Consider the following 72089-nt stretch of genomic DNA (forward strand, 5'->3'; position numbering starts at 1 on the left):
TGCTCCCCGTCTCCCTGCAGACCAGGGAGACGGGGAGCAGCTTTTCTCGCCCCGGAGGACGGGGGCAGTGGACCACGGCACATCTGGGTGTCCCGCCGCTCCCGTCCTCCGGGGCGAGAAAAGCCCCGTTCGTAACTGTAACTCGGGGACTGCCTGTATACCAAAGAATACAATCAAAAAAATGAACACCTATGAAAAGGACAAATCAAATTTCAGAACAGAAGGGGAATGAGGAGGGGAGGTAAATGTCTGTGAGCTAATAATATTAGAGGTGATAATTGGGGAAGCTATCTTTGTAATGGGTAAGGTAATTAGCATCCTAGTTAAGACCTAGGTGTAAAGTGTCAAATTTAAGCATGAATGACAGTTCAGAGGATTCTTTTTCAAGTCTGGTGTGAAAAGGTCTTTGAAGCAGGATGCAGGTAATCAGGTCGTTGAGACAATGCCCTTTCTAGTTGAAATGGCATGAAACTGTTTTTTCTTTGTGATCCTGTCTAATATCTGTTTTGTGGGCATTGATTCTTTGGCGAAGGGTCTGAGACGTTTGTCCAATGTACATAGCAGATGGACATTGTCGGCACATGATAGCATAAATTATATTTCTGGATGAGCAGGAATATGTGTTCTTGATCTTATAACTCAATTGGTTAGGTCCAATAATGGTATCAGCAGAGTGAATATGTGGACAAAGCTGGCAACGGGGTTTGTTGCAAGGGAAGGTAGCAGGCTTGGTATTAGTATGGTATGTCCTGTGGTTGTTGGTAAGAATCATCTGGTTGGTTAGGTGGTTGTCTATAGGAGACTATGGGTTGTCTATAGGAGATACTTTACACCTTGGTCTTAACAAGGATGCTAATTACCTTACCCATTACAAAGATAGCTTCCCCAATTATCACCTCTAATATTATTAGCTCACAGACATATACCTCCCCTCCTCATCCCTCTTCTGTTCTGAAATTTGATTTGTCCTTTTCATTTTTTTAATTGTATCCTTTGGTATATATGGTCAAGCCAATTTTCTTCCACAATTTGATCTGAGGAAGTTGAGTCTGGCCCACGAAAACTCATCACCTAATAAACCATCTTGTTAGTCTTTAAAGTGCTACATAATCCTGTTTTTTGTTTCAACTGGACCAGACTAACACGGCTACATATCTATTACAACCTTGTAGGGTTGACCTGACTAGCTAACATAGTGAAATACAAATACCCTCTCTACACCAGGGTTTTAAAAAGCATCCTATAATAGGATTTGGCCATGTCTAGACTAGCCCTCAGATACACCGGATCAGCCCATCACCCCATGTTCTCATGCTCACACCTGCATCGTAGGCGTTTGATCAAGGTTAAAGCAAGAATCAAGGGATCATGAAACACAGTTTTACTACCATGATGGTCTGTGTGCCCTTAAACAAGTAGTTTGTGTCCTCTTCACTAGTCAATATATAGATTCCTCACTATGGCAGAGTACATTAATTTGATTGAAGTTGCTACTGAAATGCAAAATGCTATCATTATTAAAAGTACAGTGCACATTTGCAGAGATAATTTAGGAAAGGCGCATTCTAAATCAGAATGAAAGCTGGCTCCATTCTACAGCCTGATATGGGTTATTTATGTTTCTATTACAAACATTCTTTGTTGATACTGACTCAGCATTCAGCTCTTCACAGGCTCCTGGAATGTATGAGTAGATACATCGATTCATCCATGTCTGTGTTCTTTGGCCCTTTTTCAAGCAGTCTGGGGTTTTTGATGCATTTTTCTATACTGGAACTCATTTCAAAGAGGGCCACAAACTATACAACCCCTGATCCAAATCTCAGTTGAGATCCAAGATGATAGCTTATCTCTATCTTAATAAAGGGTTGGAGTCAAACTTCAGGAAAGCTTGGATTTAGATTTCAATCCCATTAGGAAAGATGTGTGGCTTCTTGAGCCCAGTGCAGCTCCTTAATACTTGTCTCACTAGTGAAGGGTAAATACACGTGCTCAGAAAAGGGAAAAGAGATATGAACACGCTGACCAAAAGTGAGATGTTGAGAACAAAATTAATTAGGGAACCAAAGGACAGGAAGGGAAGAAATTCGTGAATAGTCTATTCATCTTTGCTAGGAACCTGGCTAACAAAAAGGAGGAATCGGAAGTGTACATGAATAGAATCATCCAGATGTACAGCTGGAAGGGACCTGAAGAAGTCAAGTCCAACCCCCTGTACTGTGATAAGACCAAGTAAACCATGATCATCCCTGACAGCTGTTTGTCCAACAATGTTGGGGATTCCAGGATCTCCTTTGGAAGCCTATTCCAGAGCTTAACTACCCTTACAGAAAGAAAGTTTTTCCTAATATCTAACCTAAATCTTCCATGCTGCATATTAAGCTTGAATAGTCCATACACCTTTGCTAGGAGCCTGGGTAACCAAAAAGAGGAATTGGAAGTGTACAGGATGATCTGGGTAATTATAGGCCTATTGGCCTGATACTGTTCCTGGGCAAGATAATAGAACAGTCAATACAGGACTTACATCCAAAGCTAAACCAAATTAAGCCTACTTTAATTCTGAATAACAGTGCTTCAGCGGGGTAGCCAAATTAGTCTGTAACAGGAAAAACTTGAAAAACAATGAATAATCTGGCAGCACTTTAAGACTAACAAACCATGTAGATCATGGCATGAGCTTTCATGAGTACAACCCACTTCTTCGGATGAATGGAGTATTAAAAGTCCAGATCCAAAAATAAAGAGGGGATGCAGGGGGAAGGGGAGGAAGGGAAAAAATAGTGAATTAGAGCATTCAAGTTACAAGAAGCTGATAGAGGAGATGCAATTTGCTCTTAAGCACCCATTGTTTAGTTGGCTGAGTCATTAGGATGTGGAAGGTAGTGTGCTAGCCAGGTGATGTCTTTATTCATACATTTTGGATGGCTCCCAAACTTGTAAATGAAGCTAAGTTTCAATGCTTCCCTGTGTATTGGTCCTGTGGAATTGGCCTGAAACAACATGGGGACTTTGAGGTTAAGTCTAGACTACACCTCTCTGTCGACAGAGAAATATAGATTAGGCACGTTGAAATTGCTAATGAAGCAGGGATTTAACTATCCCGTGCCTCATTAGCATAAACATGGCAGCCACTTTTTTTCAAAACTGAGCTTTTTTGAAAAAAACCCGGCAGTCTAGATGCGGATCTCTCAAAAAATAAAGCCTTTTTCAAAAGATCCTGTATTCCTCAAAAAATGAGGTTTACAGGATCTGTCGAAAAAGGGTGTATTTTTTCGAAAGATCCACATCTAGACTGCCATTTTTTTTTTCAAAAAAGCTCAGTTTTTAAATTACATGGCCATGGGATAAGAGAGAAGGTCCTTTCTTGGATTGAGAACTGGTTAAAAGACAGGAAACAAAGGGTAGGAATAAATGGTAAATTTTCAGATTGGAGAGGGGTAACTAGTGGTGTACCCCAAGGGTCAGTCCTGGGACCAATCCTTTTCAACTTATTCATAAATGATCTGGAGAAAGGGGTAAGCAGTCAGGTAGTAAAGTTTGCAGATGATACCAAACTGTTTAGGATAGTCAAGACAGAAGCAGACTGTGAGGGACTCCAAGAAGATCTCACCAAACTGAGTGATTGGGCAACAAAATGGCAAATGAAATTTAATGTGGATAAGTGTAAAGTAATGCACATCGGGAAAAATAACCCCAACTATACGTACAGTATGATGGGGGCTAATTTGGCTACGACAAATCAGGAAAGAGATCTTGTAGTTATCGTGGACAGTTCTCTGAAAACTTCCACACAGAGTGCAGCGGCGGTCAAAAAGGCAAATAGGATGCTAGGAATTATTAGGAAAGGGATAGAAAATAAGACCCAGAATATCTTACTGCCCCTGTATAAAACTATGGTAAGCCCACATCTTGAATACTGTGTACGGATGTGGTCTCCTCACTTCAAAAAAGATATTTTGGCTTTGGAAAGGGTTCAGAAACGGGCAACTAAAATGATTAAGGGTTTGGAATGGGTCCCATATGAGGAGAGGTTAAAGCGACTGGGACTTTTCAGTTTAGAAAAGAGGAGACTGAGGGGGGATATGATAGAGGTCTATAAAATCATGAGTGGTGTGGAGAGGGTTGATAAAGAAAAGTTATTTATTAGTTCCCATAATAGAAGAACTAGAGGACACAAAATGAAATTAATGGGTAGCAGGTTTAAAACTAATAAAAGAAAGTTCTTCTTCACACAGCGTGTGGAACTCCTTGCCAGAGGAGGCTGTGAAGGCTAGGACTATAAAAGAGTTTAAAGAGAAGCTGGATAAATTCATGGAGGTTAGGTCCATAAAAGGCTATTAGCCAGGGGATAAAATGGTGTCCTTGGCCTCTGTTTGTCAGAGGCTGGAGAGGGATGGCAGGAGACAAATCGCTTGATCATTGTCTTCAGTCCACCCTCTCTGGGGCACCTGGTGCTGGCCACTGTCAGTAGACAGGATACTGGGCTAGATGGACCTTTGGTCTGACCCAGTACGGCCGTTCTTATGTTCTTATGACTGCCTTTTTTTTTTTTTCAAAAAAACTTTTCGAAATAAAGCAGTGGCCATGTTTATGCTAATGAAGTGCGGGATATTTAAATCCCTGCTTCATTAGCAATTTCGACGTGCCTAATCTACATCTCTCTGTCGACAGAGAGGTGTAGCCTAGAGACAGCGTGAGATCCATTAATGAGTGCCCATACAGATTAAAATGTTCTCCAAATGGTTTCTGTGTGTTGCCTTTTCAGATATCTGTTTTGTGTCTATTAATTCTTTCCCGTAGAGACTGTCCAGTTTGGCCAATATCCATGTCAGTGGGGCATTACTGGCATTTGATGGCATAGATCACATTAGTGGATGTGCAGTTAAACGAGCCCCTGATGGAGATTTAATGGTGTTTAACTAATCTATTGGAAATTCATACCTTTAGTTAATTCAAACTAACTTTCCTGGAGATCCCTGTGTAAAATTGTCCCCTGAGAAAAATCTCAGGGCTTGATTCTAAAGCCCTATCTCACATTGAGTAGTATAGATAGAGTCTAATTAAAACCAGACGTGTAGCACAGCTAGGCTCAAAGACCTTAGCATTTGGCCTCCTATTTGGAATGTTAAGTTCATTTTATGTAAACAGCACTGAGGTGACAACGAAGAACAGAATAAATGCCAGTAATTATAACTTGTTGGGGAGAGGTGGGCTTTCCACTAGCCAAGAGAGAGACTATACTGTTTATGATCCCAGCTCAGGAAAACACTTCAGCGCAAGTTGAACTTCAAGCATGTGAGGAATCCCATTCCTCTTCATCAAAGAGCCTGAACATGTGTAAGTCCTATTGGGTAAACTTTTCAAAAATAATTAAGTTATTTAGGAGCCTAAATGTAATTGATTTTCAATGGGATTTAGGTCAGATCTACACTAGAAACTTTTTCCAGACCAGCAATGTCTGTGTATAATGATTGTTTATGACACTTCTGTGTTGGCCAAACTCTAATATAAATGCAGATACACCAGCAAAAAGAGTTTTGGCCAATACTAAGTTACATTAGGTGCCCTTGTGCCTTATACCATTATTGAGAATGGTTACATTCGAAGAGTTCTTGGTCATCCAATTTCTAGATGAATCCAGGATAGGTTGTAGAGGGAAGTTCATGAAGTGAGGAACTTCTGAGTCAGGGTAGGTCTGCACAGCAGGGCTAAAGTTGGAATAAGTGACACAACCTCAGCCATGTCAATTATGTAGTTTAAGTCAAAATAGCTTAATTTGGCTTTTGGTGCTGTCCACATGGCAGGAAGTCGAAGAAAGAGCACTCTTCCTTCGACTTCCCTTACTCCTTGTGAAATGAGGGTTACCATGAATCAGAGTAAGAAGTCTTCCAGCTTGACATTAGTTTGAAATAAAGGCTTGTAGTGTAGACATGCTATTTGTTATTTCAGAATAATGTCAGTTATTCTGAAATAATGCCCCTGTGTAGATGTACTGTTAGGTTACGTCTACACTGCACAGTTATTTCAGAATAAGCTATTCTGGAATAGTTATTCTGAAATAGCTTATTTCGAAATAGCATGTCTACACTGCAGGGAAGCCTCAAAATTAATCTGATGTAGGCTTCCCTAATGTAGACGTGGTATCTCAACTTAGAGCCCCAGGAGGAATAACTTAGAATGGCCCTGGTGAGGGGCTGTTTCGAAAAAGCAGAAGCAGAGCATCTACACACGCTATATTCTGACATAGCTATTTCATAAGAGGCATTATTCTTCATAGAATGAGGTGTACAGAAGTTGGAATGAGCCATCTGTTATTTTGAAATTATTTTGAAATAATGGAATGGCTGTGTAGACCTTGCATAGTTATGTTGAAATAGCAGCCGTTATTCCGAAATAACTTTGCTGTGTAGACACACCCTTAGAGTCCCAGAAGTACTGAGTCATTCTCTAGATCTCGGGAGTAATACTGGAGTTTGAGGTTTTCCAGCTCACAGTAGAACAGTGAAGTTTCTGATATGGTAGTGGCCAGGCCAAACTACGATGTAGCTGGACTGAGGCCATTTAATTTCTCCCTTCCAAACAACTATAAAGTTCAGGCATAGCATATTGGTACATTCATTGGTAACAGACTACAGTATATCAGAGAGAAAGGGTGGGTTGGTGGTTGAGGCCCTGAACTGGAATATCACTAGACATTTCTGAAAATATAAACCTGTATCTCTCTCTATGTCTCTTAACAATTCTTCTGTAGTCCACCTTGTGTGTTTGCATTGCAAACGCTGCACGGCAGGCACTGTCTCTGAATGCGGGTGTGAACAGCACCTGGCACGGTCAAGTTCCATTTGCAGTCTCTAGGTGCTACTGTCATACAAAGAATAAACAACAACAGACTAACCCGATAGAAGACATCATCCTAGAAAAAAGGGGCATGGCATCTAAAACAGTGCACCAGAACGATTCCATGCCCAGTCCTTCCCCCGCTGGCTACGTGCTCTCTGGGCCCAGTCCAAACTGCCCTGAAGTTGGTGAGAGTCATTCACTGGGGTCAGTCTCGCAGTGAGCAAATAAGGCCGGATAGAAACCACCGTTACCATTTGTGGAAATCTTCTCCCTGACTTCCTTTGGGCTTGTGATCAAGCTCGCAGGCCACTCTCCCAAAAGACATCTCTGTGGTAGTTACAAGCTTTTCAGTGAGGCTGAGGTGGAAGCCACCGCTCCTGCAAGCTGCAATGTGCTTCTTTGGCCTCTGGCCTCAGGCATTCCGATCCCCTGCCTGCATGAGCAGTTGGAGTGGACGAAGGGTGCTATGTGCCCAAAGAGGTGAGGCGGAGGCTATGTTGTTTTTCCCTTTGTCATGCAAACACAGATTATGCCCCCAAATGTTCAGCCGTTCATAACATCTGTGCCGCTTCCTGTGAGAAATGTCTGGAAGCCACTTAGCAGTAAAGTTTATTAAAATATTGCACTCCCTTCTGTGTGTGTGTGTGTGTGTGTGTGTGTGTGACCTTCACATAGTGAAGCTCCTGCACTGCAGAAATAGTTTGGTTTTTTTTCTTGGCAAATGCAAATAATTAGTGACTTCAGAGCTGAGAGAGCTGACAGGCCAGATGTTCTTGCCGGCTTATAAAAAGCAGCAAAATGTGCAACACCTGTGCTAAATCTTATGCCCGGTTCCATTAGCAAAGGCCCCAGAGGTCCAGAGGGACCCAACCACACAGTGAACATGCAACACACGTCTCTGCTTTGGTTACAGGCTGCAGCCTGACATTAAGGAATCCCGTACAGCATCCAGTTGCCTCATGTTGTCCGGGAAATAGGAATCTTTCCCAGACGTTCAATGACACCATCATTTTGCCTTACAGTGAGGCTGCCACCCGATTCTTGTAAGGAGTGCAGACAGAGGTTGCTGCATGGAATTAAATGCTGCTTTGCACTCTGCACGGGCGGTATGCACAATCAATGCTTCAAATGCAGAGAGCTGCAAGTTGTCACAGATCTGGCAATAAATACCTAAATACAAATCAAGCCGGGCGGTTGACAAGCGGCTGCTCCCAGATGATCGCTTTTTTTCAGACTGCTTGAAGCCTTCCAAGCTCCATGATTTGAATGTTGAGTCGCAATAGCGTCCCAATTCAACTCAGCGCTCAAGCACGTGCTTGACTTTAAACAGTTGACTTGGATAAGACTTTAGTACTTGCTCAAAGTATAAATGCTTTGCTGACTTAGGACTTATATTATTATTAATAGTAGTAGTATTCAGAGCCCTGTGTGAACATAAAATTTGCATCCGCATCTGCAAGCTGATGATCCTTCTTTTCCAACAGGGTAGTAAGTAACTCCGGCCCCTTTGATAGTCGTCCCTGAACTATGCCAGGCTATCTCCTTTTCTACCCCTTCAGGCTTGCCATTGGCTACACACACAATGGGGGCAGAGCCAGCAGGGACAAAAGGCTCTCCTTAACCCCTTCCATGACAGCAAGCAGTTTCTCCTGTTTGTCACAGATACACGGTCTTATTTTAAAAGACCAGGTGTGTTTTGTTAACCTATTGTATCAACCTGGCATGTTTTCAAGGGGGGTTGGTTTCAAGTTTAACCACTCTTAAAGCTTTCCCACACATTGTATTGGCTCCATGTCCATGGAACCAGGAGTCAGACGCTGGAAATTAGACACCTGGCTTGTCAATTCAAGCTGGGGCCTCTCAGACCTGAAAGCAACCGTTTCTAACAGAGCTAACGGCTTTAGGAACCATCAGACTCTGATGCGTGAAAGTCTGTAATAACTGAGTTTGGGGAATGGAAAGAGAGAGATGTTTTAAATAGTAACAATATTATGAAAAATAATCTGTTTCTAAAATATCAAGGAACTGTTTTATAGTATAGATTCCAACATTCCCAGTGTGTCTCATCTGCCAGGCCCAACACATGTAAACGAGTATATGTACAATTAGTCTCTTAGGTCTATATTCAGGCACTTACCTGGCAGAGCTAATGGGCCACCACTAGTTCCACGAGGGTCTGCTTCTGACAATCAGTGACCTTATTAAATGTCGCTGATTTGTCAAAGATGGACATCAATGACTTTTAATAAGGTGCCTAAATATGGAGTTATGGATCTGCTTTTTAGGGACTGATCCAAAACCCAGCAAAGTTACTGGGAGTCTTTCCAATGCTTTCAGTGGGCTCTGGGTCAGGTTTTTTTATATCTGCAGTGCAAGGTGTGTGCTTTTGTTTACCGTTCCAGCATCGACAAACAATGTGCTGAACACATGATACTCCAGCAGCAATACATCCAAATGCTTTTAAATGGTTTCATAAAAGCAAAACACGTCAGCTAGGTCCTTCACACCTGTTATACCATACATGTATATAAAGTGTGTGCTTATTACATGCTATTCTGGCAGCCAAGGGACCTACACCTGTTTCGATCTCAGCTCTGCTCTTTGATCTCGAGAAAACCACTTTACCTCTATTTTCCCATTGCCAGGGCCCCACCAAATTTACGGCCGTGAAAAACACATCACGGACCAGGAAATTTGATGTCCCCCTCGGGAAATCTGGTCTTCTGTTGCTTTGACCCTACACTGCACAGATGTCACAGGGGAGCCCAGCACTTCTCAAATTGGGGGTCCTGACCAGAAGAGAGTTGGGGTGGGGGAAAGGGGAATCACAAGGTTATTTTAAAGGCATCGTGGTTCCGCCAGCCTGCCTTCTGCATTGCCTTCCGAGCTGGGCGGCCAGAGAGCAGTGGCTGCTGGCTGAAGGCCCAGTTCTGCAGGCAGCAGCACTGAAATAAGGGTGACTTCTCAAGGTCTCTTCCAGTTCTAGTGTTCTATGATTTCAAGGTAGTAGTGCTAAGAAGCCAGCCCTGAAATAACGAATTGCACAATAGACCCAACTGCTGTAATAAAAATATTTGGTTTCCATTAGACATTACATTACAGCCTATTATTGTGGTTATATTGTTAGGATTCTACTTCATAGGGACTTCTTACAGAACATTTTTTATTTCTAATTTCTATAATTCAATATAATTTTATATGTAATAAATCATTCCCACTTTTTCCAACAGCTGCAGTCACTGGAAAGTACACATTGTCTCAGGTCAAATATGAATAATAGTTGCATGATTCCAAAGCCAGCGCTGCATGATTCGGGGCCTGATCTACTGGACTCATGGGAATCTTCTCTTCCCATTAACTTCAATGGCTTTTAAAGCAGGCCTTATGTTAGCACAGTGCATGCTCCTGGAATCTATGTCCATTGTCTGCAAACTGTCAGCGGCACGGTGCAGTATTGCTGTGTGTTGTGCAGTGGCAGCATTCACGCTAGTTTCATGCCATCAGCACACAGTACAAATCCGAGGCCAGAACAGTTCAGGTGGTACAGGCCAGGGAGAGGAGGCACGTTTAGAAGGACTATGAAGTGGGATAGAAAGGAAAGGGGGAAGAAAGAAATAGAATGATGGATCTAATAGCAGGAACTGCCATGCAGAGGCATCTCATCCCCTCAGAGGCCTGATCATGTGAAGGGCCATGGGGGGGCCAGCTGTGGATTAGAGGAAGGAATAAGAGGTCAGCAAATAGGCTCATGCTGGCCTCGGTCTTAAGGAGCTATATGGGTGGCCAGTAGAGCGAGGCTCAATTCCTTGCTCTGACACAGGCTCCCTGTTTGACTTACCCACGTCACTTAACCTTTCCCCAGCTCCGCAGCAAGATAATAATATCTCTTTCACCACTCAGGTATGTTTCGATCGTAAGCTCTTGGGGGAAGAATAGGATGAAACCTGTGCTTTGCTGAACTGTGGCCATAACCTCCCAGATTAATTTGTTCTGCTCCTAGCCTGAGCTCTGTCAGCTCTATTAGCACACGGTGGCTAACTTGGTGGCCCAGGGCATCCCAGTTCTGCTTATATTCTTTAAAAGCCATTCTTGATTACAGACTCATTAATCTGAGTACCAGAGATGCAGCGAAGGAGCTGAGCCTTGGGTGTTATTTCAGTCCCCTCTCTGAAAGAGTCCATTTTAGTTTCCTGCAGAATAATTGCTATTTCTTCTCCATGTAAGGGGCACCCTGCAGAAGGGAAGCAAAGATTAGGATAATAAGCTGTGGTTAGAACGATGCAAGGCAATAGGAGCAATACCCTACAGCTTTGACATGTTCACCCCGTATTCCTCCACCACCTGTGTCCCTCGCTATCATGGCCTGCAAAGAAGCATACACCATAACAATTCGGTATTGGTCTTCTTTAGCTATCACAGTTATACATAAATTGTTTCAGCTTTCTCCTTTTGTCCTGATAATGACAAAACCACGTGCACAGGTTCACCTTCTGGGCAGTGTAACCAGACACCAGACACCTCTCAGGGCTTATTAAAAGGCACGAGGGAAAAAGGCAAAGCTCACAGGTAGCAACCAGGACCAGAGCTGAGCAGTGTGTGTGTGGGTTGGGAGAACTGTTCTGTAGCCATCTTTCCCACCTCCAGTCCCATCTCTCTGCATCGGCCGCCCTGCACACCACACGTCGGAGGGATATGTATAGCATTTATCTCCACAGAAGCCTGGTGTCATTGTTACTTACTGCCTCCGTGCAGTAACGAATCCCACTGTTGATTTGTCTTGTGAAAATGGGATTTGTTACATTCATTTTAGTATTTCCCATTTTTCATCTTTGTTCTGGCTTTCCAGCGTTAACATTTCCTGCAGCTCATTTCAACACTGCCCTAAAAGGAGAGGGAAATACATTAATTTTGGTGTGGTCACGGCCTGCTGTTCTTACCCCCCCCCCCTCGCCAAATGTCAAATTCCTTGTCCCCCTGCTCCTTCCCCACACACCTTTTCAGCCTTTGGCTCTGGTCCATCCCGCCCACAAGCAACACACCGTTGCTTATCCTATGTGCGCTACCCCGTCCCAGTGCGCTCACTGCAATTCCCATGCTGAGCAATGCCAAAAATTGCATCTGGGCTGCTGATAGGCATTTGGTTCCCATCAGGCTTCCCAGGCAGATCCCCAAAGTGCTCTCTTCTGTGATTCAAGGTTTGAAGACGGACGCCAACAGCAAACAGTAAAGGCAGACGGGAAATAAAATGCAATTGCTATTAAAAGATGCCCCTGGGGACAAGCTGGGATGGGCAGAAGAGGAGGCCTTTTCCAAGACTGTCCGGTGAAGAAAAAAAGAAAGAAATCTTGGATTCTAGCTTACACGGTCTTTCATCTCCCTCCACAGGATTCAGTCGTAGAACTCCACGGATCCTTTTAAGAGAGCGAGATCAATGAATTTTGAACGTGCATTACCTGCTTCATTTGCCTTGAGCTTTCAGCAGCCAACTTTCCAACATAGCGCCTTTCGAGGCGTCATGGTTTTTCTGGTGATTGTGAACACGGATTGTAAACATAGATCTATCTGTATAATTGAGAAACATGCATCTCTCTGTCTGTCTGTGAGTCAGTATAGTCAAGAACTCCGAAACGGTAAGAGCTAGGGCCACTAAATGTGATGGGCAGCTTCCTCTTCTCCTAATTTAAAGCAAGCTCAGGGTGTGGCGGTGCCAGGAAAACAGGAAAGGCCTGGAATGGGATTGTTTTCCCTAAGATGGAAAGGGCGGGGGCTGATCGAAGGAAGAACAATATGGAGAGTGGCCACTGGGGGCAGCCGCACCACCAAGAGACTAGCCAGCTGGGGGTGGGGCTTACCATGTTGCCGACCACTGGACTGGGTAAGTGGTGCCCCCCGCTCCAAACCCCTTCCTCCTCCTTGGCTGCAACACCAGAATGGGGGGGGGGGGAGCCCTATTGAACTGAAAGGAGAGAGGGGTACTGGCAGCCCCTACCCTGGGAGGGGGGAGGGGGGAAAGCCTGGCTGTCCCCCCTGCCCCAGGAGAGGGAAAGCCCTGCCAGCCCTCCCACCCCAGAAGGGGGAAAGCCCCACCGGCCCTCTCCCAGCCCAGGCCTCCCTCCCTGCCTGGCCCAGCCCCTGGAGACATGTTGGTGGGCAGGGTGCACACCCCTGACCCCCGCTCTAGGGACAAGCCAGTGGGTGAGGAGCATGCTGCCCCCCACACCCTGAGCTGGCCCCCAGAGAAGCCAGAGGGCGGGGTGCATGAGGCCTCCCTGCCCTGGGAACAAGCTGCGGGGAGAAGCCAGCAGGAATCCAAACCCCCAGCCCTGAGCCTCCCTCCCCCTCCTCTGAGCTCCCCTTCTTTGAATCCCCACCCTGACTCCCACTCCTCTCCACTTCCTGCCCTGATCCCCTCCTGAGTCCCCATCCTGGCACCTGCACCTCCCACCCCGCCAGCCCCCTGCCCTAAAGGACCCGGGCAAGCCTGGTAAGTCTTCTAGTAGTGCTAGAGAAACAGATCCGTTTTCATTTTAAGAACAGGCTTTTTGGAGACCCGTTTTTCGTCAATATGTAGCCCTTTAAAAATCACCAAGTATGCAGGGTCAAATTTCATGGCCTAAATCGGATCCTCAGAACCTCTCCTAAACAGGTCTGCCCATCCCCCGTTAGTGACTCCGCACCATAGGCCATAGAAAGTACTAAAACCATAAACTTTTAGGGGTGGAATCTCTGGCCTGCCCGAGGCACTTTATGCCAACACTGTCCTTTGCCAGTGAAGAATTCCCCCTGCAGAGAGCAAGTCTTTGCTAGTGTAAAGCCAGCTCCCCCGAATCCGGCCAAAGGGATCACAGTGGGGAAAGGATAGGGAGAACCAGCTCTGCTTGGTACTACCGTTACACAAATAATCATAGAAACCTAGAACCGTAGAACTGGAAGGAACCTCAAGAGGTCATTGAATTGAGTCCCCTGCCCTCATGGCAGGATCTAGATCATCCCTGACAGATGTCGCTCCAACCTGCTCTTCAGTATCTCCAGTGATGGAGAGTCCACAACCTCCCTACGCAAGTTATTCCAGTGCTCAACCATCAAACCTCCATCGGCTCCATCCACTCAGGAGGAGCTGGGATAGCTCAGTGGTTTGAGCATTGGTCTGCTAAACCCAGGATCTGCTAAACTGAGCTCAATCCTTGGGGGTGCATTTAGGGATCTGGGGCAAATCTGTCAGGGATGGTACTTAGTCTTGCTATGAGGGCAGGGGTCTGGACTCGATGACCTCTCAAGGTCTCAGTTCTATGAGATAGGTATATCCCCATATATAATAATCCTGTATTAGGAGTAGGTTCCTTCAGGGTGTAAATTCGAGTAACCACTAAGCTGCTTTAACTACCACCAAGATCTGGACGGCACAAGATCAGTGCCCCTCCACACAGTGCAAGTGAAGTTCAGATGCATCAGACAATTGAGCCCTTACTGGTACCAACAGGGTTAACAATTATATCTATAATATACACACTCCACATAGTTCAATAGAAACATAACCATGGCTTATACACAAACAAGGAGAACATGCTCTTCTGCTTTAAATATTATGATCGATATGTAGATAAAATGTCACTCCTATGAAGGGGGATGTTTAAATTACAGACGCACAAGCCTTTTAAGAGCAAAATAAGCTTTGAGTCCACTCTAAAGAAGGAAAGAAGATTTAAAACTTACCATTGCCTAGAAAAGGAAGAAGGCGCCGTGTGTGTGCCTGTGTGGACGGATGAAAGACCAGCAGGCCCACACCGCTGTGCAGATGTGTTTGAGCATCAAAACAGATGGGAAAACATAATCTGCTTTTATTGCCTTCAAATCAAGTCCCCAGTTCAACAAGCTATCCTTGCGCAGCAAAAGGCTTCAACACATACTTAAATTTCATTGACTTGTACGATACTTGAAGCACAGGCTCAAGTGCTTTCCTCAATCAAGGGCAACCTGTTTTTATCAACTGGGAAATAAAGCCACATTGTTTTTCATCTATGGGAAGCAGCAGTTTAGTACCTGAGGCTCGCAGCTGTCAGGTTGCATGTAGCCATAACCGGTCAGGATTCAGTAGTGTTTCATTTGGGTTCTACCTTCTTTCTAGAGCTGGTCAGAGAGTGAAACACTGACCGGTAACTAAAAGCTACACTGAAGGTATCTTTGGCTGCCCGTGTAGGACAACTGCCCCAGCCCTGTGACCTCACGGCAGGACCAAGCACTGTCTAGGTATCTGTCTCACCTGCTCTTAAAAATCCCCAGCGATGGAGATTGCACAAGCTCTCTAGGCAATTTATTCCAGTGCTTAACCACCCTGTTTCCCCTAATGTTCAACCTAAACCTCCCTTGAACCTCCCGTTCAATTTACACCTATTGCTTCTTGTCCTATCATCCCAAATTAAGGAGAACAATTTTTCACTCTCCTTTTTGTAACAACCTTTTAAGTACTTGAAAGCTGATATCATGTCCCTTTTTTTTCTTTTCCAGACTAAACAAGCTCAATTCTTTCAGTCTTCCCTCATAGGTCATGTTTTCTAGACATTTAATCATTTTTGTCGCTCTTCTCTGGACTTTCTCCGATTTGTCTGCATCTTTCCTGAAATGTGGCACCCAAAACTGGACACAATATTTCGGTTAAGGCCTAATAATCACAGAGCAGAGCAGAAAGACCACTTCTTGCGTTTTGCTTACAACACTCTTGCTAATACATCCCAGAATCATGTTGGCTTTTTTGCAACAGTGTCACACTCTTGATTCATATTTAGCTTGTGGTCCACTATGACCCCTAGATTTCTTTCTGCAATTCTCCTTCCTAGACCATCACTTCCCATTCTGTATGTGTGACATGGATTGTTCCTTCCTAAGTGGAGCACTTTGCATTTGTTCTTGTTGAATTTCATCCTCCATTTCTCCAGTTTGTCCAGATCATTTTGGACATCTGGGGCAGTTTGGGGAGAGGTTGATCTGGAGTAGAACATGCAACATGGATGTAGAAGGATACAGAGGGAATTACTGTCAAATCTATTCCTTGTAGAAAGTATCACTTGCAAACAGAGGAGCAAATTCAGTCGAGATGTAGTTCAGCTAGAGCCAGTGGCGTAACACCAGGCCTAATTTAGTCCCAGTAACTTTTAAGACTGCCCGTACAATGATTATAAACTGATTTAGAGGTTTTGGATTAAAATCAGGGTGCTAGTCCTGACTGGAGTTGGAGATCACAAAAACATTTCCACTTGGCTCTGCTTCTGAGAAATGTAGATCTTTCCTTTCCTTTGCTGGGCCCTCGGAGATGTCTCTGATACATTTATTGTGGAGGGAGTCTCTTTGCATTAACTTGGCCATGAAACGCAGCTCTCACCCTTCAGACATGCATTTCAGGTCAGCCTCTTGGCCCACGGAGATATGATCCTACTTGCTGGGCGGGCGAATCTCCCTTCCTGCCTGGGTTCACAAGTTCAGAGCAGGCATTTTTGCAGTTATAAAGCAAAACATACATGTTACCTTACCGCATGGGATACAAACATTACAGTGCATGAGATTAATGCATAGACAACTTACAGGCATTTTAAACACTAAAAACATTCTTATAAGTCTAACCCCCGTCTTAAACAACACAAGTGAGCTGGTCTGGCTTCCAGCTATGAATTTGTCAGTGCTCAGCTGATGCCTGCTGTCTTGGCTAGAGCAGACATCTAGTCTACCAGCCTCACAACATGCAGCTGGTTCTGGGGGATTCGCGACCTTCCTTCAGTCATTAATTGGCCTTACGTTTCAGGCATATGGTCTTGGGAAGCATGCCAAGTTATTTCCTGTCTTGCCGTAATGAGCTCATTGCTTGGCTCACCTCCTCGTCGCTTCTCTTAGATCCATCTTCCCCTCCCCACGAGCATAGTTGAGGTCATTATTTTTATAACATAATGTCGTGTGACCGAGGTGCAAGAAATCAGATGGTGATAAAACACTCGCAAGCTGCTTGTATAGAACATGCAACACATATCTGCCAGGAATGGTCTAGATCTAGATGGTGCTTGGTCCTGCCTTGAGTGCAGGGGACTGGACTTCTTGGTCTCTTGAAGTTCTTTCCATTCCTGTGATTCTATGATCTCCTCGGAGGCCAACATCAAAGGCAGAAAACTTCGAGGGAGTATTTACGCTTGGAACGCTGATTGCTACCCATGATAGTTCCAGCAAGAAGGACCCAGAAACGAATGAGAATGGAGACAGTTTCAGGGCCAGCTCCTCCACTGGTGAAAACCACCAAAGTTCCACTGAGTATGTCCGAGCTGCTGTGTTCGTTTACATCTGGTGAGAATCCGGTACTAAACCACTGTGTTGAAGCCACAACTTTTAACATGTGCAAAGAACATGGGTTTGGGCCAATTACCCCTTTCCCTTTGTTTGCCACAAGACTTTCCTAAGAAAATGAAGATGCCTAACCTGTAGTCTGAGAGAGTACTCTTTCTCTATAGTGCCACTTGCCTGCCCTTTCTTCTTCTGTAAGCTCTTAGCACCGTAAGAAGGTTGTAACATTTATCCCGCATTCCGTCATGTTCCTATTTTATTGCATTGTACCTCACAAAGCGCACCCTCAGGGCTGTCTCCCACTCCCCTCCCCCCCCTCCCCCCCCCCCTGTGATACACTGCACAAAGTATGGATAATGCCACTGGTTTCCTGCCAGACTGGCGTGTGCTTGAGTCCCAGGACTTAGCGCCCAATTGAGCCCTGGTCTCATCAAGCAGCATGCACTCCTCCAGGCTGACCCGTAGCTGTGTATGTTCAGTGTTATAGAGCTTCCTTCTGAAAACATAAATCACAGTTGCTTGAGGCCCACCCAGAAACCTGGGAACTATATATACCCCTTGGGGCTCTTGGTGACATGGACAGCGGCTATCATAGGCAACTCTGCCCTCCGAAACAGCATCATGTGTCCCCACCTGGGCTTCACACCCGGTCCCCCTTCCGCCTGTGGTTCCCTTGTGGTCCAGAGGCTGGGGCAGGCAGGCCAGGGGCCGCCGCACATAGAAGACCTTGGGCTGGGGTTGCACTGCACTGCCAGTCCTCCCGGCACTAGGACTAAAAGAGCAGAACCTCACGCAAGCATCTGCCAAGGGTGCACTCACCCACTTCTTGAGAGCAATACCTCTTCACGCACACACGCTGAGTACGTCTAGACTACATGGCTCCGTCGACGGAGCCATGTAGATTTGTTTGTTCAGCAAAGGGAAATGAAGCCGCGATTTAAATAATCGAGGCTTCATTTAAATTTAAATGGCTGCCCCACTCTGCCGATCAGCTGTTTGTCAGCAGATCGGGGCAATATGGATGCTCCCCTGCCGACATGAAAGCCCTTTATCGACCTCCCCAGTAAACCTCACCCTACGAGGCATAATGGGGAGGTCATAAAAGGCTTTCAGGTAGGCGCAGGAGCGTCCAGACTAGCACGCTGAGCCGACAAACAGCTGATCAGCTGTTTGTCGGCTCAGCACGGCAGCCATTTAAATTTAAATGAAGCCGCGATTATTTAAATGGCGGCTTCATTTCCCTTTGCTGATCAGCCCAATCTACATGGCTCCATCGATGGAGCCATGTAGTTTAGACACACCCAATGTGTCCAGGGGTGAAAACAAATGTAAAGGGGCAGGGAACACAACAGAATAAACATGGAAAGGCCAGCAAATAATACAACAAGGTCAGGTAAGATGGCTCCCGCTCCCTCCAAGGATGTCTTAACAAAACTCCCAGCCTCCAGCTACTTCATCCTTCATCCTTGCCTTCCTCCACAGCTCCTCCGTCAGTTGGCTTTCCCTGACTGATGGCATCCACGCGTGCTGGTGGAGAAGTCTCCTGAGCCTAAGGGCAGAGTGAACTCCTCTTCCCACAGCGCTGCTACAAGTGTAATCAAAAGGGATGTCAAAAAATGGCTTTGACAGAAATTGGGCTTTCGTCTAAATGACAATTGTCAAGGACCGTGTCTGGGGAAAATGACAATGGTGTGGCCCAACAGCAATAACTTTTCAGTTTTGACATACTCGTAAGAATGTAGGAATGGCCACGCTGGGTCAGACCAATGGCCCTTCTAGCCCAGACTTCCATCACTGACAGAGGATTCAGAGGTGACGAACAGAGCAGGGCAATTTGGAGTGCTCCGTCCCCTCTCGTCTGATCCAAAGTTCTCACAGTTGGCGTTTTAGGGGCACCCAGAGTATGGCGTTGCATTGCAGACTATCTTGGCTAATAGCCATTGAGGGACCTAGCCACCATGAACTTACCCAGCTCTTTTTCGAACCCACTTATGCTTTTGGCCTCCACAACGTCCCAAGGCAACAAGTTCCACAGACTGTGCATTATATGAGGATGACGGTGGATAAGTGCTCAAGTGCCTTGCTGAAACACAATCTTATCAGCAGATATCCTTATAGTAGGAACCTTTACCAGTCATCAGTCAAAGAACAGCTTCCCTGGCAGACAACCCAGGCAAAGATTGTCTCCCGGGTGCCTTCCCATCATTTTAGCTTTTGTTGTCCAACACAATCTTGGCACGGCCAACTGAGAGTCTAACAGCAGGGCTACTAAGACATCACCAATGTTTATTCCACTCTAGCTCAAACAACCTTCCTATTTTCCGGTTCACTTTTTTTGCTTGAATTCCACTGCTTTTAAAATTTCATAGACGACATTTCTTGGCCCTTCCCTGCAATGGTACCCACTGAAATGCGATGGGCTACTCCAAACTTTGCTAACTTGGGACCGAGTGCTTAGTCACTGCTTAAATGAATGTGACCTCCCCATCGTGGAATCTCATGGGCAGTGGGGGAGCCATGAAGTCTTAAAGGCCCACAGACTAATTCAGCCTTTTTAACCAATGACTTTCTAACTATCAACAAGACAGGAGCACATATGTATGCTCTAGTGCTACCCACTGTACTCCCATGCCATCAAGTGATCAGGGCCTCGGTGTAACTGTAACATCTTAACAAGAAGCCAACACCTGTAGCAGCACAAGGAAGAGTGTAATCTTTGAGATCATCAACACCCATTCCTGCAGCATTCTGGGTGTCTCGTGCAGGTCTCCCATTCAAGTGCCGCATAGGCCTAGATTAGCCTAGCTCCACGGAACGAGATCAGCACTGAAGGGGCACAGCTGCTACATACTAGCTGACACGACTGCTCACCATGGTATCGTCAAGAAATGACGGGAAGGTGAGGACTCACAGGTAGAGAGGCCTGAAGTGCAGGAAGAGTGAGGACTCTGAAAACAAAAATTAACCGGCAAAGAAGACACCCCAGAATAAATGACATATGTCAGTGTAACAGTAAGGAGCTAATGTGAAGGCAACAGTGAATGGAAACAAATCCTGAGAAATCATAACCAAACCCAAGAGATTCATCTGCATGAATGAAATGCATAAGCTCTTTGTTCTTATGCAGCACTGCGGTGGCTTCCCATTTTGCCCTCTCTGCACTCGGTTGATCATTTGTAAAGATTTCCCTCGTCAGAGGCAGGAAGGATGATCTTGGGGTTAAGGCATCAGAGTGGGACTCCAAACGCCTGGGTTGCATTCCTAGCTCTCTCCGTGGTCCGGCTAACTAAAATCATGCTGGACCACGGAGGTTGCCAGACCAGAGAATGCCAGACTAGAGAGGTTCAACCTGTACTAGGTCAGTAACTGGAGTGGAAGAGATGGAAGCACCTCTGTGTCCCAGAAATGAATGCTTCCAATGATGCAGCTCTTTAATCTTCTAAACAAATTCTAAGCTTGTTTACACTGGAAATGATCCTTCTGGTTGCTAGGAGGTGTTTGATATCTGACACCATTTTGCAAATATGATCAGTTGACATAATTCCAAGCAGCTACCCTAGGTCACAGTAACCCACCGCCAAACCACATTACTCAGGGATGAAAAATATGTTCAAATCAGATTTCCAATCCCACAATTCAGACTGCTGCATGGATACTTTATGATGGTTAAGATAAGCATAATGAACACTCTCCGTTTTCAGATGCTATACTTTATGCTTTTGATGTTCAGGAAAATACGCCTTTAATAACCCAAATGTTCAACTGAGCTTTTTCTTTCAGAGCAACTATTTACTGTTGACAATGAAGCGCTGGGGTTGGAATAGGTCAAAAACTTTCTGCCAAAACATTTCTTTTTCCCGTGGAAAATAGCTTATTTGACAGAACAGACCTTTTCACTAAAAAAAAGAGTCTCTCTTTCCTGACAGTGTTCAGATTCTCACAAAAAACACGTAAACAACAACAAAGTGTTGCATAATTTTTTAAAATCTGTTTTAAATTAAAAAACTAAACAGTTTCCAGCTGCCAAAATCTGAATAAAAAAAATCAAAGACAAATTTCTACAGAACCTGACCATTTACTATTATGCCTACAAGATACCTCCTTCATTCAGGGCTTGATTCTGCCCCCTTACTCTTATAAAAAGTACCTTGTGCAAGAGTAGCCCTGGTAACACATGTGGACTAAAATTCCACTCAGCATGAAAGATGTGGAGAAATTGGAGAAGGTCCAGAGAAGAGCAACAATAATGATGAAAGGTCTAGAGAACATGACCTATGAAAGAAGACTGAAAAAATTGGACTTGTTTAGTTTGGAAAGGAGAAGACTGAGAGGGGACATGATAGAGGTTTTCAGGTATTTAAAAGGGTGTCACTAGATGGAGGGAGAAAAATTGTTCTCCTTAGCCTCTGAGAACAGGACAAGAAGCAATGGGCTTAAATTGTAGCGAGGGAGGTTGAGGTTGGACATTAGGAAAAACTTCCTAACTGTCAGGGTGGTGAAACACTGGAATAAATTGCCCAGGGAGGTTGTGGAATCTCCATCTCTGGAGATATTTAAGAGCAGCTTAGATAAATATCTATCAGGGATGGTCTAGACAGAACTGGGTCCTGCTATGAAGGCAGGGGACTGGACTCGATGACCTCTCAAGGTCCCTGCCAGTTCTAGTGTTCTAGGATTCTATGAGCAAGGATGGCAGAATCAGATGCTGAGTGTACAGCAAGGAGAACACACAGTTAATGAGGCGTAGGTATGTAGTGAATATGCTGGACTACGGAGGCTCTCTTCTCAATACAGGTCATTTGGTTGGAAGTTAACATAGCGTATGTCCAGAGTCAATCTATTCTGGATTTACACTTGAGTAAAAAGCAGCATCTCTTGAGCCTGATAGTGCAGGCTGGACAGTCGAGTTGAAAAATCAGTAAATACTAAGATCTGGTCTCCACTAGAAAATCAGACGGGTTTAACTAGTTCAGTCGGGGGAATGGAAGGGTGAAAAATCCACCCCCAAGAGGTGCAGTTAAACTGACCTAAGTTCCTGTGTAGATGGCGCTAGGAAGCAGAATTTTTCAGCCGACCTCGCTGTCACCTCTTGGGGAGGTGAAGCACCTGTGCCAATGAGAGAACCCCTTCCTTTGGCATCAGCCGTGTCTACATGGAATCACTACCCCAGCTGTAGCTTCTTAAGTGTAGTAAAGCCCCAAGCAAAAGATCCGAGTGCCAGATTTCCTCAGCCATCCGTGTTCCTTTCCCATCACAAAAATCGCACTGAGCATCATTCCTTATCAGGAGACTGGGTAGCAAACACTGAGCCATTGAGTGGGAGGAGTCTCCTTTGTGTCACACCTTGGAACTGACACTGTGCTGTGGTCCAAAGCCATGCACACGTGCGTGTACCCTGCTCACACATCAGTGACATAGACAGCAGAATGAGGTTGAACTGGGCACATGGGCTATGTCTAGATTGCATCCCTTTTTCGGAAAAGGGATGCAATCTAGATGTAGCCATGATGTTGCCCTGAGGGGAATTTTAAAAGGTGAAAGAAACACAGGAAAACCAGATGCAAGCAAAAGGATTTTTTTTTTAATCTCCCACAAGCTATTCATCATACGCATTAACCTACATTATTTCACGAGGCCAATTAGAACAGGTGCACAAGCTTAGGACAATCTGCTAAGGGATTCAGGATGGATTTAGATTGGAAGCCACACAGTGCACTCTGATCATCTACGCTGTGAAAAGGAATGCCATCGCATTGCTCCTTTTGCTTAATTAACAACTCGTGCCGGAAGGCGTCCGGTTTTCGCACCAGCTCAAACTCCCATGCATCACTTGTGGCGCTTGCTATTCAAAAAGCTGATCCATTTCGACACATCCTGGTCCCAGGTCCCAGCTGCAAATGCCCACTTAAGTCTTGGTCTCCCTCCCCACGTCCCACCCCCCGGCCAGTTCTCAGAAACACGTCATCTAAAAAGCCAAGCCTAGGCATCGACCACTGCTACCTACCCAGCTGCTGCTCTTTTGCTTCGGTTTCTGCCATGACAAGAGCACTTAGCAATGATGCCATGGTGAAAACTGATGCCCAAGCCAACAAGCTGTACCAGGGGAGTGATGAGAGAAGCCAGACAGGAGCCTTCCAAGTCAGATATATGCTAGCTTGCTGTGTTAGAAACATGCCCCTGTTGCTTCCTGCCCATCCATCTCCATCAGGCTCTGCCCCACCCATTGGTCAGCTCCACCACCCTCGCCTCTTCCATGCAGCCCCCTACAGTTTCCCTTAAGATCATCCACTTCCGCTGTGTGACCTACAGTGAATCAGGGAGTTGTCCACGATATCCATAACCCCTGTCCTGGGACTGTGAGCTCTTCAGGTGAGAAACTCTTCCTTGTTCAATATTTGGCAGGTGTCCACTCACTTGTTCCTCTGATTTGGGATTGGAAAAACACCAGTGGAGACCTGTATTCTATTTCCATCTCTGGCACTGTCTGGCACTGTGACCTTGGCCAAGTCACTTAGCCTTTTTCTGCTTCTGTTCCCCAGCCCTTTATGTGTTCATTCTATTTGGACTGCTAACTCTTTGGGAGAAGGGAATGACTGTTACTGTGTGGGCTCTTGATGTCTGTTGAAGCCTCAAGGAGTTACCATTCCTCACACAAAATAAGTTATTTGTGCCCATGGTGTCACAGGGGCCATGTATAAGATTTTAAAAAATTATTAAATCTAATGTTTTATACTAAAGGGAGGAATTTGCTAAGAGGCTCTCAGTAACAACAGCAGACAAACATCCAGATGTGCATCCCAGCATCTTCCCTGCATCTGTCGGCCAAGACTCCAGGTGCTGAATCATATTTTCCACAGCTCTTTATGTGAACTGCGGGAGGGGGGAGAAAAAAAATCATTCAATAATCCCCCCCATCAATTCCCACTCCACGGCTCTTCCTTGAGCCTGCTGCTAGTTAGAACACATTTCACATCAAGAGTTCTCTCCATCTGCAGAACCTCGTCTGGCTGAGCTGACATGTGAGACGTTACAAAACCTCTAAACCCCAAAGACCCACTAAGCCACAAGATGCTTGCTGATTGCTGCTTCATTTCCTTTGGGGGAAGTGCATTCCCAAGGATCTGGGGTGGGGCTTTTAAAGTTCTTTTTTGTTTGTTTGCAGGCCTTTCATTAATAACCCCCATAATAACAGGGTTTATTTATTGTTTGCAAATGTTCCCTTTCACCGTCATGTCACTGTGGTGGGGAAGCCAGGCACTCTTACAGAGAGTGTCTGCTGTTTGAAACAGACATAATTAAAACAAGCCTTGTGATTGAGGTTCTCCCATTTAGTTCAGGATACAAGACAGACTGTTAGACCACATTTGTGAAGCAACAGCACCGCAGTAGCACAGTCCCACATCAGTACAGTTTGATCGGCTGCAGAAAATTACACACACACACATACACACACACAGAGAGAGAGAGTAAAATTACTCACAATAGGCCCTGCTCTGAAGCTCTTACTCCCATGGAATGTATTTACTTTCGTTCCATGGGAGCCAATAGGAAGACTGCCCAAGCTATTTTCTATTGAAAACTAGACAAGACACATAAATGGCTGGGATACAGAGGCAGACAAAGGCTAAGGGGCTTGGCCAAGGTTACACAGCAGGAGTGTCAGAGACAGGAATAGAACACAGGTCTCTGCTGGTGTTTTCCAGAGGTCCAAACTCAGAGGAAAAAGATTTATGTGCCTAGCCCTCCTTCCATCTTTTTCAGAGATCAAAAAAAAAAAAAAAAAAAAAAAAATCAGAGGATAACTCAGCTTTGTGTTCCTAACCCTTTTCCATACAAGGAGCTCAAGGCACTTTAGAAGTATTCTCTAATGCTGTGACATAGCGTTCATTTCACAGCATGCAGGGGTTCACACAGCTGAACTGTGCTGACTGCAATATGAGTTGTGGGTAACCAGGGTCTCTAGAAATCAGCCCCTAAATCACATTCCTGGTATCCCTCGGGAGGCAGAAGAGAATCCAAGATTTTGCCAGATTCCCGGTTTCCCTCTAGATAACTCTGCCTCGTCTCACAAAACTCACCACCTCCATACCAAGCCAAGTGCCAGATCCCAGGCATGTCCCTTGCACATGAGTGGGTTTGGTTGTGATCCTGTCGGGTGGGAGAAGCACAGTGGGAGGCGAGACACCACAGGGCTCTTGGAAAGATCCCATCAGGGAGTCTGTTCTCATGCTTGGTTCCCAGTGGGACTTGAGAAGGAAACTGCTGTGGCCCTAGAGCCATCTAGTCAGGAAACCACCAAATAGGAAACTTTTAAAGCGAGTTTTCTCTTTCCCAGAGATTTGCAAGGAGATGGGATGACTAATTTCTCCATAGCAGACACATGGGCTGGGCTAGACCAGAGACTATATTTACACTGGCACCTTTAACACCCACACGGTTTTTTTTTTTTTACTAGCCACTAAAGAGAGTCATTGGAGCAGCCTTACTACAGAGCAAGAGTGACATCTAGTGAACTCTGGAGGGCATGCCGGGGGACTGTACTCTGGGGCTACCCCTACGTGTGTTTAACCCATGCAGGGTACCAGGAACCCAGTGCAAAGCATTGGAAGTTGTGGAACAGTTGTAAAAAATCATTTGCGATGGAGAGGCTGATATTCAGCTGTAGCACTCACGTGCATGCATGTGTACATACACACACACACACACACACACACAGCTGAGCTCTCTTGCATACATACACACATGCACACACACACACAGCTGAGCTTTCTTGCGTCCCACCTGATGGCAGTTTCATCTTTCACAGCACGTCGTCTTCTCAGCTACTGTGGGTCACATGCCCTTGCTTGGGTTTTCCCATGCAGGGACATGAGAGTGAAGAGAGCCTCTACTCCCGTTTTCCTCCCCAGGGTAAGGATGGATTTCTCCCTTCACAACAGCTGTGGAGATCCTGGGGGCAGTCACCATGTGCAGGAGCCACTGCATGAAGACCCAAGACCTCCGTGCACCTCTGTAGCTTCCGTGATGCCAGGCAGCCTTGGCACGAGTAATACAAAAGCCTCCAGGGTGCAAGACAGCCCTGGATGGAGGAATTACTGCTGAGCCGGGGGGCAATAACTTGGGGGCAAATTGCTGCGCAGAGCATCCGGTCAGAGAGAGCGTGTGTTTGCCTCAGGCCCCCATTCTCACACAGCTGGTAAGAGTGGCATTGGTGGGGACCTAGCGCCATGGCTGATGGAACCCTCAGGGAACGGGGACCGCAGAGGGGTGCCTTCCTGGTTCACAGTCTCCAGCTTCCTCCTGGCCCCACACAGCCTCTACCTACCACATCCCTGGCCCTTGGGATACCCCCCTTGCTCACACACCTGCTCCTTATTCTCCCCCCTCCCTGCACCCTGAGCTGTTCTCAAACATTTCGAGCTGAGCCTCCTTCCCTCCTTTGTGTCATAATTTATGGTTCTGCCTCTCTCCCCCCCTCCCCTCAACCAAGACAGGCTGGGTGGACTGCTGAGGTAAATCAGGGTGGAGGTGGCATTCCCTCCCCAATCCTGCCCTTTGGAGTTGGCTTGAGCCTGCCCATCCCTGCACAATGGACAAAGTCAAACATCCCAATTGCTACAAACTGCAAATCTCAGAAAACATCTAATTGGGCCCCCAAAATAGAAGTCACGATGCACCTCTACCTGAGCGCCTCCCCTCTCAGCTCAGACCCTCTGGACCCTGGAGTTTTTACTGTATGTTGGATGGGGAGGGGGCTACTGCATCGTTTTGAGTGGTTGCCATTGAACTCTCTTGAATTCGAGCAATATTACCAGGCGTCTCGTATTCACCATAGGGAAATATGACTGCCCTACCAATGCGGCCAGATTGCTTGCTACTTATTGATATGTAGGACCTCGTAAGCATGCAAGAAACCACTGGAAAATGTAGCACATTATGATCCACTATTCAAGCTGCTCTTCCAATCTCCAGAATGTACATGTCCAGGTAACTTACACACCCTGTTTTGCATGGTCGATTCATAAGAAAGGCGGAGGGAAGGGGCCAGAGGGTACAGCTTCTGTTTGCATATCACCTTCCCCAGGCAGTCACAATCGGTCACACACAGGTGGAAGCATCTCAGCTGAACCAGCATGGAGCCTTCTTGGGTGACCAACAGCTTTGCTAGTAAAAAATACAAGCCGGCTGCGTTAGCATGCACTGCACCAATTTGTCCACAGTGTGAGATTCCCTCATGTGGAAGCCTTTGGACCCATTGCTTTGTGATTCATCTTTGAATTCCCATAAGAACATAAGCCTGTCTGTACTGGGTCAGACCAAAGGTCCATCTAGCCCAGTATCCTGTCTACCGACAGTGGCCAGCACCAGGTGCCCCAGAGAGGGTGGACCAAAGACAATGATCAAGCAATTTGTCTCCTGCCATCCCTCTCCAGCCTCTGACAAACAGAGGCCAAGGACACCATTTTATCCCCTGGCTAATAGCCTTTTATGGACCTAACCTCCATGAAATTATCTAGCTTCTCTTTAAACTCTGTTATAGTCCTAGCCTTCACAGCCTCCTCTGGCAAGGAGTTCCACAGGTTGACTACACGCTGTGTGAAGAACTTTTTTTATTAGTTTTAAACCTGCTACCCATTAATTTCATTTGGTGTCCTCTAGTTCTTCTATTTAGGGAACTAAGAAATAACTTTTCTTTATCGGCCCTCTCCACACCACTCATGATTTTATAGACCTCTATCATATCCCCCGTCAGTCTCCGCTTTTCTAAACTGAAAAGTCCTAGTCGCTTTAACCTCTCCTCATATGGGACCCATTCCAAAACCCTAAGCATTTTAGTTGCCCTTTTCTGAACTCTTTCCAAGGCCAAAATATCTTTTTTGAGGTGAGGAGACCACATCTGTACACAGTATTCAAGATGTGGGCGTACCATAGTTTTATACAGGGGCAGTAAGATATTCTGGGTCTCTATTTGCCTTTTTGACCGCCGCTGCACTCTGTGTGGAAGTTTTCAGAGAACTGTCCATGATAACTCCAAGATCTCTTTCCTGATTTGTCATAGCCAAATTAGCCCCCATCATACTGTACGTATAGTTGGGGTTATTCTTCCCGATGTGCATTACTTTACACTTATCCACTAGATAAGTGTAATGCCCCCAGCATTAGATAACAGGCACTGCATGGGCCATCCTCCCAGTGAGGTATTAGGCAGCAACAAACACTTTGGCATAATACTTTCAAGCAGGGCAGCCAACAGCCTCTCTGAGGCCCTAGGAAAGGAGGGGAGGGGATCTCCATGCTCCTCAAAGGAGAGAGCCTCAGGCACAAAGGGCAGGGCCAGGAGCAGTCAGCACTGAACACGGAGCGGAACAAGGTGCACTTGAGTTGCATGGAGTGGAACTTCTCAGCTACACCAAGGTAACTAAAGAAGATGGGGAGGAGCTCTGAGCTACAACTGCTTGAAAAACGTACTGAGGAGAGCTGCAGAATAGGTGAGGAAATGTATTTTCAGCACCACAAACAATGGAAATTCCAGGCTTCTCCAGCCACAGATGCAAACGCCCACTCTTTGCTCACCCCTACCCTTCGCCCTTCTTTTTAGCTCATCAGAAAAGGGAATTTCCACCCCGAGGGAAACTCTGGCGTTGCAAACTCTGCCTTTGTTCCAGTTCAGACACAAAAGGTCCAGATTCCTAGAGGAATGAAAATTCCAAAAAGTTTCGATTCACTGGAATAAATGAGCGAGTGGGGGAAACGTGCCTGCTTTACTGAAATGTATCAGTATAGAACTGAAACTAGAAAGCGCTGACATTTCCAATAGAATTCTTTGTTAAATTAATGTTCCTGCAAGCATTTAGATTTCAGCAAAACTTCACTTTTCTGACAGAAAACACTTGTGCTGATTTTTTTTTAACTCTCATACATTTTCGATCTCCTGTTGCAAGAGACAGTAGGTGAAACCCTGCTCCCATCGAAGTTAATGGGAGCTGAGCCATTTCTGAAACAGAAATGGGTTCGAGTCATAGAATCCTAGAACACTAGAACTGGAAGGGACCTCGAGAGGTCATCGAGTCCAGTCCCCTGCCCTCACGGAAGGACCAAGCACCGTCTAGATCTTCCCTGGTAGTCACTGACTTCAGAACTGCATCCAAACTCCCCAAAGCTCAAATATGGTTGAGATCCAGGAGTTTCTTTTAGATCGATTTCTAGGGATGGATTCTCAAATGCACTCAGCTCCCATTTAGGTAGCTGAATAAGGGTCAAGATTTTTGAAAAAACGTATTACACTACAGCTCCCAGTGTGACTCTTATAATAAGATGTTTTAAAGGTATGTGGCTGTGCTGATCTCTGTAAACCCTAATCCAAAACATTTAACCTGCAGAGTGATTTTCTCAATTGGTTGAATGGTGTTTCTCAGCCCTTTCTCTGTGTGAGTATTCTTTGCCTCATCAGATCAGACTCTTTCCAGCAATCAATGTCAGAATTAGTCCTGTTTGGGAATTTTCTCATTTTTTTTGTGGGGGGTGGGAAGGTCAGAAAATTCCAATTTGGCAAAACCAAAATTTTTCATAGCGAAAGGTCTGGTTTTTTTTGGTTTTTTTTTTTTTTTTTTTTTTACACATTTCTCATTTGTGGAAAAGATTGAACATTTCAGATTTTTTAAATGAAAACGTTCCACTTTTGAGGGCAAAACAAGTTTTTGTTTCAAAAATTTAAGTTTCTTTTGGAGTAAGTAAAAAAAAGTAAAATAGTCAACCTCAAAATGACGTTTTTTGAAACTGTGAAAATGCCGGGGTTTCACCAGCCCCCATCCAACTTGATATTTTCAGTTTGTAAAAACTGATATTTTAGGACAAGAAAAGCATTTCCTACCCAGCTCTGGTCATATGATACCCACAGTCATCTCTCCTCCCTGCCTGGAGACCAGCTGGCTCTAAACAACACAATTTTTCCAGCACACTGATTTTGAGGATCAAGATAACAGCTAATGAATTACTAGTTTAGTTTAGCAGAATCCCACATTTCTTTTGAAGTGAAACATTCCCCTAAGACCCACCCAAGTATCTTCCCAATAGCTCTGTCCCCTAGAAGCCTTGCAGTGCTAATCATAAGATGATGCACAAACTCAAAACCATTATTTTAATGGTAGCCATTAAGTGTTGGCATTATATCCCACACCCAAAATAAACATGCAGTGTAGGGTTCACGTCTCTGCCAAGGCCATGACTCAGATGTTCTACATCCACCATGCTTGGGCAGAATTAGATTTCTGATCTACTCACGACACCCAGCTTAATTGCAGGCAACCTTTGCCAGCATTCTCATGAATAAGAAACTCTGAGCCCACATTGACAGGAGTTAAGAGCCTGGCACGAATAGAACATTTGTCTCATCTTCTCTCACGCACCCAGGGAATAACACAGTGCTCTGAGAAGGACTGTAAGATGGGTATAGCACTGGATGCAGGAAATCTGGATTCTATTCCCACCTCTGCCACAAACTTTCTTGATGCTTTTAGTCAAAAAGTCTCAGAAGGGTAGTCGTGTTAGTGTGTAACTTTAAAAAACAATGAGCAGTCTAGTAACACCTTACAGTATGTCTGCACAGCAACATTATTGCAAAATAATGAGCGTTATTTCAAAATAACTTGATCTGCATCTACATAGCAGGCAGTTATTTTGACATAATGTTGAAATACTGTCAAGCTGGAGGACTTCTCACTTGGACTCCTGTAATCCCCATTGTACGAGGAGTAAGGGAAGTCGGAGGAAGAGTGCTCTATTTCGAAAGAAGTGCTGTGTAGACGCTCCCAATTTCAAAATAAGCTATTTCTAAATAAGCTACGCAATTGACGTAGCTCAGTTTGCATAGCTTATTTCGATGTAAGCCCTGCTGTATAGACACACTGTTAGAGACTAACAAAAATGTATATAGTATCATGAGCTTTCGGGGGCAAAACCCACTTCTTCATCTCATCTGATGAAGTGGGTTTTGCCCAAAAAAGCTCATGATACTATATACGTGTGTGTGTGTGAATCTCTAAGGGTACAGCTAGTCTGTGAGGATCTATTGGAAAAAGATACTCAAAATGCGCTCTGCATTTTGAGTATCTTTTTCCGATACTTTTGCTGGAGGAGGCTTTTCTGAAATTTGGCCCATCTAGACTAGGCCAAATTTTGGAAGAAAAACCTCTTTCGGAAGCCCCCTTCTTTCTCGTGGAATGAGGAATACAGGGGCTTCCAAAAGAGCATGTTTGCTCTTCTGCAAAAAAAAAAGCAGAAGAGCAAACGCGTTCCCTGGACGCAGCAGAGTTGTTTTGGGATATCTCCAGTATCGCAACCCCCCCGCCCCCCGCTGTCTAGCTGTACCCTAGATGTAAGGGAAGCAGAATCTGGCCTTTATCTCTATATGTTCCAGTGGCCCATCTGTAAAATGGGAATAATAATGCCTTTCCTCCTCTCTTTGGCTATTGAGACTGCAAGTTCATTGGGGCAGGAGCTGTTTCTCACTATGTACATGTGCAGAGCTAGGCACGGTGGAGCCCTGACCTCAGGCAAGGCATCTAGGCACCACTGAAACACACAAAATAACATCCAACGCTTGGTCACTGGTGGCAGGGGCCCTTGCTATCGGTCTTTGCAGACGGTTAAACCTGAGCAGAAGCCATTCTTCTGTTTCTTTAATCAATTACAACGCCCTCTCAATGAAGCTCCATGCTAGGTGCGCTCAGTGTGAGGTTTTTAAGCTTTCCAAAAATAGTGCCTTACGTCTCAGCCAAGGTTAACACAGCTGGAATTTCCATGGAAAGCATTAGCTGGAGGGAGGAGACCAGGGTGGAGGACCTGCACTCGTCACAGTTATGTGGCAGAAACCCCTGCCTGGTTTTGCCACCTCAGGCTGACTCACTTGATTTACAGAGGGAAGAGGTTGCCCCAATGGAGCACATACCAGGGCCCCCTTTAAATTGGGGTGGCACCGCTGCCACTGCTTAGCAAGAGGGTCATCCCTGGTGCCGTTCATTTGCAAATCCTCTTCCTTTTCCTGGGCATTGGGTGCCTAACCCTCCCAAGTGTTCAATGCACTGCCCAACTATCAAGGAGTTCATGTTTGTCCGAGACAGAACATCAGGAATGGCTGCCCGTCGCAGGGAGCCATAGCCTGTAATACCTCTGAGGCTGGTATAGGGGGCTCTGTCTGTGAGGTGGAGTGTTTTCCATATAAGGGCATGTAAATTAATAATCTTCCCCTGCTCGCTCCACCCATTGCAGTAACAGATCAGCCAGTGGGCTGACTGGTGCTCAGGCCTGCTACTCCACCCACTGCAGCAAAAACCAACCTATGGGGTGATAAGTTCACAGGCAATAAAACAGGCAGGCAGCCCCTCTCTCACTGGGGATTCGCATTGAGTGAACGCCTGGCCTGATCACCCAGACGCCTTGCACCCCCCGCTCTTGAGTCTTACTGAGCGTACTCCGAGTTGGTCGACCCGAGTGGAGACAGTTTATGAGCGTGTGACCGGTACTTGTGTTCCTGCTGTCTCCAGAACTGGTATAACACCCCCCCCCCCCACCATCATCCCTATCCTAATTGATTTTTTAGTTGTCCTTATTGCTTGCCAAGTGACAGTGGCTAAAAAGTTACTAAGTTAGTTTATAAATAGTTGTGGTTTAGGTTTTTTACTGTTTCCTTGTATAAAGTTGTGTAAATAGTCAGCCCTATGGATAATACCAGTGTTAATTCAACTGTTCCTAACCCCTGGGCAGTTATTGGGAATTATTGTGATTTAGAAAAGCCTCAGGGAATTGTTTTGTGTTGTCTGGCAATCTGTTTAATTTTTGTTCTGATGATTGTCTGGCGCCATCAAAATAAAATCAGTTTGTACTTTTTGAAACCCCCAGTTGTGGTCTCATCCTTTCCGGCATCCCTTCGAACCTCGTGTATTACGGGGACTGACATGGCGTCACGAACAGGATGCCGGAACCCCGGAGACCATGACAACTCTGATAGTTGCCCCTGGGCTAAAACTGAGACCCCAGGTTCTGAGGAGGATCAGTTTAATCATTTGCAATACCACCTCCTCTGTACTCGACAGCGCGAAGGGGCCCCTAACACTTTTGACTGGGTCTGTGTCATAGGACACGGCCATGATTGTAGGACCTACACCATTCCTTTGGGGTTGAGCGATGTGGGCTGCTTGCTAACTTGCCATCCCACCTTCAGGGCCACCCCGGCTGATAATAGCCTTCAACCGTGTCTCACTCAAGTGGGTGAGACAGCCCCTAATTCAAACCCTCTTAGCCTCTGGAAAGAGGTGAACAGAGTAATTAAACTCTGTGGGGTAGCCCCCTCCATCTTGGCCCCCGAGCCAAAAGCCCCACATGGATCACCTACACACCACCTGTTAATAGGATTGGTCCAAAGGTTAGATGGGATAAAAAAGGTTAAAAAACTACGCCCCGATTCTTATAAATCAGAGGATGTTCTGGCTGCCATCTGCAATACCCTAGCAGCAGCCCTTGATAAAGTTACCGTCTACCATGGGGCTGTTACAAATTGCGCCCGTGGGGTGGCGCACTCGCAGTCAGAGGGAGAACCGGAGTTTTCCCCTCAGGCGCCAAAGACGCCTCCTTTAGAGACACAACTTCCTCCCCTATACCAAGGCTCTCATGACCCACCAAACATTTACCCTGGCTTGACTACCCTGAGTTCAACCATACCCACAGCTCCCGACCTGATTGTACCGGAGGTCCTCCCTGTGACTGTAACCCGATTAAAAATGGATGGTCAGGGGAATACCTCTCAGGTAACTGAGACCCGCCCCCGAACCAAGGCGGAAATGAAGGAGTTCATCACAGATACTGCCCGACGTCCGGATGAGCCTCCTATAATCTGGGTAGGGAGATTAGCCTTGGAACAGGGGAGTGACTGGGTTGACCGGGAGGAAGCCTTAACGTTAACCCGTACCGGGAGTTGGTCGCGGGGCCTTATGGGGGGAGTATTGGCAGCGAATAATCATTGGCCTGTAACGGCCGCAGCTGCCGCGCACCTCCAAATACAAGGGGGATTTCGCGCAGTACAGATGCCACCTGATTGTGTGAATAACTCCACTACCCTTATGTACGCAATCGCTGGGAGTTCTATTCTGCTCTGGGATCCCACCGCACACCCCCTCAACTTAACTAACGTTCAGACGGTAGCACAAAACCCATTTCGTTTTGTTGATGATCCCACTCAGATTCCCATAGAAGATGTGGCTGTTACCCTAGCCGTGGACAACAGCCCTAATCTAGACACAGGGGCTCTTCTGTGGCTAAGGGGATACACAGGACAACCTATTGGCCGACTATACGACGCTGTAGAGAGGGTGAAGTGGGCAACACTAAAGGCCGCCCTACTTGCAACCCCCTCTACTCTGGTGAAAGGGTCCAAAATGGTGCCCAAACCCAAATACCCCGAGCGTTCGTTCATCGAGCGTAAGATTTTTGGATTTTTATTGGGTAAGGGACTCACCAAGGAAGCTATTAGGAAAATGAATAGTGATCAACAGAAAGACTTGGCTGTGAAACTGGGGTGGGAAGATCGCCCTATTCCCCCGCAGCCAAAAAACGGGGAGAGGCCGAGTGCCTAGCGGTCACTCGGCCTGATTTAAATGACCCTCGACCCTATCAAAACCTGACTACCGAAAACAAGACAATTATCCCCTTTTTGTTAGACACGGGGGCACAGGTATCCATCATCCCCCCCGATATGCCCCACACCCCCACTGGAAAGATAGTCTTTGTACAGGGATTAAATAGCGTTGAAGCAACCTACGTTAGTCCATCACAATTGGCCTTCTCTTCGATCTTAATTAGCCCGCCTTGAGGGCGTTGTTTGTCCCCTTTTTGTTTTTCAGGTACCAACCCATTCGAGCCCCCCACCGGCTGTTTGACTTCCGGAGCCGACGAGAACCATCAAGATGGAAAAAATTTAAGTCTGCCACTAAATCTTTCGTTTGGGGATATGTTACCAAATGTCCCGCAATCTCGAAGCCCTCACTAATTTGACCGCTGAAGGGTTTCGACAAGTTGATTTGGCTCTTACTGTACTAGCTCATTATGCCGAAAAGAATCGTATAATGATACAGGTTATATTGCAGAAGGACTTTTGTATGGCACTCGAGGACCTTGACCCCAGGTTTAAGGACCAATACCGTTTGCGTTTCAAGCTCGGGTGGAACAACGTTTCAGCCATCACCCAACAGCTGACCTCACTTGCAGTTCGGATTCGCGAACAGCGGGAAGAATGGGACTGGTGGCAAACAAAACTTTCCTCTTGAGGACTGAGTACTTGGGCATCCACCATTAAGCAGTGGTTGATTGTATGTGCTCTTGTGTTACTAGCCTTTTTAGTGGGCACTGCTGTTGCAAAAGCTCTTATCCACAGAGTTGTTTCCGCTTTCCCTGTTACTGTTGCTTACTTTTCCCTTTCTCCCCTTTCTGAAGACAGCAGCTCACCAGAACCTCAATTTACCCAATTGGCTTCTTGCTGATTACCCTTACGTGCGCTCTCACCTTAGGCAACCCCCTTACCGCTTGCTCCGGACAGCCACGGGGGCATGTCCGAGACAGAACATCAGGAATGGCTGCCCGTCGCAGGGAGCCATAGCCTGTAATACCTCTGAGGCTGGTATAGGGGGCTCTGTCTGTGAGGTGGAGTGTTTTCCATATAAGGGCATGTAAATTAATAATCTTCCCCTGCTCGCTCCACCCATTGCAGTAACAGATCAGCCAGTGGGCTGACTGGTGCTCAGGCCTGCTACTCCACCCACTGCAGCAAAAACCAACCTATGGGGTGATAAGTTCACAGGCAATAAAACAGGCAGGCAGCCCCTCTCTCACTGGGGATTCGCATTGAGTGAACGCCTGGCCTGATCACCCAGACGCCTTGCACCCCCCGCTCTTGAGTCTTACTGAGCGTACTCCGAGTTGGTCGACCCGAGTGGAGACAGTTTATGAGCGTGTGACCGGTACTTGTGTTCCTGCTGTCTCCAGAACTGGTATAACACCCCCCCCCCCCACCATCATCCCTATCCTAATTGATTTTTTAGTTGTCCTTATTGCTTGCCAAGTGACAGTGGCTAAAAAGTTACTAAGTTAGTTTATAAATAGTTGTGGTTTAGGTTTTTTACTGTTTCCTTGTATAAAGTTGTGTAAATAGTCAGCCCTATGGATAATACCAGTGTTAATTCAACTGTTCCTAACCCCTGGGCAGTTATTGGGAATTATTGTGATTTAGAAAAGCCTCAGGGAATTGTTTTGTGTTGTCTGGCAATCTGTTTAATTTTTGTTCTGATGATTGTCTGGCGCCATCAAAATAAAATCAGTTTGTACTTTTTGAAACCCCCAGTTGTGGTCTCATCCTTTCCGGCATCCCTTCGAACCTCGTGTATTACGGGGACTGACAATGTTCTCAACACGTCCTCTGAGACAAACGGGTCAATCACATCGTCCCCACTTCCCACAGAGAAACCAGACAGAAAAGTCAAGACATTTATTAGAATGATAGAATCCCAGGGCTGGAAGAGACCTCGGGAGGTCATCAAGTTCAGCCCCCTGCCCAAAGCAGGACCAATCTCAATTCCATCATCCCAGCCAGGGCTTTGTCAAGCCAGAACTTTAAAAAACCTCTAGGGATGGAGAACCCACAACCTCCTTAGGGAGCCCATTCCAGTGCCACCCTCCTAGGGAAATAGCTTTTCCTAATAGTTGTAAATTGTTCCTTATTCTAAGCAACAGAGCATTCAGTGGCAGAGGCGAGATTAGAACAAAGCTCCCAATGCCCAGCTGTCCTGACCACATAAAGCGCCTTCCAGCACTTGAAATGATAACTATAATTCTCCCCATCACACACCGTCCTTTCAAAGAATGAGACTGAAGACATGAACATCTGCCATCCAACATTCAACACAATATGGCTACAGGAAAGGATGACGGAGACACACTTTTGTGAAACACGGTGAGATCTCCAATTGATTAAAAACATTGTACCCGGGTGAGGTCATCTTCAGCATGGTTGTTGTAAGGAGATTCCCTTGTTCATTCTTCTTCACAGCTGGAGCAGGACTCAGGAATAAGAGCATGAGTGCATCTCAATCTGCCTCTCTTCCCCACCAGACACTGAGATCCATCCATCTGCTTTTAAGAGCACTGCTGCTCATCTTGCGATCGAATCATGAAGCATGGAGCATTAACAAATTACTAGGAATCTGGGGGCCCGGGTGGATGCGCCTTATTTTCAGAAACAGCTCATCAAAGGGATAAATTGCATGGAAGGAGAGGAGTTATTTATGTTAAGCACCAGTGTGTACACAAGAACAAACGGGTGTAAATTGGCCACCGACAAGTTTAGTCTTGAAATTAGACAAAGGTTTTTAACCGCCGGAGGAGTGAAGTTCTGAAACAGCCTTCCAAGGGGTGAAGTGGGGGCAAAAACACCTTGCTGGCTTCAAGACTGAGCCTGATAAGTTTATGGAGGGAACAGTCTGAAGAATGGTATGTCAGACGCTAGAAGCCAGTCTCTCTACTGCTCAGTGACAGGACTCTAGATGGAGACAGCTCCGAGTTACTAGAGAATTCCTTCCAAGGTGTCTGGCTGGTGGGTCTTGCCCACATACTCAGGGACTAACTAATTGCCAGATTTGAGGTTGAGAGAGAATTTTCCTGTGTCAGATTGGCAGAACCCCAAGTTCTTTCTTCGCTTTCCTGTGCACCATGGGGCCGGCTCATTTGTAGGTTTGAACTGGTGTAACTGCAGGTTACTCTGTCAGTCAGAGGTCTTTACATCACGGTTTGAGGATGCCCGTAACTCAGCCAGAGGGTGGGGGTCTGTTGCAGGAGTGGATGAGGTTCTGTGACCTGAAATATGCAGCATGTCAGACTCTATTGGTGGTTGTATTGCTGACTCCTTTTCACCCAGCAAATCCTTGAATTGGACTCTCCCCCACTATAAATTAACAATACATGTTCCATACATTATTGTATGTGTATGTTTATTATAAATGCTGGAGGTGAGGCAGGATTTGGGGACGGAGGCTGACAGCATGCAACCCCCATGCAGGAGTTTGAGAAATCTTGGACTTGAACAGGGCTACTCAACTTTGGCAGCCCCGGGGGCCACAATGATACTCACAGCACATGCCGAGGGCCGCCTCTTAAGTGTGGTTGCATAGACATGCAAATATATGCAAATAGCTTTTTTCACACTGACGGGCATGAACACGAAGATTAAGGCACCACTACACAACACGCAGGCCCCATTTAAGTCAGTTCTGCTGATATTAATAAAATGCAGTATTTACCCGATTTCCACTCATATGACAGCACTTTTAACAAGCAATGACCAGTCCAGGAATTTAACTACTAAAACGCATAGCAACAGAAGATCGTTATGTTAACTACTTTTTTGTTTTGGCTCCCACCTGTGGGCCATGTGTTGAGCCCTGTGTAAACCCACACTGTACCAGGCCACACGTTGAGTTGCTCTGAACTAGATGATCAACCTTAAAGCCTAGGAGCACTCTGTGTGGGTTCTGGGTTCAAATCCCACTTCTGGGGCGTAACATAGAGTATGTTACACGTGCACAGAACAGAAGTTGTTTTAGTGGATAAGAGTCTCATCCTGAGACATACAGGAGGTCAGAAGAAATGATTTAATGGTCCCTTCTGGTCTATAAATCGATTACCATTGGACATGGTTTCCATAGCACACCCTAATACTGAGGCAGTTAAAATCACTAGCCACTTTTGTTCTCTTTGTCAAAACTGGTAACATTTCTTACTAAACCATAAACTTCTATAAGGTGAAACCCAAAGATAGCTGCACCTAATGTGTGATCACTTCGCCACTTGTGATCGTATTGGACTGGGGAGGATCTCTGTAAAAGTGGGCAACAAGGAGTCCTGTGCCTTATAGATGAACAGATGTATTGGAGCATGAGCTTTCGTGGGCAAAGACCCACTTCGCTAGGGGTGGGGTTTGCTGGACTAATTAGAATCACCCTTTTCCAGGTCATTCTCCAAAGCTGCCAGACTGCAACAGAGCCCTGTCTGGCATAAAGTGGAAAAAGGGAAACTGTGAAAGGCCACATCAGTGACTTGGCAGAAGCTTTTTGCAGGACAGTGCAAGTCCCTTAGTGTACAGTAATTAAGACTGATTCCTCACCCGCCCCTGACGGATACTGATGAAACATCCCCGAGAATGAGCAACCTCTCTCTGCAGCTGAGGAAACACTGGGGCTAACCAATTCTGGCCCCGATCCAAAGCCTATTGAAGAGCATCTTCTGCCAACATAGTTCCCACCATTCATAGAGGGGAAGGGCTTAATTATGCCGGCAGAAGGGCTCTCTCCCACTAGCAAAGAGTGATTACACCAGAGATCTGCCTCTTCCTTGGTTTGGCATCAATGGTAGGTCTACACAGTGGACTTGTACCGCCCCAGCTATGCCGCGAGAAGCTTCTGCTTCCAAACAAAGGAAGAAGGGCTGGTAGATCTGACACAGCTACATTACTTGTGCCTGAGGAATGATTCCAACAGAACAGTTGGGGCTGATTGCAAACTTCAATCACAAAGGAACTGCTGAGGTGCTGAGTCCCAGTTAATTAATGGACCTGCCCCAGAGATGCTGACCAGCCATACCACTATGTGTTGTGCTGGGCATTATATGGTCAGGAGGAATCTTTCCCCGGCCTCGTAATATCTTTCCTAGGGTTATTTTGCATTCAGTCCTTTCTTTCGGTCTCTTGAGGAGGGGGAGGGGTTTATCATTTCTGGGCACAGTGGAAGCTGCCACTGTTTTTATAAAGCTTATATATTTCAACCATAGCTAGCCAAGACCAATTTCTCCTTTGCCTCTTAAATTCTGGGTACAACTTGCTAAGTGGACCAAAAATTCCATGTGTTTTTTGAGCCAGCGCTGAGGGATCTAATGTAAGTGAAATACTGTGGCTTGTGGATGAGGCAGGAAAAAAATGAACCTTTACCACGAACAGATAACCTCCATGTTTCCATCTCTCGCAGCTCCAGGTGTTTCTCTTCAAGCCCCAGTTCCCAGGATTTGTGAAACTCTCACATTTCTTCTTTTTAAAAAAAAATGTTTCTACCCTTCAGGGTTGCAAAGTTAAACCCCAAAAATGTGAACGTTCAAGGATTTTTTAAGCCAGTCCCATGATTTTTGAACCCTGGCAGTTGGTAATGCTGATTTCTGACCCCCGCGGACTTGTTTCCTAGCGAAAGCATCAAGTGAAGGACCCACAGAACTACACCAGAACTCTACTTTAATATTCGTACATGTGAAACTTAAAGCAATGGTATTTGACTAAGAGCAGGTTAGACAGACATCTATCAGGAATGGTGTAGACAGTGCTGGGTCCTGCCATGAGGGCAGGGGACTGGACTCGATGACCTCTCAAGGTCCCTTCCAGTTCTAGTGTTCTATGTTTCTATGATTGACTAAGACAAAAGACTAAGAGCAAATACTGTACTTCCTGCTTATTATTTGGGGGGTTACTGTGCCTTTAAATATACAATACTAAATAGGGTTGCCAGATGGTTTCAACAAAAATACCAGTCACACTTGACATTACATCACAATCTACATTACATCTTATTTAGAAAATACCGGACAGGAAACCCTAATACTAAAACATGTTTACAGCCAAGTAAACAGCAGATTTTTCAGGTCGCTGGCTGAACTAAAAACAAATGGCTTCACATTGATCATAATGGCATTTTTTCTGGTTTGTTTGTTTTTTAACAAAACACACACTTCCCCGTCACCAAAAATATGTTGCTCGATCTGAAACAATGCCCATGTATTTCATGCTCAGATTTTTTCACATAAATCTAGCTCAAAATGAAATGTTATTTCAAAGTGAAAAGTCCAATGATTTAGCTTAGGAAATGTCAAAGCAAACTGATTTCACACACACACCATTTTTTTTAAGGAATTTTTTTTCCCCAGCCAAAACTACTCACCCAATTTGCCCCAAACTAGCGAATAGTTTTGATTTGAACAGACACAGTGACACAAGCCATTGAATGGGGGTTGACCCCTTTTTAAGCCCCATTCAATCAAAAGTTTCCCCTGGTCTCTGTACTGCTGCCACTCCTCTTGCTCCCTGCGAGCGAGAGTGACAATAAACTCATTTCAGAGTCTCAGCCAACTCATTAGGCAACCTGGGCCATTAGTGAGACGCTGCCATGGCATTTGGAAATCTGCTGCCTGGGCAAAGGGTTTTGTCACCTTCCTTTTGAAGAAGTGAGCTGGAGATGTGTCCACGCGGAGAACCTGGTCCCACTGCGCTGTGTGGCGGACCCACAAGTGGAACAAAAGATGCCTGCGACGCCAAACACGTCCCTGTGCTGGATTTACCACACTGTGGAATCAGAAGGTTTGAAGAAACATCTGTATAGAGCTTCATGACTTGATTCGGAAAACGTTGCCATTTCTTACACGTACAGGGATGCTCACTTCTGCGGGGGCACGCAAGATCCCAAGAGATCAGCGGGGTCTTTGTGAATCTCAAGGAGAGGGAAATTAGAGCAAGGTGTTTCGAGGTAGCCCTGCACTCAAGGTGTCTTAAATTGGGCACCCTAAAAAGGCCCTGAAGTCCCTGCCCTGTGAAAATCAGGCTCCTTTTAGGAGTCTCAGGTTGGAGACCCAAAATCCCTGCTCATTTTTCACAATCTTGGCAAGTGTGTGTGCACACGCTTTACCAGGCATAAGAATGTCCTGGCGCTGCCATAATTTACTCATCTCAAACCAACTCCTTCATACAGCCCGCCAAGCTAGAACAGCTAGGACTGTATGTGGGTTGAGTAAGTGGTAACAGATGTTGGCACTACTCGGTAGATCTCAAGTTTCATATTCCCATATAAGTTGCTACTTCAGTACTGGTAAGACTAATAATAAGTGATATGTATATAGTGCCTCTCCTCCGAAGATCCCAAAGTGCTTAATAAACTTTACAAACCAATAATAATACTTAGCACATATCCTGCTTTCCATCTTTTAAAGGACTATGCCAAATATCAACTAGTCCTCAAAAACACCCGAAGAATGGTAGGTCTTATAATGATTATCCTCATTTCCCAGATAAAGTAGCAAACTACTGAAATTCTTTGTGTCTGTCTAAGGCCACAGAGCAAACTTGACAGCAGTGCTTGGATTATAACTCAGTGCATGGAGTATCACACACATCTTTTAGCCTAATTCCCATTGCAAGAGAGCACCCGGGCTCCTAAAAAAGTAATTTCAAGATCATTCCATTCAAACACTCCGAATGAAAATCAACCACCTTTTCCCGAGCAGCCCACAGCAAAGCTGTACTGTACATCCCGAAGGAAAGCTAGAATCTCATATCCATCTGAAAAAGTGGGCTGTGCCCATGAAAGCACATGAGACCATCTACATGTTTTGTTAGTCTATAAAGTGCTAACAGACAATGTGTTGATTTCTAAGTTTATTACAGGGGTGGGTTAGATTAGCAGAATGTAGCTACCAAGACAGAATGTAAACAAGCCAATAGACCTAATGCTTCCTATGCCTTAAAAATGTGAAATGGGATTCTAATGATCACAAGCTGTCATCATCTCGGTTATTCCTCTCCTCTGCAAGAGGGAGCCCTTTGCTACTGGGGCCTTGTTTCGGGGCCGACTCAGAAGATGGGGTGCTTTCTGCCGAATCACCAACTTGACTCTGAAGCAGCATCGGAGCTCTGCCCTACTGGAGCCTGGCGGATGTACAGCGTGGCTGATACAGGTCAGATTAGAGTGTCACAGAGGTCCCCTCAATGAATCTATGATAGGCCATGCAGGTGCCTGTTACTAGTGAAAACCCCACTGCCATGGCTCACAAGTCCATGACTGCCAGCACTCGTTACACGTTGGCTCCCTTTGCTGTGGGCAGTCCGTGCAGTAAGGGTGAAATTGACTTCCCCTCCCTGCAGCCCAGCTCATTAGGTTCTTTGCATGTGAAGTGATGAAGCAGGGAGGTGAGATCTAACCTGAGGCTAGGACACAGGCTGGCTTCCTATGGACGCTAGGCCAGGCTGTGGGGTACAGAAGCCCTTCCACCTTATTTGCATACGTGCTAGGGGGATATGGATCAGTTCAGGGGCGGCTCCCATCCTCTCAAGAGCAGCCTCCATAGCAAAGCTGTTCAGGGCTGGCCTCCCATTCCAGGATGAAATCCAGCAGGTAACCTATGGCAGCTGGTTTTTCAAACAGCTACTCCACATACAGTTAACTGTGTCGGACAGGGTCATACGTTCAGCCTCCAAATACTGTCGCTAGAAAGTCTTGCTCCTTCCTTGCACCATGTGCAGTCTGATGCCTCATTGGGCCTGCACCTTGCTTTGCTACTGACACCTTTGTAAAGTGACTGTAAAAGTGACTGGTGGCATTTCCCACCCACTTTGTAAATGACAACCCAAGGGACAAGGCGGTGGATATCCAAGCTCAAATTCATTGGACACATGGGAAGATTCCTCTAGTCTTCTCAAGTTTTTTTTTCCGGTCACCTATTTCTTTTGTTGCGACTGCTGCTTTCCCCCGCCTGTACTCCTGCCTTCCACTTGGCATGAGAGTACCATGTAAGCATTTGTCACTATCTGGTTTCTGCTAAGCATACCTTGGACAACTCAGCAGGGAGGTGTCCGGCTGGCAACTTGACCAAACAGGAACCGGGATTCCACGCTGTTCTCAGAGGAATCCAAACAGCAGCAAATAAATAAACAACATGAGCTGTAAAACCAAAAGACGACCTTTTCTGAGGTGGGTGCTCAGGGGCTGGGAGGAGAAATCTCATCCACGGGCAGACTTGATGCTTTTTTAGCTGAAGCAAATGATGTCGACTGGAGCGAGCCAGGTTTCGTAACCTATTCCAGGGAAAGTGCTCACTGGAGAAAGGGGGGCAGGGAGAGGAGGCGTGTGTGTGTGTAAGAGGCTACGGCTTGTTTTTTTCATCACTAAGAAATGTAACAGCTTTTATTTCCTTTTATGACTCAGTGTTCCCAGATGGAAAGAGCACACACATCATGGGTTTGGCAACAAACCCCGCTCTTCATTTCCCACCAGCCCCATCCTGAGATGAATCGAATACAACTGTTTGTTGAGCCACTTCAAGTCACTGGCCAGTGAGGGGCCGGGCGTGGGACCTCTCCTTCGCTGCCATCTATCAAGCACAACACATGCTACTCAATCAAAACAAACAGGCCCCCTCGCAAGGCTGGGCTGGGCTGGGCTAGCACACGCGTTGTAGAGGACGGAACAGGCAGGCGCCGCAGTGGTCTGCTCCCTGCTCTGGTTGTCAGCAATCCCTCAGGCCCCGGGCTGCACACCGAGGGCTGGTTTTAAATGTGCAGCTCTCCTTTCTAAGCTAAGGATGACAGGCAAGGCAGCAATATTCACTGCTCTGCTTCAGAGCGTGGCTGCTCCTGCTGATGTCAGCCTCGGAGCCCTCTGCCACTGGCCAGTAGCATCTGAGAAAGGGCCCTGCTCAGGGACAGGAGTGAAGGCCAACAGCAGGCCCAGCGGGGAAAGGAAAATATTGCCCTAATGGGGAACGTGAACAACCTACATCCTCAGAACTACTGGTCCCAGGCAGAAGGGACTCTCTGAAGGGGACTAACCTCTCCAAACCAAATCTCTCTAGGTACGTCTACACTTGCTCCCTAGTTCGAACTAGGGATGCAAAGGTAGCCGAGCAAAATTGCTAATGAAGTGGGGATTTAAATATCCTGCACTTCATTAGCATAATCTCGCCCATGCGTTATTCCACTCAACAGCGTATTCGAACCAGAAAGTGTGCTCCGGGACGCGTTCATTCGAATCAAACCCCTTGGTTTGAACTAATGTTACTCCTCAAAAAATGAGGATATTTAAATCCCCGCTTCATTAGCAATTTCGGTCGGCTACATTTGCATCCCTAGTCCGAACTAGGGAGCAAGTGTCAACGTACCCTCTGGCCCCAAGATGACAGAGGCAGGGCACTTGCAGCCGTGTGGTCCCCAAGACACGACGGACAAGCTTTCGAGGCACAAAGAGCTGTTCTTCCGATGAAGCTCGGTAGCTTGTCTCGCTCATCCACAGAATAACATAGATTCCCTCACCCTCCTTCTTTCCCCAAGGGATCTCCAACAGAACATGGCTCCTGATTTATTCTGAACTCCAGAAGGCAGATGGAGGCCAGTCCTCCCTCTCGGGGGTGTCTCTGCAGTGGATCAGGGAAGGATGGGGGGAACCCGGGTCCACGCTCTACTCCAGGCTCCATCCCAGGGATCCTGTTGGCAGCTTTCCCTTCAGAGCTGCTCCACTTCCCCAGTCAACTTCCCCATGGTCATTCCCTTCCTCTCTCAACGCCTCCTTCGCTCTTCCCTCAGGGCTCCCTTCCTTGGTGGTTTTATTACCCTGCCCTTCAGCGGCACTTCCTCTCCTCCAGCTCCTCTCCCTGGCTATGTCTAGACTGCAGGCTTCTTTCGAAAGAGGCTCTTTCGAAAGCATCTTTCGAAAGAACCTCTTTCAAAAGATTGCGTCTAGACTGCAGGCGGATGTTTCGAAAGAGAAATCCTCTTTTTCGAAAGAGAGCACCCAGCGAGTCTGGATGCTCTCTTTCGAAGACGGCCTCTTTACATTGAAGAACGCCTTCTTTCGAAAGAGGAACTTTCGAAAGAAGGCGTTCTTCCTCGTGAAACGAGGTTTACCGCCATCGAAAGAAAAGCCGCGTTCTTTCGAAATAATTTCGAAAGAATGCGGCTTGAGTCTGGACGCAGGGGAATTTTTTTCGGGAAAAGGCTACTTTTCCCGAAAAAACCCCTGAGTCTGGACACGGCCCCTAATACTGACAGAGGGAGAGCTGTTAAACAGTATGGGTGGGGCCTTCACTGGCATCTGGTGTCCACATTAGCCTAAGGTTCTCAGCTGACTTCTGCAGGTTAATTGGAGCCCGGTGAGCCCATTAGCCAGGTGGAATAGCCTTTGTTCTGGTTATTCAGGGGTCAGATGATCCAGTGGCCAGCATATCTGCTTTCTACTACTGTCCTGTACCAGCCAGCCTGGCTCTGTCCCACTGCAGATTGATTTACCAAATGGGTGCCAGACATCTTAAGGAGAATCGATTCAGCAGACTCAGCCACGAAGGAGCTACACAGGTGTTGGAGCCAAAAAGAATGGGAACGTATATACAAAAGGACCGATGTATCCAACTTCAGTGCTTCTGGTGCTCTTATATGGATCTGAAATGTGAACATTGCTTCAGCGAGACATCCAGGGGGGAGGAGGGACAGGGTGGAAGTATCTTGTATGCCTTGCCAGGATAAGCACTAGGAAGAAGATTGATTTTATCAGTAATGAAAACATATAATTGACAACTGGCCTTCAGAGGACTGACTCCATCAATTGGCGAAGGGCAACTGACATTTCTTAGTCGTACAGCCTGCCCTGGAGATAAAATCCCAGAACATCAAGCCCCGAACATCAGACATGAGTTGAGGTGGGCATATTGCCAGCCCCCGGACTGTCCATGATTAATCTGTGCCAGACCAGTAATAACTCCACGTAGCTCCTGGATGCCTGGATTAAAACTATACAATTTGGGCATCTGGCACGACACATCCTCAGCGTTGTTGTTGTTTTGTAATCTCCATTTTTGCAAAATACACATAAAGATTCCTAAGGAGCTGTTATCTCGTTACAGCTTCTGAACAGCAAGAATTTCCATGCCATGGAGTATGTGCAAGAGGCTGGCAAGCTGAAACAAAAGTAAGGAAGGAGCCAACTTTCCCACAAAACTCAAATGTAAATGCTTCTTAATTCTGAAACAGTCTAGCAAGCTATTTTTGTTATTTGTAAGTCATTTTAATTTCCATATATATCACAAGAAAAAACCATCCTTGGGAAGGTTCTATGTCTCTCTTGATGACCCAAGAAATGAAGATTGTTCAGGTAAGTTTCCAATAAGAACCTGAAAGTTGATCCAAACAGAACCTTTAAACCCTTTTCACATTTGTCCTCTACTGCTTCCTAATGGAACAGTTTTCTATTGGAAAATGCAGATTTGATAGCAATCAAAATATTTTGCAGGGACATTAACTGTTTAATCATTTTCACAGGAAATTGTTAACATGTTTCTGAAAGATTCAAGATGTTTTCTTTGGACTTTTTTGTTATATCAATATAACAGAAATATAAAAATTATTTTTCTATTGCTTCACTTGCAAAAAGATTCTGAGTTTTCAACTCTCCCTTCTCCTCCCTCCATTTTGGGATAAAACCAAATTTCAAAATCTTGGAAACTTCCTGTGGGTTGGAAATTCTGAATTTCAACCAGCTCCACCCATTATCATGTAGATTACGGTGAAGGCGACCCAGAGTCTGAAGCAGTCAGACTCTGGGGTACTCCAATCTGCTCCTGAAGATCTTTCTACAGTTGGCTCCCCTTGATTAAGAAGGTTTGGCTGAACTCCTGACCCTGCTGAAGTCGAAAGCAGTTTTGCCATTGGCTTATTGGAGATGGGATTTCACCCTTTATCTCCAGCTCGAGCTGCAGCATTTCCAAGGAGTGCTGCTGTCTAGCTGGTCCATTGACTCAGGTGTGCTCACGGTTGTAGCTGATACCTGAGTTTCTGGCAGCATTGAAGATCAGCATTGCGCCATGGAACTGAGCATAGGAGGAGACTCGCAGCTGGCCTAATCTCCTGAGGGAAATTGATCTAAGTTACTCAACTACCACTCTGTGAACAATGTAGCTGAAGCTGACCTACTTACCACGACGTCTTTCCTACAGGGTGTCAACTAGAGATGGTCTCCTGTCAACTCCCCTTGTGCTCCTTGTTGTGGTGAAGTACCAGAGTTCACGGGAGAGCCATCGGCAGTCGATTTATCGTGTCTACACTCTGTTGATCCAGCTCACAGTGAAGACACGACCTCGGAAGCGGCGGAGGGATCACAGCTGCAGCGCGTCCCACTGAGGGGGCAAGAGGCAGCTTTCTGCACAAAGCTAAGGCCTCAGCACTGTGTCCACATTCACACCCAGCATGGCTTTTATTCAGGCTTTCCTCAGGTGATGGGACGTTTTCCTGAAGAGGGAGTCGATAAATGTTGAGGGGTCCCATTGTGGCTGGATCGAGACTGGGATGGGCAATAAAAAATCAGTGGCCCACCAGGGTTAGTCCCCGGTGGGCCCTCACCCCATCCCACTGCTCCCATTGGTCAGGAACAGCGATTCACAGCCAACAAGAACCGTGATCACCAATACGGAGATGCAGGTAAACAGAGTGCGGGGGGGACCCGTCACAGACTAACCCTGGTGGATCAGATCTGGCCAGTGGGTCAGTATTTGCCCACCTTGATCAAGACACTTGCCTGAACATGCACCAAATCAGACCTTTAGCTTAGGAATGAATATTGTAACCTTCACAACCATTTGATTGCAGAGCACTGTGACATTATGCAACATCATGAGGCTTCATTGCGCCTTATCCCAAAACTTAAGCTATTTAAAAACAAACAAACAATGCAATTGGACCTAATATATTGATTAAAGACCAAAAACCAAAGAATGGGGCTCAGAAAGATGCCTGGCAAATAGAAATTAGTATTTGCAATCCTTATAAGTTTGATAGACATTGGACACACTTTTTTGTTCTCTTTTAACCATACTGTTACTCAGTGTAAGCTCTTGTATTGCAGCTGCCATAACTCAACTACACTAGATACTAGAAAATTTTCTGAAATGTCTGTGCTGGGAAGACTTTGGACAGCTGAGCTCAGTGATCCACCAGCAATGGAGCCCTACAAAAGTTAACTGAGGGTATATCTACACAGCAACATCATTTGGAAGTAACTAGCATTCTTTTGAACTAACTTAGTCTGCATCTACACAGCAGGTAGTTATTTCGACATAATGTCGAAATGCTGTCAAGCTGGAGGACGACTTACTCTGACTCCTGTGACCCACACTGGATGAGGAGTAAGGGACGGCGTAGGAAGAGTGCTTTATTTCGAAACAAGTGCTGTGTAGATGCTCCCAATTTCGAAAGAAGCTACGCAATTGATGTAGCTCAATTTGTGTCGCTTATTTTGGGTTAAACCCTGCAGTGTAGATGCATCCTGATTTGTCTTCTAATCAGAATACACCTTGGGGAGGTGGAGTTCCTCTATATCTTCACTAAGTCCTACAGCATAAGTGTAGACAAGCCCTAGATTTCCCAGACCTGAAAAAGAGCTTTGTGCGAGCTTGAAAACTTCTCTCTCTTCTGCACCAGAAGCTGGTCCAATAAAAGATATTGGATCCACCCACCGTGTCTCTCTTTTACCACCTTTTCATTATTCTGAGCAAATGGATCACCACTATGGTTAACTGAGGAAAGATTCGTCCTCCTACACAGGGCAGATGACTTACATAAATCTGGAAAGGGTTAGCCATGGAAAAAGTGACCAGCCTTCAGAGTGATTCATATGACAGATATCTGAGTACATGGCTTCCTTTTATTACTAATGCTGAAAGAAGCTGTATTGAAAAAAAACCAAATGTCCAACACACTTTTCCTTGTGCTTTATAGATTCCCATCTGCTCTTCTTGACTGACTCACTGCAATTAGAAACACTATCCCAGAGGACACTACTGCCAACCTGATAGCAGACCTATGTAACTTTGTTCTCACCCACAATTATTTCCGGTTTGAGAACAACTTATACCTCCAGATCAGCGGCACAGCCATGGGTACACGCATGGCCCCACAGTATGCTAACATCTTTATGGCTGACCTAGAACAACGTTTCCTCAACTCCCGTCCCCTTTCACCCCTCCTCTACCTACGGTACATCGATGACATCTTTATGATCTGGACACATGGCCAAGAAACACTGGAGATATTCCACAGAGATTTCAACAACCTACACCCCACCATCAACCTCAGCCTGGACCATTCTACACGAGAGATCCACTTCCTGGACACCACCGTACAAATCAACAATGGAAAATTAGACACCACTCTCTACAGAAAACCCACTGACTCATACAGTTACCTACATGCATCCAGCTCCCATCCAGAACACACCACACGATCCATCGTCTATAGCCAAGCCCTTCGATACAACCGCATCTGCTCTAACCCCACTGACAGAGACCAGAAGCTTCAGGATCTCTACCAAGCATTTATAAATCTCAACTACCCACCCAGAGAAACAAAAAAGCAAATTGAAAGAGCCAGACGAATACCTAGAAACCATCTACTTCAAGACAGACCCAAGAAAACCAACAATAGAACACCACTTGTCATCACCTACAACCCCCAACTTAAACCTGTCCAACACATTATCAATAAACTACAGCCTATATTGGAACAGGATACCATACTCAAAAAGGCTCTGGGAGACAGACCCATAGTCTCCTATAGACAACCACCTAACCTCAAGATGATTCTTACCAACCACCACAGGACATACCACACTAATACCAACCCTGGTACCTTCCCTTGCAACAAACCCCGTTGCCAGCTTTGTCCACATATTCATTCTGCTGATACCATTATTGGACCTAACCAAGTGAGTTATAAGATCAAGAACACATATTCCTGCGCATCCAGAAATATAATCTACGCTATCATGTGCCGAAAGTGTCCGTCTGCTATGTACATTGGACAAACATCTCAGACACTTCGCCAAAGGATTAATGCCCACAAAACAGATATCAGACAAGATCACAAAGAGAAAACAGTTTCTTGCCACTTTAACCAGAAAGGACACTCTCTAAATGACTTAGCCACCTGCATTCTGCTACAAAGACCTTTTACATCTGCACTTGAAAGGGAATCCTCTGAACTGTCATTCATGTTAAAATTCGACACTTACCAACAAGGACTTAACAAGTCTTTGAACTTTCTCACCCATTACCAAGACAGTTTCCCCAATTATCACCTGTAATACCATTAACTCACAAACATCCCACTCTCCCTACCTTTAATATCAGCAATTCACAGACACTTACCTTCCTTCCTCCCCCTTCCTACCCCCCCGCATCTCCCTTCTGTTCTGCAATGTGATTTGTCCTTTTCATATTTGTTCATTTTTTTAAAATTGTATCCTTTGGTATATATGGTTGTGACTACTTTCTTCCACTATTTGATCTGAGGAAGTGGGTCTGGCCCACGAAAGCTCATCATCTAATAAACCATCTTGTTAGTCTTTAAAGTGCTACATTGTCCTGCATTTTGCTTCAACTACCCCAGACTAACACGGCTACATTTCTATCAATGTCTACTAGGACCTTTGGGTTCTGCTATATTTTAAATCTTTACATTGCTACTAGTAAAAGTAATTATTTTCTTAGTGCTGGACAGAGAGTCATTCCTATGCGACCCCACAGGGGAGTAAATCCCCCACCGACCCACCCACCAGCACGGCTGAGCGCTGAGCAGAACCTTCCCAAATCTTCAACTTGAGAGTCAAGAGAAGAACAAGGGACACGTACGTGATGCTCATGAAGAGAGGGAGGAGTAGGTGGGTGGAGATTAGGAACAGAGCTATGTCTGGGTACAAGGGAAAGCATGCCTTGAAGGCTATAGAGATGATGAAGCATACTCCCTGCTTTCCCTGTCCATATTTTCAGAGTCATAATTTCTCTCAAGAATGCCTCCTGGATTGTCCCAGCTACTGGTTGCCCCATACACATGGCTGAGGGGCAAACACAATCTGTTCCTTAAGGAATGTGCTTTACCAAATATCTCCTATAGCCCTTCCAAAGGCTTTTCTGATGCCTCTGACTGAGGCTAACAGGAAAGCCTATCTATCTAGACAGGCCTTTTTACTACTCAGTGCAAGTAATCGGTTGTGGGATCAAGCCTAGAGTCAACTGAAAAAGTTGTGTGTGTGTGTAGCTTTTTGTTAAAATGAAAGTTTTCATTAAAAAATTCTGGTTTTACTTGAACATTTTTAGGTTTTCTTGAAAAAGTCATAAACAATGAGAAGTCCTGTGGCACCTTATAGACTAACAGATTTATTGGAGCATAAGATTCATGGGCAAAGACCCACTTTGTCAGGTTATGTCTACACTACCACCCTAGCTCGAACTAGGGTGGTTAATGTAGGCAACCGGAGTTGCAAATGAAGCCCGGGATTTGAATTTCCCGGGTTTCATTTGCATATTGCCGGGCGCCGCCATTTTTAAATGTCTGCTAGTTCGGACTCCGTGCCCGCGGCTACACGCGGCATGAACTAGGTAGTTCGGATTAGGCTTCCTATTCTGAACTACCGTTACTCCTTGTGGAACGAGGTGTACCAGTAGTTCAGAATAGGAAGCCTAATCCGAACTACCTAGTTCGTGCCGCGTGTAGCCGCGGGCACGGAGTCCGAACTAGCGGACATTTAAAAATGGCGGCACCCGGCAATATGCAAATGAAGCCCGGGAAATTCAAATCCCGGGCTTCATTTGCAACCCCGGTTGCCTACATTAACCACCCTAGTTCGAACTAGGGTGGTAGTGTAGACATACCCTGACAAAGTGGGTCTTTGCCCATGAAATCTTATGCTCCAATAAATCTCATTCCACGGGAGTCTTTGCCCATGAAATCTTATGCTCCAATAAATTTCATTCCACGAGAAGTCTTTGCCCATGAAATCTTATGCTCCAATAAACCTCGTTCCATGAGGAGTAGTGTAGACATACCCACAGTCTTCAACAAAAACCTGAACAGCTCATAAAAAAATGTTTGTTTTCATTAAAATTTCCCCTGGTGAATAAAAAATTCCTGATTAGTCTCCCTGCTTCTTCACTCAGGCTACTCTTTGGATGTGCTCTCACACAGCTTCTCCAGTGCTATCACGTATAGCGCATTGAAAAAGTAGCACTATATTCATACTCTCGATTTTTAAAACGCCTTCATTTTCATGCCATCGTGAGACGATCGCGGTGTTCCCAGTCTCCTGCGTTGGACCCAGAGGTGGAAAATGGAGTTAATAGAGCTGTTCAGTTTCACAGCGGCTGAGTTACAGCTCCATCATATTCCCCAGGCCTGCCATGTTGGAGACCACATGGCCCTTGGTTTTATGTGTTATTTCTTTATATTAAACTCCTCCATGTTTCTAAGTTTGATATCCTGCTCCAAGCACACACTGTACAATGTCATGGGCCTGCTCCAGCTCATACTGAAGTCGAAAGGAGTCTTCTCACTGACGGACCAGGCCCTTAGGAGACAAACAACCTAACTGGAAAACATTAAAAAAAAAAAAAGCCAATACTCCCAAGACTAGACAGTGCTAGAAAACCACAGAAACACATTGTTCTCTCTTAGCATCCTACTTGCCTCAGAGGCCAAAGCATTTAACAAACACTCATTTGAAGCAGCAAAACATCTTCCTCTTCACCCAGACATTAGCTCAGCTGAGAGAACCTATTGGCTTTTAGCTAACACCGTATTATTATTATTATTTCAGCTCTTTGCTGTTACTGCACAGGGTGGCTGGGAATTCTTTTTCTGGTATCTCACAGCGAGCTAAGCATGAAGCCTTTCTCTCTAGAGTGTGTGAGATGTTTAGCTCTTCTATCTATTCTCCCCTCCCCACACACACACACACACACACACACACACAACAGGCGTTGCTGAGTGGGGACCTTGTCTTTGAAAAATGTTACAAGGAATGACTAAAAGTCAAGTAATAAAAACCAGACACCAATTCATTAATTAAAGTAGCAGCTTGAGACAAAAGGGACCACTCAAAACGGAAGGGAAAACTAAGCCAGCGTCCAGCATCTGATAACTTAAAACCACTCCCATTTCCTGTGGTAAACAAATGCCCCACATATTATCTCTGTGAAGAACTCGAAGTGCTGCACGAATTCTCCTGGATCCCAGGCGGTTAGCTCAGGGGAAAGACAGAGCACCTGAGCCAATCAAGTCAGACTGGGCTGGAAAGATGGGAAAAAATCCTAATGAAAGCAGAGTGGAGCCGCCTCGAAGGTTCCACATGCACCACAGCGGGCCCATGGGCAGATGCAAGCAAAGCCTGTGGCACCCAGCTCTCTGTACTGCGGCCACGTGGACGATGCTGGGTCACTAGTCAAACGGCGCCCCCTCTGCACATACTTTCTCCCGTCTCATTTAAGGCCATTACTCACTCTGGGCTTGAGTCTCACTTACACTAAGGCCCCTGGACACTATTGTGACAGTGTAAAGGGATCTTAGCCGGACAAAACCTTAGCCTCCCTACAGAGGCACTTCACGTCCAGGGGGCCGCTCGCACACTAGCTACTCCGCGGTGTAGGAATTGCAGGATCCACTCCTTAGGAAGCAGGAAGATGCACAACTTTGAACAGGAGCAAAGGGGGGCGTTCCTACCCAACAATCCAGCCCACAGAGCTCAGAACGCAAACGGATGGACTGCAGGCCCAGACGTCTGTCTCGCTCCATTTGGGGACCCAAGGGGATAAATCGGGGCAGCCCAGTCGGCAGGGTCAGGCTGCGCTGAAGACAGGACACTGGGCTGAACGTACCAGGCTCGGACCCAGTCTGGCAGCTCTCTGGGGTCACATTTCTCTACAGCTGGGTAGCCACAGAGGCTGAAGCCCGGCTCCAGCTCTCCCTCCTAAGGGCACAGGCTGCAAACGTGCCTCACACCATGACGTTGTGCACCATCAGATCGCCCCTTGCAGCCTAATCTCCTCAGAGAGTAAAATAACCCACTGTCCCCGCCCACTGGGGTTCTGTTTCCACGCTCTTAAAGCCTCGCCGTCATGCTGATTCAAGTACAAGAGCCTTCAACTTCCGGGGAACAATCATGCAGACCGGTGGGCGCTGTGCACGGTGCTGGACACATTCAGCTGGGCGCGGTCTCTTTGAGCAAGGAGCAGTCTGCAAGGGGCAGCAGGTTTCAGAAGGGCGCAGGAGAGTGGTGCCGTGCACCAGACTACATTCATTGGGTTGGCAGGCTAGTGCCGACACGATACGCCCAGGGGGTCATTGGAGAATGAGGTGTCCAGGAGCAAGTGGCAGGTGGTTAGCCACTTCACAGCCAGGTTTCTCGCTGGGTGGAAGTAACACAACCCCCTTGACAAAGGCAAGGCGCAGGGAAGCCCAGAGAACGCATCCAGAATAATACCACCCGCCGCTTTCTTGGAGAGGGGAAGCTGTACATTTATTGCAGCTCTGTTGGTCAAAGAAAGGTTGTGCGAGCTAAGCTCAGGTCTCTCCCCAGCTTGTTTTCCTTCAGCGCAGCCAAGAGCTGAAATGCTCCGAATCCGTCACAACGAAACACAAAGCACCTCCGGTATCCGGTTTTGTAACCAATTCAGGCTGGGTTTGCTGAGTTTTGTAAGCAAATTATGGCTTTTTGGGTGGAGACCGTAGCAAAGTCAGTTGCATGGTTTTCATCTGAACCCAGGCACAAGTCAGCTATTTTGTCCAATAGTGATAGAAATGTAGCTGTGTTAGTCTGGTGTAGCTGAAACAAAATACAGGACTATGTAGCACTTTAAAGTGCTACATAGTCCTCTATTTTGTCCAGGTTGGCTCTCAGACTCTAGATTTGTTTCAATCTGGAAAGCCTGGATGCAAATCAAGGGGTGGAAAGTCACCCTCGGTGGAGCTGGCAGACAAGGTGTACACGAACCCCAGAGACCTGAAACCAAAACATTTCAGTTTGCCCTCAAGCCCCCAAATGCACTGGGACAATATAGTTGGCTAGTGGAAGACTCCCTCATTGTCGGGAACTGCAGAGTAGCACAGAATCATCGTGGCTGCTTTTATGACATTCGCCGATTGGCTCAGAGAGGGCAGGGGGCTTTCTTGAGCCATGGAGATCCACAGTGACCTGCATCACTCAGAACAGTTCTCAGGCCATGCCCACTGCCTGGTCTGTGAGACCAGTGTTCCTCCAATAGGATACAACCTTGCAGCACCAGAATTAATGGCGAGGCAGGTGAGGACCGCTAGTGATTGGTTGGGGCACCAATGAATTGGGCTCGCGGCTAATCTATGCATAAACATGCTCATTGTAGTGTACTTCCCTCCCTTCCCAGTGACCTGGTGGTGTCACGCATCCCCTGACCTTTAGACTAGAATCATAGAACTGGAAGGAACCTCAAAAGGTTGAGTATACTCCCCTGCACTCACGGCCGCATCATTCTAGACCATCCCCGACAGGCGTCTGTCCAACCCGCTCTTAAATCTCTCCAGTGATGGAGATTCCGCAACCCCCCTAGGCAATTTATTCCAGTGTTTAACCACCCTGACAGGTAGGAGGTTTTTCCTAATGTCCAACCTCAATCTCCCTCGCTGCAGTTTAAGCCTATTGCTTCTTGTCCCATCATCACAGGCCAAGGAGAACAATTTTTTCTCCCTCTTCCTTATAGCAACCTTTTAGATACTAGAAAGCCATTATTATGTCCCCTATCTTTTCTAAACTAAACAAGCCCAATTCCCTTTCAACCTTCCCTCATAGCTCATGTTTTCTAGATCTTTAATAACTTTTGTTGCTCTTCTCTGGACTTTTTCTAATTTGACCATATCTTTCCTGAAATGTGGGGCCCAGAACTGGACACAAGAGTCCAACTGAGGCCTATCAGCACAGAGTAGAGCAGAAGAATGACTCCTCGTGTCTCGCTCACAACACACCTGTTAATGCCTCCCAGAATCATGTTGGCTTTTTTTGCGACGGTGTCACCCTGTTGACTCATATTTAGCTTGTGGTCCACTATGACCCTTAGATCTGTTTCCATGTGCCCAGAGAATGCAGAGCCAAGCATTTGGACATTTGCAAAGCCAATGGCAAGGGGGAAATAGTTCAGTCCAAACGCAGCCCCAGCAGTGCCTCCAGCCCCCGTAGTCTAGGTGGCATAATCAAAGGAGCTGAAAGTGATTAGAACAAAATCCCTGGAAACTGGGCACCTAATTCCCATAGGGACTGTTGAAAGTCCCTCCAAACTCCTTGGAGACAGGGAGTATCTTATGTCTGGATAGTGCCTAGCACAGTGGTTGGCAGCAAGACATCTAGGCACTATTGTATGGCTATTACTTGCGACTATCCACAGTGTTTACTCAATCGGGTCTAGAAACTGTCCTCAAACTGACCGACGCCTCTCTCGTAACACAGGTAGTCACTTTTAGGAGAAGGGTGCCATCTATCTGAAGGCAGCAACATATCACTGCATTTCTGATCCTGGGTGAATTAACCCCTAGTCAGCTGTCTCTCGTTCTAGGGCCGACTGTCCATCTCCCTCTACAGGCAGCAAATACACATGAAATCACCTGAATGGGAGAGGAACAGATCCCCTGAGAGCTCACAGTCCCTGAAGAAACATTAATATTTGGGAGGGCGCTGGGGTTTTTAAATCTTTCCTATTCCTGCCCATCATCTCCCTGCTCCCTTTCACAATGGCTATTTTATTGGATCGTTCCCAGCCATCATCTGCTGCTATTCCCACCCCTACTCAGCATTTAACATGTAAGTGTTAACATACCAAGCAGAGCAGCTACAGATAATTTTTTTTCCAGCACCATAAATGCCATAAAAACTCCTTTTCAAGGTTGAGTCCGCGGAGCTAGATCGCTTTGTAAAAGCATGAGGCCATCAGGCTGGGTGACGGATGCTGAGCGCAGGGTCCGTTCACATGTGGGAACTCTACAAGTAAAAGAGGAATACATCTGACTCCCTGCTGCTATGGCCAGTGTTTAGACATTTATGCTTGGACAACATGCATGACAACAGAGAGTGCAAGGCAATGGAGGATGAGGCCTAGGATGACCCAGGTGCCTGCTGCATTAACCATCATCCACACAGATGCAATGGTTTCAGAGAGGCTGGACCGAGAGTACACCAGGGTTTAAAGGCAGGCCAGGGTGGCCAACCCATTAAACAAAGAGAGCCAAAACAGCGTCGGAAAAAAATGCTAAGAGAGGCACCAGAACTTTTCTTTGGAGCAATTTTTGTTGAGCCCTCTCCCTCCCCCCCAAAAAAGGAACTCCCCACCAATCTCCCAGAATTGTTGAGAAAAAAAAAGGCAGCACTGCCCCTTTAAAAAAACCAGGTTCCCTTGCCCCAGTGAGCACAAGGAGCCGAGGTCCAGAGACCATTCCTAGGGGCGTAGAAAAAGCTTCGTGAGCCAAGGGGGAGGCTTTGTGAGCCACACTGTAAGGGGGGAAGAGCCGCATGCAGCTCGCAAGCCGTGGGTTGGCCCTGAGCTAGGCACTGGGTGCCAGGGGACCTGTGTTCTATTCCCTTAACTGGAAACACCTCTCCCTGCAGCTCAGGGCTCTCACACTCACAGGCCCTTTACAGGAAGTGGGGTGAGGTCACCTGCCGCAGGGAAGTGGGATCGAACCGCTGCTGCTGCCCTGCACCAGGGCCCCTGTAATCCTTTGGGGGCACAAGTTGCAACGGAGGGAGAGAGTGAGCCCGTGGCCAGAAGGGGCAGGGTTTGGGGGATGATTTCGGACACACACCCCAGGCCGCTAGGTCTCCTGGGTGGGAGCGCGAATATGCTCCAGCTCAGAGATGGCCTGTGGGCCGTGAGTTTGAGACCCCTGGCATAGCTACTTCTCCAGCCACCCTCGGTCTTGTCTTGTTTGATTGACCTCAGCCTGGCGGCGCCACTCAAATACAAGCAAACGTAAGATGCTAGGCCTCATTCCCCACGGTGATCCCAGTCACAGTTATGCCAGGAGGGGCGTTAATGGGCCGCAGCTCTGTGAATGCTCCCTTGAAATATGTGCTAACTACGTACACTACCCAATCTGTTCCACTGCTTGTATGTAGCTGGGAGTACAGTTCGTGCTCCATACGCTTGAAAGCATCTGTCTCTCGCCAACAGAAGTTGGTCCAATAAAAGATATGACTTCATGTCTCTCCCCCCCCCCCCCCCAATCTCTAGTATAACACAGAAGCTTAATGGGTGGTGCATTACAGACACTTTTTAATTCCTGTCTCTTCTCACCCTCCTACCTTTGCTCCAATGTATGGGATCTTCCCTTATATTTTCTATTAGCACACCAACTACGTGTCTTCCCTGCGGCTCTTTTGAATCCAGAAGGCTGCTCAATACCATTGAATGCATCGGGCAGGCATCTGCCGCTTCTACATGCCCTGCTCCGTATCTTACGCTGGGGTAGAAAAGGAGATCTCTGCCGAGGGAGGAATGACACAATGAAAGAGCAGCAGAATCGAACCCTGATCCGTCCATCCAAGAGATGGGAACCGTGACAAAAATCTCACCGCCCTACAAGGCTCCCAACGGAAACGGAAACCAACAATTGGCCATAAAAGTTAATGAGTCCAACATTTTTTTCTCTCTCTCTCTATCCAAGGGCAAAATGTGCCAATGCTTACTGTGCAGCTGGTGTCAAATCTGCCCAGGGTCATTCCTTATAAAAGAATTGGAGTTTAGTTTGGTTTTGTTTTCTAAACTGACCTAGTTGGGGCCTAATCCTGAAATGTGCAGACCTAATTCCCAGGCTTCAATCAGAGGAGCAGGTGTTCCGCATCTTTCAGGATCTGGACACTGGGTTTTATTACAAAACAAACGGTGAACACTAGGGTTTCGGTCACTGTGTGAAGAGAGGCTCCCACCTGCTCGCTTCCCCCAAACTCTGGAATTATTTATTATTTGAATGGGAGTAGTGCCTAAATCCACACAGAGAGCAGAGACCCATTCTATTAGGCACTGAGAAACCAGAGAGAGAGGCCCTGCTCAAACGAGCTTACTATCTAAACAGGCTATGTCTACATTGGCAGCTTCTTGCTCAAGAACTGTTTTGCGGAAGAGTTCTTGCACAAACACGCTTCCACAAGAGCGCGTCTACACTGGCATGTGCTTTTGTGCAAGAGCATCCATGGCAGTGTGGACGCTCTCTTGCGCAAGAAAGCTCTGATGGCCATTTTAACCATAGGGGCTTCTTGCGCAAGAAATTCATGTTGCCAGTCTACACTGGCCTCTTGTGGAAGAGCTCTTGCGCAAGAGGGCTTAGTCCTCTTGGGGAGAGGAATAACTCTTCCGGAAGAAGCCGTTTTACAACGCTAGACTGTAAATGTACTTGCGCAAGAACGCGCATGCAGTGTAGACAGCAGGCAAGTTTTTGCAAAAGAATGGCTGTTCTTACGCAAGAAGCTGCCACTGTAGACATAGCCAGAGGGCAAAGGCTGGGAAGGGACTTAGAAACATGAAGGTGAAATGACTTGCTCACCTTACCTCAGTGGCAAGCTGGGGCTAGAAACAAGGCCACCTGCTCCCGGTGCAGTGCCTTGTCCATCACAACTGGCATCACTCTGGAGCCAAGAGAAGCATTTTTGTGTCCCCATGTAGCAGCACTAACTGGTTCTGGTTAATTAATTCATCTGAATGGGTGGTAATACGGATTTCCAAGTCCAGGCTTTTCAAACCGGCCAGGCTAAATGTGGCCCCAAGCCACATCGTTCAGGTCCAGCTCTCAAAACACCAGATCAGTTCACCCGGTGGGGGTGTGGTTTTTAAACGTCATTATTTAGCTACAGGTCAGGCACAGTTTGGCTCAAGACTGTAAATTGCCCCTAGGCATCAGGGTGTTCAGGCCTTGGTAATCTCTCATCCAAATGCCTCCTTTACCAACACGCAGAGGTGTATGGCAAAAAGGATTCTAACCATAAATTTAGCTGGAGAAACCTACAATATTTACAGTAGATTTAGTTGTCAAGGCCAACCAGCAACCTCTCCAATTACGGAAGCAGTTTCACAGCTCTTCCATTCACAGCCAGTTGAAATGTATGTGATAGCAGTTACAAATCCCTTGGGTTTTAGACTTGCTGGTGATCGGATGTACCTGCAACTGCACACAAAGGATTCTGCAAAGAGCGGAAGACCTCATGTGCACCCAACATAAATTCCAAAGAAGCTCTGAAAATCAGCTGGGCTAATGATTCTAGAAGCCTGATCATGCCATTTCCTAACGTACCCAATTCAGCCTACGAAAACATTTGGCTCATCACGAGTCCGGGGTGAATGAATAGCGGTAGAGGTGCTAAGCCCCGTTAGGAGCTGAGACGGACGGTGTCGAAGGGAACAACGAGCTCAGACCGCTATATTTAGGCAGTTTCACGCAACTGGGCAGAACATGTGTTTGTACTTACTGGTTCCATTCCTTGGGACGCTGTCAGACCATGAAATACACTGAACTGTAACAAAAACAAATGAAATGATTTTCTAGTCTTGCTTTCAGAAGCTAGTCCCGGGAGAAAGCTTGTATGTTGTTTACTGTGAGAAGAAGAAAAGGTTTCCAGGTCTGATACCTGGTAAATGTGAACACAGCGTAACTTAGAACATGTCAGAACGACACGAAAAATGGAGCTGAGTGCTAGTTTGTCCGTAGCGCGAGATGAGTATTATTGTAGACTGATGCGATGGCTAAACATGGACGGTTTTGTGGTGCTACCCCTGGGGAAAATAACGTGTGGAATCCTTACTCTTCTTGCCAGTAGCCTAAGCTAGGTTTGAGAGTGATTATTACTGACATGGGGTAACCTGTGGATGCCGCTCCCCCTCAATACTGATGTGTCCCTTCCCCAGCTGCAGGCAGATGTACTCACCAATAAATCACAAGCTGGGAAAGGTTCCTCCCTACCCTACTGCATGCGGCTCCACTGCTCCTTTGTTGGTACATCTGCACCTCCTGCCCACCTTCCTACAAAAGATTCCTGGACAATGGGCTGATGGGCAAATCATCGCCTTCCTGCTGCACTCCCCAGATAAGCGCCCATGGCACAAGTATTGAGTTTGTCTGGCTAGTTGCCTAGGTGTAGGGTCTCCTCTCCTCTCCGGCTAGCCTTTGACCATTCTGCTGCGCTACTGCTCACAGAAGTTGAATGGGATTCCAAAAGCACGAGGTCCCCTTCAGACTCGCATGTAGTGCGTGGCTTGGCCCTGGCTTGCTCACGGTTAGCCGCCTTTTGACTAACGCTAAGCTGTGCTTGAGCACTTCCTTTTACGTTATATAACACAGACGTTAGTCCAGATCACTTTCGAATTTCTTTACACTCAAGGGAGCGTTTCCGATGCTCACATGTGGGAGAGACCGCTCTGGTGCTGGCGTTCATTTCCAAGGAAGCTTTCATTGGCAACTATCGTGGCCTTCGGTTCTTATCTACGACCCTTGCCTGTTCCAGAATGATACATATCTGCTACTCAGGGCAAGTTCTCCTTTATGCACGGGGGGCCTACGGTCTTGCTGGGTCCCTGGGCAACGTGAGGAGGGCCAACTCCGCACTCCTAGAAGGGGTGGAGCTGTGGGCAGAAGAGGGAAGGCTGGGGCAGCCACCCCTCAGGGCTGCCTTCCCTCCAGCCAGCCCATAGCACTGCCTAGAGAGCACCACGCAGCACACTAGTACTGATTTAAAGGGCCTGGGTCTACAACTGCAGCCAGGAAACCCAGGTCCTTTTGAATTGGCAGGCTATGGAGCAACTGCACCCTTCTACCCCCTGCCCCGCCCCACCCCAGGCCTAGCTATATTATATGTAACATTTAAGAGATGAACCTGACCAAACTGATAGATCAATACACTACGACCACTGGAGAAGTTTAGATCCGGATTTGTACATTAATATTTGTCTCTCTCTTTCATAGCTGAGAGGACCTGACAGATCCCTTAGTGCCTGGATTTATAACATTAGATATGTTGGGCCAAATCTAGCCCTCGTGTAAGTTCTAAAGGACAAACCTTTTCTGTTCCCACCCATCTTTTCTAGTCCCACCACCTGAAGGCAATGCTTGCACCAAGGAGGTCAGAGCTGCAGAGAAATGGCTTGTGACATGGTCCATACTGTGCAGAAAACCCCATACGTTTAATAGCATGTGGGATGTGGACAAAGAAATGGAAAACAACCTCAAATGGAATTATTTTATTTTTAAATCCTGCAAGTCTCTCCCTGTTCCCAGCCACATTCTTCATGGTTTCTTAATCCAAAAACCCTCCCACTTCAGAGTTCCAGCTCTGAGATCTGCAGAGAAAATGCTTTGTTTGGAGGGACTCCAGCCCTCACATTTCCCCCTTCGATTAAACAACAAATACAATTAGCCAATGTTATTTGTCCTCGTCTCGACGCAGAGCCGAAAGCACAGGGTTAAGTGCATCTAAAGCTGTCGAGGGAGGCATTGAAGTAGCAGCAGATTACACTGTCGGAAAGAATTCATTTGTCTAAGCAGTTCACCAGAACGGAGTTTTGTTTTGAAGAGGGAAACAAAGCTGTGCTGGACTAACATGAGCGCTGGAGACATGTAAAGTGCAGTTTGTGAAGAGATACTCAGTTCAAGGGAACAGCCCTAGTGCTCCCATTCAACAGCAACTAGCCTCCGTTTTGTACTCTCTTCATTATCCAGCCCTTAGGAGACCGGCCTGCTATGCTGCCAAGCTTCTCACTTTTCTTGCCCCGTATCTCCATCTTCTGAACCAAGGAGAATATTACCCCAACTCAATCTCTTAAAGACAGAAGAATGCAGAGGTGGCTCGTGGTAGCACTTGGGTGCCCCTCTGTGCCATCAAAATTTGAATTGCTAAATGGGGTGTCCCTGCCTATCCCCTCCCTGCCCTTCTGGGCATTGGTCGCCTCTGGGAGAATAAGTAGCCAACAGAAAAAGATTTTCCCAAGTTGATTCTGACTTTAGGAATGTTCGAGTGATTAAACTTATATTAACGATATTTCACTGTGTTATATACTCAACTAGAAGCCTTACCTAGCATTGCTCAGAGCCAGGGCAGCACTGTTTGGACAGCAGATCCTCAAGACCACCCACAGCTGTCAGGGCGATGCTATCAGGGCATTGTTCCTGGAATGGGATTGTTATGTCCAGTTCTGGGTACCACACGTCAGGAAAGAGGTGAATTGGAGAAATACCAGTAGAATGCAACAAAAGTGACTGAACATCTAGAAAACAGGACTCACAAGGGAAGGCTGAAAAACCTGGGTTTGTTTGGCCTGAGGCTGTGATATGATAACCATAAGTCTGCAAGAATGACCTGAAGAAGATCTCTGCTTAAGCTTGAAAGCTTCCCTCTCTCTCTGCAACAAAAGTTGGCCCATTAAAAGGTATTACTTCACCTACCTTGTGTCTTTAGTATCTTGAGGCTGGCACAGCTACAATTCTACATTCAAGTATGAAGTTTGTCTCAGAGAGGAAGATAATAAATTGCCGTTCTTATCCTCTGAGGACAAGAAACAATGGGCTTAAACCAGGAAGATTTAGGTTACACATTATGAAGAAATTCTTGTCAGGGTCATTAAGCAGTAAAATAAATTACCTAGGGGGGCTGCAGAATCTCTGTCGCTGGAGGTTTCGAACAGCAAGTTAGACAAAAACCTGTCAGGAATTTTCAGATGATAGTCAGTCCTCAGAGCAGGGGACTGGACCAAGTTGAAGTCCCTTTCAATCCTTCTGTGATTTAAACTCCTACTGTCTCTGTATAAAACTAATGAAGATTACTTACTTGTAACCAAGTTTCTTCAAATTCTGCATACTCACACTCCTGGGATGCTCTGACCTGAAACACTGCAGCCTAGCAAGCAGTCACCACTGACATGCTCACATACCTGCCTTCCTGCCCACTCCCTTCAGATAACTTTTGAGCTTTCCAGGACAAGGGGATAAAATGGCCTGGTGTGCCACCCACATCAGCTCCTTACTACTAGACCTAAAACACTGCTGGTAAGTAGGACTCAAGAGTGTGTGAATATGCAGAGTTCATCTCAGAGAACCTCGGTTACAGGTAACATTCATTTTGCCTTCCAAAGTCCCATGCATATCCCCACTCCTGGGATAGAGTAAAAAGTAGCAGTCTCACCTGGGATGGTCAGACCACAGATTCTAATTCAGTAGGGACGGCAGAATGGCTTAGGTAAATCTTGCATCAAATCTAGATTCTTTCGTGATTCCTTGTTGCTGCCTTACACTTAGCCACAAAAGCTGCTCTCAGCCTAGTAGAATGTGTTCTAACCCCCTGGGGAATGGGACAACCCTTCCAATTCATAAACTACATGAATACAAATCCATCCTAGCTTGAAAGAGTTTGTACACAAACAGCTTTCCCCTGGTTCTCGTGCTCATCAGCAATAAACAACAGTTGGGATTGTGATTTATTCTGGCCTAAACACCCAGAGTAGGTTACATAACTTCATCCTCATGAGTATAGGGTGTCTGACCATATTGGGTCAAAAACTTTGAGTTGTATGAGGAACTAGCTTATCTTTATGAAAAAGAGTAAACCGTATGTTTAACTGGTTAACCAGCCTGTTGTGCTGGGTGACGCTTAACCGGGTAACAGTTTACCCATTCACATCCCTATTGGAGAGCCACACCCTTTAATTCCCTTGCCCGCAATACCCAACGTTTACTGAAGGATGGGGGAACGACGAAGAGGCAGTGCTCCAAAAGCTGTTGCTAGCTAGAATTTTACCTTTCAAGGCTGCACCTGTCAGTGCATCTTATGAGTGGGAATGTACAAAGGACACTTACTCCATTAACTAACTGTATAAGCATAAAGCGCTATACTAACCTTCGTACAGCTTGCCCATTCAAGCGTCCCAGTTCGACCGACTACCCCAAACCTCCATAGCCCATCAGATTGGAACATGCATGCTCCAAAGAAGGGACTCAAATAAGGCACTCAAGTGTAGTGTAAACAGGTTTTAATATTACGGAAATTATATTTGCATCAATATTTATAGAGATCCAAGACTTGGATGGGCTTCAAATAAATAATCTTTTGCAAGTAAATGGTTACATGTCAAAGGGGATCTAAAAGCAACAGTGCACAGTTTAGAACCCCTTCCCCTCAGACCCGAAACTAAAGAATGTACAGTAGGTAGCACACCCTGGGAGAATGCCACTGCAAATAACAGGCACCTGCTATCTTCAAGTGACAAACCACTGAACATGTTGGCGACAACCAAATGAAAGGGAGAGACGGTAAAGGCATGCGCTGGCCTCAAAGCACTACTATTTGCCGTTTCCATTTTTAAACATTAGGATCAGAGGCAAGGGATTGTAAGCGGTTTCCTTTCCAATGCTAAAGTTAATTCTGAATTCAGAAATTAACAGAGCAGTGCTACTAGCTGTATACAGCCAGGCATATAGGGTGTATACTACTTGAACTGATGTTGCAGCATATTCTATTCCATCTTCCAGATTTTTTTATTCAAAAGGAAGACCATTTTTTAAAATCCTTTCCAATGACAATAGTCATCCATAAAACTAAAGAGGCAAGCAAAAAGCTGCTTCTGGTGAAGCCATCCTCAGCAGATCTCTGATTTAGGGTGGTATTCAGAATGTTGGCATAAATTTCTAACAAGTTACAAGGCAAAATATTGGTCTGAGTGCCCCAAGAATGGCTGCTTTTCAAAAATCAAGCCTTTCAAAACCAAACGCTCTCTCACAGCAAGTGAAGTGAGCATTTGCCTCCCTCGCCAAGAAAAACAACTTTCAGACGTGTAATCTCTAGGTGCCCCAGGTATATTAAAAATATTACTCTGCAGTAAAAAAATCATAAGTACACCAGCCTAGAAACAGTTTGCACAGAACACTCAACACTAGTCACAGGGGAAATAAGACAACTCGAAAACAGAGAAGCAATGGGTTAGAAGAGTGATCAGTTATAAAAGTCTCACCAGAAGTGGAAGGAATCTTGCAAGAGAGTCACTGTAACTTAACATTCCCTGTGTATGTTACGTATGGCTCACAACTATCTATGTATTGTACTTCTCAAGGCTTTCCTTTTACAGATGCAGGTGGAATAACTTTCCCCTCTTTATGCTGAATCCATTTGTGACTGATTTTCTGGTATGTATTCCATTGCCGGCAATGGAAGCATCAAAGCCAACCAGTACAAAGTGAGTACATTCATCTGTTTTGCTGATGGAAACTCTTTGCTTACCTTCTGTTTACTGCTTTGCAATAGTCTATGGAGATATGCCCTTTTTCACTTCGAATTGTAAGAGAATAAAACTTAACGTGTAATACTGCTGTGTACCTAATGGATAAATATTATGGGAGTTAAGGATTGTTTCACCTACTGACTTTGCTTTAGCAAAACACGTATAAAGGAACAAAATATATGCTATGTATATCTTATCAACATATTCCAGGAGGGGGAAGCCGCAACATTTAACAAACAGGAGAAAAGTAAATTTTAGACGTAGAACTGCCAGTACACAGGGTTTCCAGGTTCTGTCTTGAACACAGGACTGGGTCATTAATTTTCAAGAAAAGCCACATAATCAGTCAATCTGGCCAACTGTTGTTCATTAGGAATCGGTGGAACTGTAGCAGGTTCTACAAAGAACAGAAACACACACAGTATTAATAACATTAAGGTGGCAAACCACAGTCCAGCACCACCCATCCCTGCTCTCTTGACACTAAAGACAAATGTGAACTAAATTTCTCAGACTGTTTACTTATCAGCTCTACACCAAATGACACTCCCACTAACGATACAGCTAAAGAGTCTTGTGCTGTGCTGTGGGGGGAGGGTGTGAGACGTACCAAGTAACTCACTCCTATCTGCAACAAAACTTACAATCAGCTAGGATACCTCTATTGCTACTTCTAGACTGCCTCACTTGTCAAGTGTTATTTGCATATATTTGAGGACTGCCACATTTCCAGCATGTCGTGTATGTTTGCTACAACTGGGAAGGGAAGAACTCCTGCAGCGTCTTCACCTGCAGTAAAGGTCCTATAGGTCTGCTTGCATTCTGCCTCCCTCTACAACAAAACTACTGACCCTCTGTACGATAAACTTCAGAAGTTTGAGAACTGGGTGAGAGCTCGGGGCTTCAGCCCTGGGTCGGGGAAGGCACATGCTGCAGAGCAGGGGGCCTGAGACTCTCCTTCCCACAGGGCAAAAATCCCGAACCCCACTACTCTGACACGGGGTAGAGCTTCCTCCACCTAAGTCTGGAAAGCGAAGAATGGGGTGGAATGGGGGCTCTGAGAGCCGCAGTAACTATAAAAGAGCAGCATGAGGCTCTGGAAGCAGCAACAGTGAGCACACCTGATGAGTCACCTCTCTTTACGGTAACGTGGGAAAAGCACTGTATGGCTGTCAAGAGAAAGCAGCCACAGTACATGTGCAAACTACAAGTATTCTGAGTTACCCAGTAGTAAGGGTGAAGTGCAAGTTAGAGGGGAGAGTGACTGAAAATGGAAGGAAGATAGAAAGTGAAACGCAGGGGTACAAGAAGGAGAGCAGAGTGAGAATAAAGAAAGGGCTGTCAAGAATAATAGATAATTAGGAGAAATGGAAAAGAGTGCAGGGTGAAGAAAGGAAAACAGACCACAGAGTCAAAATGAAGGAAAGGCAGAGAAACAATGTGTTATATAGAAGTAATTCCTTCTGAAATGTCTGAGTGTAAAGGTACACTGGGGAGCTAGTCACCTCGCCTGCATGTACAAAAGGAATCCTCCGCCCCAAGTACATGAAGCGCCACTTCCAGGTAAGGGAAACCAGAAGGCTATCCTTTAAAAAGCATGCTTGCAGAAAGGGAGAGAGACTTCACACTGACTAGGAAAGCTACACCGCCAGTACATTTAAGTTCGCTTAGACATTGTATAATGCACGAGTTAAACTATCAAATCAGATTTATTCTAAGGATACTTGGTTGTGCAATATGGAGAACAGAGCTTTAGGTGCCAGCCTCTCCAATAAAAACGATACAGTTTAATCTATAATGAAGCCTTCAGTTTAATTTTAAAAAAATAAAACAAGAGGTGGAAGCCAAAGATCCACTTCACATTTTTCATCTGAAGGAAAACCGAAGACACTACATTTTTTGCATGACAAAGGCTATAAAGCCAATTCCACATTTGGGACATGCCTACTTGAGAGGTAACTCTCCTTAAGACAAGCACAGCTGAGATGCTGGAGTTGGATCCTTCACAGTTTAAGAGAGGGAACTGGCAGTTCTCCGAGGGCGTTTCTATTTTGGAATCAACTCTCTACTTGGTCTCAACTAGCCAGGGTTTTACTGGCTCCTGGGCATGCTACAGTGCTCACGCTCACCCAGCTATCTGTGGGAGGGAGGGACGAGTGAATGAGTGAATTGCTTCATTTGACATTTCTTGGACGGTGGGGCGGGGATAGATATTGAACGTTAAGGGCACAGAAGCGTTTCAGAAAGGCAAACGGTGTACATCTCTCTATTGTACCTTCTAAAACAATCAAAATGAGGCAATACCTGATAAAGGAATAAATCTGTTAAAGGAAGCTTCCAGTGCACCTACAGAAAGAACGCAATGGAAATGTTAATCTGTGAAGGGAGCCATTTTGCTAAGAATTAAATTCTTACACACTCAGGCAAAATTGTCTCAAACCTTATCATTCTTAGGCACAAAGCTGTCACTCTTCTTTCACAGACGTGTGTATTGCACAATATACAATCTGCACATTTTAAATGCCTATGCCCAGTGAATGACAGACTGAAAATGACTGGCCACCTGTCGATTTCATGTCTCTCATACAGAAGTCCAGGTCCACCCAGCACTCACTTTTACATGCTCTAGGCTGTGCGGGCTGCAAACAGCTTTGCTGTACACATCACCAGGTGGTGGGGGGGGAGGAAATTGAGGATCTGCCTGTTCTAGCGTCAGGTTAATCAAGACACCCCGGATAAGCGAGTTTCATTGTCTTGTCTGGAATACGTTAAGTCATTCTCTAGTTGGTGAGCAGATCTTGAGTCATTTGGGACAGTAGTTTTCCTGCACTTGTAAAATGTGGGCATACATTTTGGGAGCAAGATACATTCTGGCAGATCTGATCACCCCTCTTCCTCATGGTGCTGTTTAAACACTAGTATTTCAGACATTTAGAAGAGCAGTGTCTGCCCGGAGAGGTAACGAGCAGTTCCACAGGCCCCAGTGCCCCTGTCCCTCATAGAAAGGCCCAGCACCTGGCCTGCACGGTTGCAGAGCTACAGCCAGGGAGGGCGCATCCCAGTGCTTCCTTCTCTAGCTGCAGCCACACGACACTGCCTTCTGCTTATTAGCAACTGCTGAACAGCAGCAACTTTTTGGTGGCAACCGAGGAGCTGCTAACTAGTGGTGATCTACTTTGTGTCAGTTTTCAGGGAATCCTCCATGTGTTGGGAAATGGTGGGTTCAGACAATTCTTACATCAGCTACTTCCCCTAGATGTTTTCAGCAGGCTCAACTCCGCAAATTCCAGCAATTTAATCACAAGGCACAGGAAAGCAGAACCTCTAGGTCAGTGGTCCCCAACCTTTTAGGGTTGCCGGGCACCCAGGGGTGGGGCCGTGCACGCTCTGTGTGTCCAGGGGCGGGGCCGTGCACGTGCCATGTGCCCAGGGGCGGGGCTGTGCATGCAATATGCACTTGGGGCTGGCGCCGCACGCCAGGGCCAGCACCGCGCATGCGCCACACGCCCAGGGCAGGAGCCGGGCATGCGCCACGTGCCCGGGGCACAAGAATGACTTGGGCTGTCCCTGAGTCACTCAGCGGGCACCATGGCGCCCACGGGCACTGCGTTGGGGACCACTGCTCTAGGTCTACCAGGACAGAAATGTATTTGAAACACTGTTTAAAAATAGTAAGTTGTAAGTAATCTTATTAGATTAAAAAATGAGGTCATCTAGCACGTTCTTCACCTCCATTAGGTGCTTATTCCAAGCAGACACCAATTTTCATGTCCCTCCTTTAGCATCATGAACCATCTTTTTCTAGGTCTTCCTCGTCATCTTTGTCCCATAATTAATAGCCCATGTAACCCACATCTTCCCACAGGAACCAGCTATCTCAGTCAATACTCCTTCAACTTTTCCATAACGAAGACTTTCAGCATCATAGTATCTACCATTTCATTACGTAGCATATTAACTTGGGTCTTACCCAAGCAGCATGAAGCAGTAGTACTTCTCTCGCCCTTAGTGGCCAGCATTCGGACCCATGCATCGCGGCTGGCCTAATCATTTTATACATTGCTCTGTAGGTTACTTGGCAGAGAACTCCCATCAACTCCCTTCATTTACGCCAAGTACCATTCAAGACGTTTCCTAACATCTACACTTGCAGAACGGCTCTATACTGAACCAAGGTATTTCAACTGTTGCACAGACTTTAATTTTACTGGCTTCTTTGTTGTCTCTTTGAACAAAGCACGGCACGTATTGCATCTTTTGTCAGTTGATTTGTATGCCAAATACAGTCCTCCAACATTCTAGATCTCCTTCCAATTAGTATTTATCTTTACGGAATGTCACTGGCAAAAAGTATGCTCCATGCAACCTTCCCCCTAATCTCTCGAGTAAAGATGTCCTTGTTATACAACACAAACCCAACTTATATCAGGCATAATGTTAATTAAATCAAAGGATACAATACTAGAAATATTAAACAAGATCCAAAATGCATCACGGAATAATAGCGCCACCTACCTGGCTTTTTAGGCATTACCATCCGAGTGGTGGAGTCAGCTTGCCAGCCTTGCTCTAACACACCTGAAAGTGCATTAGAATGAAACAATTACTATTATTACAATGCATGACCACACCACTGAAAAGCCCCAGCCTTTTACCAGGACTCCATTTGCTATGCGCTCTGTACCCACCCCAGACGTGGTCCCTCCCCTGAAGAGCATACAGTTGAACTAGACAATACAGACACAGTGCGAGGGATAGGGCACAACACATACTCAGTGAACAATGTGATGACAGCAAGTGTCATGTTAGATTGACTTTTTTTTCCCCCCATCTAGGTTTATTTAGGAGGTGATTAGCTACAGGAAAACAGATAGCCCCGTTACGGGGAAAGGAGCGAAGGAGAAAGGATACCGTGTGTTTGACAGCAATAACAAATAATCCAAAATTCCCACCCACTGGAAAGTGTCTGAATACCCTTCTACTGTGCAATGATTTTTTAAAAATTA

At 46.1% G+C, this 72089-nt stretch overlaps 1 protein-coding gene and 1 long non-coding RNA gene across 3 annotated transcripts in view; both read right to left on the reverse strand.

Moving 5' to 3' along the window:
* Positions 1 to 4015: 4015 nt before the first annotated feature.
* LOC112546473 (uncharacterized) lies at positions 4016 to 44305 on the reverse strand. Of its 2 annotated transcripts, none has more exons than XR_016350095.1 (3): positions 43834 to 44305; positions 11583 to 11724; positions 4016 to 11074 (listed from the first exon to the last, which is right to left on the reverse strand). It is a non-coding gene; the product is annotated as an uncharacterized LOC112546473 (long non-coding RNA). The 2 variants fall into 2 exon arrangements; XR_016350096.1 differs by lacking the exon at positions 43834 to 44305 and adding an exon at positions 12205 to 12923.
* A 21516-nt stretch (positions 44306 to 65821) lies between these two features.
* COPS8 (COP9 signalosome subunit 8) overlaps positions 65822 to 72089 on the reverse strand; it is a 17529-nt gene continuing 11261 nt past the window's right edge. Inside the window, exons 6-8 of the mRNA XM_075934042.2 lie at positions 71599 to 71661; positions 69388 to 69429; positions 65822 to 67480 (exon numbers count right to left, since the gene is read on the reverse strand). Coding sequence (XP_075790157.1) covers positions 67401 to 67480; positions 69388 to 69429; positions 71599 to 71661 — 185 coding nt within the window. The 3' untranslated portion in view covers positions 65822 to 67400. The remainder of the gene's footprint in view (positions 67481 to 69387; positions 69430 to 71598; positions 71662 to 72089) is intronic.

The sequence above is a fragment of the Pelodiscus sinensis genome, chromosome 7 (genome assembly GCF_052426305.1).
Source record: "Pelodiscus sinensis isolate ZL-2025 chromosome 7, ASM5242630v1, whole genome shotgun sequence".
Classification (NCBI taxonomy): Eukaryota; Metazoa; Chordata; order Testudines; family Trionychidae; genus Pelodiscus; species Pelodiscus sinensis.